We start from the raw sequence: 72,089 nt of genomic DNA, 5'->3' as shown, positions 1-72,089 counted from the left end.
TGGTCCATATGGTGCGACTCATTTGATGGATGGGTCAGATCTCGTGCCAATCTGCCTCTGGAATGTGGAACGGCGTGTACATGAACTTTCTGATACAAGTGGGTAGGCCTAGCCAACTTTAAAAAGTAAGCAAGTGAACTCACGTTGGCTAATTCCACATGCGTGCGAGTACACATGCATCCGTAGGCGCACGTGTCACAATATAACAGTTACGTTAGATTCAACCTCTCCATCTGGCCAGCCACTTAGATCTTCTGGCCTAAAAAATACTCCATGTCACACCTCTGGTGGGCCACAACGTATCAAAATAAATGAATGGCTAAAAAATATTTAAATATTTATTTACTTTGTGCGTTGTGTTTGTAGTCCTTCTGAAGGTGAAATTATTTAATATATAGGTAAAAGATCTAAGCATCATTTCCAATCTGATGAAAAGTTCAGATCTTACACATGCGTTTTGTGTTTGCATGGGTGCTGCGTGTGTATGCATACAGCTCGACAAGCTTGTGGAATTAGCAAGCCACGGAAAAGATGATAGACTCTCACTCACACGACACTCATGAGACATCATCGTTATTGAGCCCACCCACGTGATCCCAGCATGATTTGGACCGTTCATTTGGTAAGGCCCACCAGAGATGCCACTTTCTAAAAGCTCATATTCGCCACATGCTAGAAACAGATCGATTGGTGGTGGCCAGCAGATCGATAGTTTAAAAAAGCTTGAAAACGATAAAGGTTGAAGTCCTATGATTGGACGGTTAGAACCATACTTCACGGAGAGAGCGGATAGCATGGCCCAGATCATGGTGATACCTCGTGGGTGGGCCTCCACTACTGGATGAGTCACATGTGTCTCATGAATGAGTTTCTTGTGGTGTCATGTCCCTCTGACATACCTCTCGATGGATGGATGGTTGGGTTTCCGTCCCTCAGCCTTGGTGCCAACATGTCATGTTTGTACCACGGACGGCTGAGATGTTGTATGCACTGACATGCTGGCACTTGTACTGGATGGGAAGCGGATGGAAGCGGATGGAAGCGGATTGGCTGGTGTACCACACACCAGCTATATTGCTTGCTGTAGGTACGTGTCGTGCGAAGACCAGCACTGACGCTCCTCGAGCTCCGAATTGTACGAACGGTTCAAAGGAGATCAAAGTTACATGGCCCCCCCGCAGTGATGTATGTATTATATCTACACCGTTCATCTATTTTTAGAGATTATTTAAGAGAATTATCCAAAAAATGATTCATATCCAAAGATCATCTGGACCACACCATAAATAACAGGGGAGATAATGATTTTCACCGTTAAAAAATTTTTAAGCCCACCATAATGTTTATTTTACATCCAAATTGTTAATAAGGTCAACAAGACCTGAGTGAATAGGAAAAACAAATTTGATATTGATCAAAAACTTCTGTGTCCCAAAAAAGGTTTTCAATGGTAGAGGTTCAATCCCCCACTGGATTTTGCAGTGTGGTCCAGTGATAGTTAGATCTATCTTATTTTTCGTCTGACACCTTAAGATGAGCTCGCCAAATGGATGGACGGTTTGGATATAACAGGTACCTCGTGATAAGACCCACAGAACTTCCTGAGGTACACTAGAAGCCTATTGGCCGGTGTACCACTCACCACCGATCTGACTGGTTCATTGACGTCACCAAGTTCATTGGATCCCATCATGAGATACATATTATATACAAACCATACGTACATTTGGGGGTACATGTTATATACAAACTATCCATCCATTTGGAGAGCTCATTGTAACGTTTGATCAGCAAAGTAGGAGAATAGGAGAGATCCAAAATGAAGTGGACCACACTGCAAGCAGTAGCGGGGGATTGAACGTCTACCATTGAAACCCTTTTATGGGCACAGAAGTTTTGGATCAATATGATGTTTGTTTTTGCTTTTCATCAGCGTACCCCTAATCTTATTAACAGATTGGATGGAAAACAAGCTTTAAGGTGTGCCCTGTGAATGTTTTAATGGTAAGAATCATTGCACCACTGGTGTTTGTGTTGTGGTCCACTTTTTAAGTGGATATGACTTATTTTTGGACTCATGCACTTAAATGATCTTGCTGAATGGATGAATGGTGTGATGTAAATAAATAGACTGTTGTGGAGCCATGTAACCAAGGGCGGCTCTAAGGGGTAGGTAGGTGACGCAATTGCTTAAGGCCACCTAAAAATGAAGGCCCTATATTATAGCAAAATTTTTAAAAAAATAATGATGAAGGTTGTATATTATAGCAAAATTAAAATTAAGAAGAAACAAAATTCTAAATTTTTTGAAATAAAATTTATTGAAAGGCCTACAAAATACGAACATCTAAAAATTAGTTTACAAATTTGAGATTGAAAATAAAAAACAAATCCTAAAAACTAGCAGTATCAATAATAACAGTCTAACTCTATCGTCTATTTTCAAAATAATAGCATCATTTTCAATAAATTCTTCTCCTAAAACTTAGGACCACAACTACCTATTTTATTGCTAATTAAGTTCTCAAAAACTTAAATTCTAATGTTATTTTTCTAAATTAAATTCTAACTTCATTTGTCTAACGGTATAGTGGCACAACAATGTCTAATTGTTTAGCAATTTTATCTATTGAAACTGATTTATTGGGTAAACATAAATACAAAAGTTTAATTAGTAATTTTGCGTCTAAAAAGGCAAGAAGCAAATTTATAGTTTAATTTTGAATTTATTAATTTTTTTTAAGCTAATAAGCTTCATTTTTATGACTTGCCTAAGGCCCCCAAAAATGTTGAGCCACCCTTGTATGTAACTCCTTTGAACCGTTTGTACAACTTGATCTCGCAAGCGTTAGCGCTTATATTGGCACGACACGTATCCACACCAACAAGGTCAGTGGTGTGTGGTACACCAGTCAATCCACTTCTGTATGGTCCACCCCACAGACCTGACTAATGTGTTGACATCACCAAGTTTGGTGGGTCTCGTAAGGAGGTGTATATATTTTATCCAAAGTGTCCTTCCATTTGGAGAGCTAGTTGTAAGATTGGAGCTGAAGATAGGATGGATATAAAGGTCAATTTATTCATACTGCAAAAAGCAGTAGGAATTGAACATGTATCATTGAAACCATTTTGGGGTCACAGAAGTTTTAAATTAATCTGATATTTGTTTTTCTTCTTCATCCAGGTCTTCTGTGTGACTTCATGAATAAATTAGATGGAAAATAAACGTTATGGTAGGCCTTGCTAATCATTGTCCTATGCCATTTGTGGTGTGTTCCACTTGAGCTCTGGATATGACTCATTTTTAAGCTCATACATGAAAATGATCTCTACAAATGGATGAACGTGTGGGTATAATAAATACATCATTGTAAGGCCCATGTAACTTTGATATCTCTTGAACCCTTCACGGAACTCATAACTCGAGGAGCATTAGCGCTCGTGTTCGCACAACATATACCAATGCTAGGTTGATGGTGTGCGGTACACCAGCCAATCAACTTCCGTGTGGTCCACTGCTTGCATTTAAGGATTTCTCATGTGCAATCGTATGACCACACTATTCGTACTGAAGAAATATTTTAGAAATAAAAAGAAATGGGACATTTGTTTCCACTCATTTACACAAGTAAATCATATTTATGCGACTATATGGTATATATAACGCCCGAAATTTGGGGGTCATGCAAACACTTGACCTCTAAGTTCCCGGGTGTCACTTATAACATAATTTTAGTTATTTGCATATAGTCTAATTTTAAATGAGCAGAAATGGAATCGACTGGAATATAAACCACAATTACAACTAATTTATTGAAATGAAGGCGACTAAGAAATACGAGTCTACAAAAAATATCAAACGGGTTGCACAAGGCGTCGCCCGCAAAATACATATATAAAATGTCCAAAAGATTAGTGCGCTAAATCCCCCGCTCAACAGCCCATAGTTAGCATGCTCAGTCTACGGTGACCCGCCCCTAAGCTGGAAGTAGGAAAGCTCCTCTTCCTCGTCTATACTCACCTTGCTCGGCTCGTCAAACTCTACATCACCTGTATCTACTGAAAAGTTTGGTTGGTGTTTTAAAACACCGTCCCAGAGTAGGAATGAGTGAGCAACTCAGTGGGTGTCATTAGTCATAAGTTACATTAAATATCAATTCTATGATGAATTTAATGAAAAGCATACATCCACATATCTCTAACTAATCTTGTTAATGCATATGCATGAATTATGATATGATGCATAACCTCACAACAACACTCCCTTGAGCGATTTTGTCTAACGATCACTCATGACCAACACTCCCTCATTGCGACCTCAACTGTCGAGTCACCAACGTAACTAATGCAATGCAATCATGAACATGTTAGTTGAGTTTTTAGTTAAGTCTGTTCATCCAGCAAGTTGAAAAAACTGGGCCCAACGATATCAATGCCATCATCCGTTTGCGAGGCCATGACCCCTCAACGCGTGAGGCCAGGGCCCCGCGATCCTTGACCCATCAAGTTCCTCACCTCCGATTGCAAGTATGTGAGGAGTGCTGGAAAGCGGGATCGCTCGCGGATCACTACGGGGAGGCTCATCACCCCATCGTAGGTCGATAGCTCGGGCATAGTGTCTCATTCCACCATGTCTGGCTCACGAGACAATGGATTAATTTCTAGCTATTGTCAGTGGGCATCAATAGGTGAGGGGTGTTCCAGGTTCCAAATAGGCGTGAGCAAACATGATTAACAAACACGGTTGGTCAATCAGTGGAGTAGGTCACCCAAGTTCAGGCGAGCACGAAACGCACGACATCAAGTGCAAGCAACCCATGTAATCCTACTACTGTCGTCCTTTCGCATCCGCCCAAATCAGTCAGCCTAGTCACAGAACGGCCCAACCAACGGGACCACCTTTACTACTCTCAATTTCCTAACCAACCCAGAGGATGAGATATATTTAATAACATTCTAAGCAACTAAGAGTTCATCTTCAAGTACAAATGGAATTAAGCATACAATACATTAAAGCATGAAATTTCAGGATATTAAACGAATGCAATTACATCTTAATGGCATAAATTTGACATGTGTGCGTTGGTGCCAGACTACTTAAGACACAAAAGATCACACATCATCCATAGTGCAGGAAATTTCATCCATGCATACAACAGGGAAGAAAAATAAAAGAAAAGAATGAGATGCAAGAATGAACATGCAACACAAATTTCATGCCCAATCAAGTTGAAGAACAATCAAACATCAATTTGTCATTTCATGCATGTTGGGTAAGCTTATCATATAGGTCCCTAACTAGGTTTTTCTTTAATTTAAGCATGCACATCAATTTAGCATCCGCAATCATTAAATTTATCTTAAAATTGGTACTTGGCCACGTAAGGATAATGGTCCGCACCTATGGATTGTTGAAAGCTTGCAGAATCAACCTAGGGATGCCGAACTCGCGGGTCAATTCGTTGAGGTCCTGAGTCAAATGCATTTGCATGTTAGGATTACATGCAAGCCTAGCTCAACACAATGAACTTCTAGAGAAGATGAGTGGCTACCTTCCCAATCAATTGAAAGTCGTGCTTGTACTTGTGGATATGGGATTTCTTAAGGAAAAGGGAAGAGAGGTTGCAAGGTTCTACCTCCCTTGAGCCCCACCTTCAGCTATAGCCCCTTTTCTCTCCCTTCTTCTTTCTCTCCTTTCTCTCCCTTATCTCTTCACTCTCTCCTCTCCTTTGTTGCTGGAATTTCTGTGGGAGTGAGTGAGAGTGGGAGTTAAGGGGTCTTATGCCCTGGATTTTTGGGCCAAATGGCCTTAAGTTCTATTATTTCCCTTTAAAAGCCTTGTGGGACCCAATTCTGGCTATTGGGGCAGCCCTGATGGGCCCCTGGCCACCAAATTTATAAGATAGATGCCCCATAGCCCGATGAAGGGTCGTGCAAAGTTTGAAGGCAAATAGATGCAAGGTTTTATCGTACGGGTCCGATCTTCAAACGGTCTTGTAAGGTCCATTTCTGGCCGTTGGGGCTACCCTGATGCCCCCTTGGCCATGGAATTTATAGAATATGTGCCTCATGGCCCAATGAAGGGTCGTGCAAAGTTTAAAGGCAAACGGATGCAAGGTTTAATCGTATGGGTCCGATCTTCAAACGGTCTTGTGGGGTCCTTTTTGACCATTGGGGACGCCCTGATGCCCCTTGGCCATCAAATTTATAAAATAGGTGCCTCATGGCCTAATGAAGGGTCGTGCAAATTTTGAAGGCAAAAGGATGATGAATTTTATCGTAAGGGGTCGATTTGCGATCAACAGTCACTGTTCCACGATCGAGGTTCAGATTTTGTGGATGGGTGTAGAGAAATATTTTCGGCCTTCGATGTAAATTTAAAAGAGATCCAACAGCTGAAATGCCTCATTTCTCTGTTTCAAAAAAGATGGACATTGATTTAAAATTTTAATCCTTGGGCCAAGGCTGGGGTGAGTTGCGCTTGGCAAGTGCCGACTGGGTAATACGGATATTTCATTTCTGGATGCCCTCTGGGTCCGTAATTCATGTCAAACCACAAGCCCAGCGAGGTCCACGGTCTCCCCAAGTTTTAGATTTTTCTGACCTTCCTTAGCGGTTGCATGGCCCGCATAGACATTTGTCAAGCACAATTTGGCGAACCAGCTTTATGGCCCACACTCAGTCCAACCATAATCAAACTTGACCGCATTAATGGGATAACCCGGATTAATTTGTTAGTGGTATCCCTCATACGAGTAGTTTAATCGAGCGGTCCTGTGGCAGTTCCCACGTGGACGCCTCAGAACACTGTTTTGGTTGGGCCAGGTGTTATAGTATATTTTCTTCAATAATTTTTCTATCCAAACGAAAAATGTAAAATCATGGTTAAATGCAAATACAATTTAAGCAGAAGTAAAGAAATTTGTAATGATTATACTTTTCATGACAGAGTGATAAACAATATTAGTATATTTTTATGATGATTTAATATTAAATAATGTAACAATATTATTATTATTATTATTATTATTATTATTATTTTATTACCACTTAAGTAAACAAATTGATGGCCCGATACAAATGTTGTCGAGGGGATAATTTATGATTAGTATACATTTTTCATAACTTCATTTATCAGGAGACACTTATCTGTTTAGTTACAATATTAAGTTTTTCTACCTTAATATTGAGCCTATTTATCATACATAAGAATAAATCGTTGTATTCATCTTTATCATTTATTTGTTTCACTAGTTACTAGTGTAGTCTAAGAAAATGGACAATTATTACAAATTTGACCTACTTGATAACAATTGTATTCGATTGTCAATCCTATGTTTAGTTTATCCAAAGTAAATTGATATTGCTAGTTGAATTAATGATTTTCTTTGTAATATCAGGAAAAAGTGTGATAATTATAAATTCTTTTAGAACCTGTTTGTTTCGCCTATTTTTTCAATAATGTAAAGTAAATATCTCATAATTGTTATTTTACTATGCCAAATCAAACACAAGAATGGTTGGTCAAATGCAGATGCATTTAGCAAACAAGTACGCTTGTTTGATTTTTCCAATTTCATGCTAAATGGTTATAAATTAGTAATGATTATTTACTCTTATAATTGTGTGGTGATATTACTTACATCTTATTGTAATTATGATTTTGCCCTTCTTTTCATCTAGAAGTCACTGTAATAAATAATAATTTTATAAGGCAAAAGTGTAATAATTATGTTTTGCTTTACCATTTTTTACAAATCTATTTAACTCTTAATTTATGAATTATAATTAGTGTTTAAATAAATACTTAGAATTGATAATGATGCCTCGTTTACTTTGCATGTCATAAGAAATTGAAAACCAAACAGGCTTGTAAAGTAATTTGTAAGCATTATGCTTTTTCATGTAATTATAATAAAATTCTTTATTCAAACTGCAACATTATTTATTTTGATAATAGTTTCACATTGAAGTAATATAAAATTACCATCATTATAATTTTACTATAAATAAATCAAATAATGTAGAATCATCATTATTGTAGTTAAATGCAATTGTTATTAGGAAGTAAATAAAGTAATTTATAATTATTATTTATTATCTTTATATCAGTGTGGTAATGGGTAAAACAAATAGACTCTTATCTCCTAAATACATCGACATTTTATCAATTATTCCGATGTTTGGTTTGATAGTGGTAAAATTATATTAATGTTGTGCTTATTTTATTTTTTACATTAATGAGGTAATTGGTGAAACAAACATGCCCTAAAGAAGATTAGAATAGTTATAAGAAATTTAGGATTTAGAGCTCTACTACACTTAAATATAGTCAATATAGAGTAATTAACATATCTATTTTGTACATAATGCACCTAGCTTTTGGACATTTTGCCCCACTGTTGAGGCATAAAAAAATGAAGAAGGGATTGAAGCAAAAGAAGATTGAGAAATAAAAAGGAAATTGAGAAAGAAGGAGAATGAAGTGACTTAAGGGTGGTTTGCGCGGGTCCATGCAACCGAAATATCCGGTGCGCGGGTCCGCACAACGAATTCCAAAACTTGTTCCTTGTAAAAAGGTCTCAAGCATTGGAAGGAGGGTCCCATGGTGCCAAAATCAAGGTGCCACACGTGCGAGGGCCTATAAATACCCCCTCCTCTCCTTCATTTGGAGAATTGAAGATTTTAGAAAGGAAGTGGAGCAAGGAGGAAGACTAAAGGTAAGAGAGAGAAGGCTCCGGTGGTTTGCGCGGGTCCGCACAACCAGACTGCCCTGCAGTCTGTGAAGTTAAGGAGCGGACATGCTGCTGAAATGGCTAAGTCTCTAGATTTCTTTTGTTCAAGCTTCAAGGGGACAAGGGGAGAAATCAGTAGAAGAGATCTGTAACAACCCTAAATTTTGGTACATTATTAAAAAACTAAATTAAATATTTAAAGATTTTATTTTTAAATAAAAAATAAAAACAAGTCAATAGTTGAGTTAGTAGTGAAATTTTTAATTAAGAGAGAGGTTTAGGGATTGATTCTTGAAGTAGTAATAATAAATTTTTTATTAAATATTTTTAAAAAAATTCAACTTCAGGATAAGTGAGGATGTGCTCATCCTATCTTATGAGAATTTTCTTTAAAAAGGGATACGGAAGGTTTCTGCATTTTTTTTAAAAATGAGATAGGAAGCCCTAAAGTAAAAGGAAGAGGAAATTCTAAGAAAACTCAATCAGGTAAGTTCTAATCGTTAGATCTTTTTAACTTTTTATTTTATTATTAATTTCTTCTTGATCTATACAATGGATGGCGTGGATCATCCACACCATCATTATATAGGTGTGTAGAGTCAATTTTAATAAAATAATGTTTTTATGATTTTGGTCTAATTAGTAATATTTTAGGAATAAATTAAATGGATGGAATCTGATTGTGTTAAGATAGATCTGTACGGATCATATGATCCTTAAGGCCAAAATATACAAGGGCCATAATTTTTAGATTAATTTAACAATCAGATAGGCCACATTAGTCAGATCTAAAAGTATTTAATAAAGAAATCTTAGATTTTTGCGCAAGTGTTGGTATCACTTGGCGTAAAAGGTCGAGATGAGCCATCGGTATATGTGTGGTTAGATCCACACCATCCATCTAAAGTGTAGAGGCAAAACATGATAATAACTCAAGAATCTGGATGATCCAATCATCCGGTGGGCCACCCCGATTAATTATTTGACATTTAATTTAAGGATCTTAAAAAGAAAATCTAAATCTTGATAATTAAATTTACATAAACATATAATTTTAATTATTTGATTATTTTAGATTTGGCCACTTAGAATTTTAATCAAAGGTGGACCCTACCATGTAATACAAATAAATGAATAATAATATCGTTAATATAATTGATAGGACCCCGAAATTCAAATCAACATAATTATATTGCAGAGTCAATACTACCAAACTCAGGTGAGTGACCCAACTTGTCTCATAATTCATTAAAATTAAAATAAACCATTGTGATTGTTTGATTGATTTACTAGTTTGAATATTTTGATATGATAATTATACGATAAATTTATATGTGAATATTTTAATCGAGATAACTATGGAAAATATGAAAAATATTCATTTACATATCATCCCTCATTCATTGCATTGCATATGCATGGTCGATCATAGGGGCCCTCCCTGGAAGAAATGTCGATCCTGGTAGAGCGTTACCAGATGCGGGTTATACCCAAGCCTATCGAAAGGTGGAAGCCTCCCCAACGGGTGGATGCGGGTTAACGACCTCCAACCCAAGTAGATGGACGATCATCCCATCTAATGCATTCATACATCATTTTACATTCATATCATTGTACATGTATTTATGTATTATTTTAATTGCTATGATTATAAACCATACTGGGTTATATCACTAAGCCTGAATAACTTACATTTTTTTTTATCGAAAAACCATACAGAGGAGCTATTAGCAGATGATGTGACGTAAGAACCGGAAGGATCTACTGTACCTGAACACGACCCACCTGAAATATGGGCATACTTATCTGAAGATAAAGTGGCAGCATTAGACAATTTTTTATTATATGTTTTATTTTGTTAGCATAGTTTGATAATGCATACTAGTATTTATTTTGAGACTTTAAGCAATTATTTAAATTTATTTCTTTGAAATAATGTTAGCATGGAATAAATATTATTATAGTATAATGGTATAATAAGTGAATGATTTTAAGGTTTATTTTATTTTAAGGGTCGTTAAGATTTATATATGTTTAGTTAATTGGTGCTAAGTATTATGTATGTGTGATTGAGATTATGGTGGACCTTATATCGAATATAATTATCATCTCTGATTAAACCGATTAAGGAATTAAATTATTACACTTTATGTACGAGTTATGAACTGAAACTCGGATCTGAGGGTGCACACTCTATACTTGAATTTTGGGGCGTAATAGAATGGTATCAAAGCGAGGTCTTTTCTAAAACTTAGAGTGACCTGTAAGTTATAAACCAAACTAAATTTCATAAATTGTAGACCTTTAAAATTAGGAATATTTCATTAGGATATCCCTCTTAATTGATGTATAGATTGTAAACTTAGAGACCCAAATCTCAGTTCCTATTAATTTTTATAGAATGTAAAAATAAAAATTTAGATTCCTTACACTCTTATTTGAATATAATTTAAATTAAGATGGATTAATATAACGAAAATGAATTTTAAAGATATTTTAATTTACCAAATTCTGCTGGATAGCAATGGGCAGCAAGAATTACCTAACTTGTAAAATTCATAACTTTAAAAGTACTGTCCGATTGAGGTGATTTAAAGCCTAATCGAAAATAGATAAGTCTAAATTAAGATAAAAATAATAATAAAATTTTAATCTCATAGTCACGATACTGATCCAGTGCGTTAATAAAGGCTGGTCATAAATCATCAAATTATAGACAGGACTGACTGCAGGAATTTTAAAAAATTTGTAGTTGAAATTTTTAACTAAGATTTTACAGAGACATAGTAAACTTATGATAAGATCTCCAGAAAAAAATTTTAACCTAATCTGAAATTTTAAAGTATAATAAAATGTGATAGAAACAACGATTATCAAACCGAAAATCAATCTGCGCATACTGACTTTATATAGATTTAAATTAACAGAATTTTTCATTTTGATAATTACCTTTAGTTAAATAAATATTTTTATTTGAAGTACTTTATTTTAAAAATATATATATTAAGTATTAAAAAAAAATCATAATCTCTACTAAAATTTAAAAATTCATTCTTATAGGATCATGAGTCCATATTAGGTGAAAAAAATACTTTAAAAAAATTTAAATATCAAACTCACTAGAACCTTTTTTCAAGTATAGGGCAATGTCCTCCCCAAATTTCAAAGTATAAAAAAAATATTTTAATTTTCTAACAAATTTCAACATTATAGAGTGAAAATATGGACTAGTTTAGTATCCCTGATTAAACCAGATAAAATTATCGTTTAAAATAATTCCTAAATATTTTTTTGAGTCATATACATACCCCTAGACAACTCCATAAAATTTTATGATGATTCGAATTATAAAGAAATTATAAACATTTAAACACTAGGCTACAAATGATAAAAACGATTGTTGGACAGCAGGATTTTTCACCCTTAGCAGCAATAAAAATCCTAATAAAAGTAATAATTTAAATTAAAATTTTTTTTTATCATATAGTTAATGACATATTTTTCAAATTTCAAGTCATTTTGACTTCTGATTCGAATGTTAAAATTCTGGAAATAACATTGTGTCTATGAGTCCAAATTTAAAATATTTCGTTGGTTATTTTGAGTGATGCAATACATAAGATCATTGATTGTTATGGTATCTGAAACTTAGAAACCCAACCTAAGACCCCATAATATTTAAAAGAAAAAAATTTACTCCTTATATTTTGTTAAATAATGAAAATCACCTGATTTGAGAAACTCATAACTAATTAAGTATGAGTCCAATTAAGGTGATTCAAAGGCTACATCGTAGATTAATAAATCGAGTTCAAAAGAAATAATTAAGAAAATAAAATTTAAATTTTTTTAAAAAACCAAATTTTATTTTTAACTGGAAAAAAAAAGTTTATTTCTAGACAACCTTCATTGTCTGAATTTTTGAATCTTTTATAAACCATAGTTTTTAACAAAATTTTACATATTTATAAATTCACTATTACAAAAACTAAAAGACCAATCCAGTGTATAAAACCATCCATAACATAAGTGTGACCAATGCCATTAAAAGCAAAAAAAATAAATTAAATTGAAATGTTAGTTTCTAAATCTCGAGGACGAGATTTTATTTTAAGGGAGATAGAATGTAACAACCCTAAATTTTGGTACATTATAAAAAAACTAAATTAAATATTTAAAAATTTTATTTTTAAATAAAAAATAAAAACAAGTCAATAGTTGAGTTGGTAGCGAAATTTTTAATTGAGAGAGGTGTTTAGGGATCGATTCTTGAAGTAGTAATAATAATTTTTTTATTAAATATTATAAAAAAAAATTTCAAATTCAAGATAAGGGAGGATGTGTTCATCCTATCTTATGAGAATTTTCTTTAAAAAGGAATACGGAAGGTTTCTGCATTAAAAAAAGAAGATAGGAAGCCCTAAAGTAAAAGGAATAGGAAATTCTAAGAAGGCTCGATCAGGTAAGTTCTAATCGTTAGATCTTTTTAACTTTTTATTTTGTTGTTAATTTCTTCTTGATCTATACAATGGATGGCGTGGATCATCCACACCATCATTGTATAGGTGTGTAAAGTCAATTTTAATAAAGTGATGTTTTTATGATTTCAGTCTAATTAGTAATATTTTAAGAATAAATTAAATGGATGGAATCTGATTGTGCTACGATAGATCTGTAGGATCATATGATCTTTAAGTCCAAAATATACAAGGACCATAATTTTTAGATCAATCTAACAATCAGATAGGCCACATTAGTCAGATCTAAAAGTGTTTAATAAAATAATCTTAGATTTTTGTGCAAGTACTGGTATCACTTGGCGTAAAAGGTCGAGATGGGCCATCGGTGTATGTGTGGTTAGATCCACACCATCCATCTAATGTGTAAAGACAAAACATGATAATACCTTAAGAATCTGAATGATCCAATCATCCGGTGGGCCACCCCGATTAATTATTTGACATTCAATTTAAGGATCTTAAAAAGAAAATCTAAATCTTGATAATTATATTTACATAAACATATAATTTAAATTATTTGATTATTTTAGATTTGGCCACTTAGAATTTTTATCAAAGGTGGACCCCACATATAATACAAATAAATGAATAATAATATCGTTGATATAATTGATAGGACTCCGAAATTCAAATCAACCTAATTACATTACAGAGTCAATACTACCAAACTCAGGTGAGTGACCCAACTTGTCTCATAATTCATTAAAATTAAAATAAATCATTGTGATTGTTTGATTGATTTACTAGTTTGAATATTTTGATATGATAATTGTACAATAAATTTATATGTGAATATTTTAATCGAGACAACTATGGAAAATATGAAAAATATGCATTTACATATCATCCCTCATTCATTGCATTGCATAATGCATGGTCGATCCTAAGGGCTCTCCTTGAAAGAAATGTCGATCCTGGTAGAGCGTTACCAGATGCGAACTATGCCCAAGCCTACCCAATGAGTGGATGTGGGTTGACGACCTCCCACCCAAGTAGATGGACGATCATCCCATCTGATGCATTCATACATCATTTTACATCCATATCATTGTACATGTATTTATGTATTATTTTAATTGCTATGATTATGAATCATGATGGGTTATATCACTAAGCCTAGCTAACTTACATTTTTATTGATGAAAAAACCGTACAGAGAAGCTATTAGCAGATGATGTGACGTAAGAATCAGAAGGATCTACTGTACCTGAACACGACCCACCTGAAATATGGGCATACTTATCTGAAGATGAAGTGGTGGCATTAGATAATTTTTTATTATATATTTTATTTTGTTAGCATAGTTTGATAATGCATACTAGTATTTATTTTGAGACTTTAAGCAATTATTTAAATTTATTTCTTTGAAATAATGTTAGCATGGAATAAATATCATTATAGTATAATGGTATAATAAGTGAATGATTTTAAGGTTTATTTTATTTTAAGGGTCGTCAAGATTTATATATGTTTAGTTGATTGGTGCTAAGTATTATGTATGTGTAATTGAGATTATGGTGGACCTTATATCAAATATAATTATCATCTCTGATTAAACCGATTAAGGAATGAAATTAATACACTTTGTGTACGAGTTACGAACTGAAACTCAAGTCTGAGGGTGCACACTCTGTACCCGAATTTTGAGGCGTGACAAGATCAATCCAACAATTCCTCCTAAGTACTAGGAGATGACCGAAGCAGGCATCGGAATGCTGCCGAAATTTCTATCTCCTTAAAGATTAGTTTATCGATTCAACAATTCCTCTTAAGTATTAGGAGATGACCGAAGCAGGCGCCAAAATGCTGTCGAAATTTCTATCTCCTTGGAGATTAGTTGATCGATTCAACAATTCCTTCTAAGTATTAGGAAATGACTGAAATAAGCGTCAGAATGCTGCTGAAATTTTTATCGGACTATCTTATCTAACTTTTATTGATTATACTTTATTTTCAGAATCAAGGGAATCTGAGGATGTAAATAAACTCAGAATAAATGTGATCAATGTTCTCTTATCAAATTCTTTGTTATCATTAAATAAATCCCCCAAATCAAACGCATTTGTTTCTTGTTCGAAACAATCACAAATAGTTTATTAGGCAAAGGATATTGGAAGATATTTTAAATAAAAACATGAATATATTAAGATCTAAAAAATGTGGTAATTGTCCATCATATAATTTAATCTAAATTGTTCTAACTTTTAAAAGTATTACATCTTATCTGAAAAGGCAACCAAATGCTTTGGGTTTCATGCAAGTAGGTTGCTTCTCTTTTCTTTTATTTTTTCTTTTTTAGTTGATTCTACCAATGTTAATCGAGAGCTATCCAACAAAGGCTATATGGGCCTATCATGATGACCAAATGAAATTCACTCATTACATATATTGGGTCATTTCATGCTAAGATATTAATCTGATGATGAAGCGGATTTAAAGCTTAAGCATCCATCTTTCTTTTTCCATGTAACCCTTACATTTGCTACAACTATTCTGCTTTGTTATTTCTCCTATGTTTTCTCTATATCTCATCTTTCTTGTATGTGGCATGTGTTAATTTTGCTAGTGTGCCATGATTTCATGTGAATTTGTAATGCTTTGCAGTTTCAAGACTAGTATATTATATAACAATTATTGTAAAAAAATGCATGAATTATTCAAGCTCTATGGGTCAAATGTAATGTCTGTCAAACATTCACTCTAGTTATGCCTCATTTTCGCTGCACATTACAAAATTTAATTTGTCTTGGGTGGGCCACACCATAGGAAGAATGTAAAATCAAGGTTAAAAATTACTGGTTGCGGAACATGTAAGTTTTTTTTTATGACACTGGATCGTGGGAATGCCTCTTTTCCGAATGGGGATCACTTGACTAATGGGTTGGATGGCATATAAACAACATAACCATATGGCCCACTAACTTTTGGATTAGCCTAGCTATTACACTCAGGTCAAAACATAAGGTGGCTCAATTGATGGATAGAGCGAATGTCATGAAATGCCAAGGTGGACCCATGAAGATTTGGGTATACATGCTCTCCTTATAACAGTTTTTGACATACGTCGCCCTCTTATTCTGTTATACATCAAAAAATCAATTATACATGTTCCCCAACAAGACAAAATGATCTAGACCGCCCAATGGGTGAACAATCCATGACATCTTATCAAAACTATCCAACAGTGGATCCAAAATGTCTAAATACCGTGGATAACTGTTACATATTTGCATAGGGGTAAAATGAAAATATCTCGTCTATGTATCATTTTACGTGATCTAGATCACATCTAACCGACAATAATCCCCTTTAACAATAAATTTTGACTCAAGTGAAACACACGATGCAAGGAGTTATTTAGCAATGCTTTAAAGAGAGGAGTTCCTCTAGCATATATCAAAAGTGGAGGGTCGAATATGCTAAAAACTTTAATATTTGGATTTATTTTTTCCAGGTTTTACAATAACAAAACAAAGGGACCACAGCATGGGATTCCCGCAGCACTATCCTCTGTTGACCCCAATATATATATATATATATAGGGAAAAGGTACAATGCGCTCGAGCTCACGATAAGCTCCCATGAGGTCGAGCAGTGTGGGCCCCACCGTGATGCGTGTCCACCATCAACACTGTGCATTTGATGGGTCCCCTTTAAATTATGGGATATGCCAAAAATCAGCCGTATATAGAACTTAGGTGGGCCATACCATCTAAAATCATTTGAAGACATGCCATAAATATATAAAAGCACTTGGTGGGGCCCACCTGAAATTTTTGTGCGTATGAAACTTGGTCTGAACCCTCATCCAAGTGGGACACACATAATGGATGGGCTGGATTTGCAAACCACATCTCAGTGGGCTCAAAAAATGATTATGAATGTTTTAATGGTGCACGGCCCTTCTCAACTTCTGTATGTGGTGTGGCCCACACAAGTCACGGATTGACTTGATTTTTGAAACCTAGGCCCACGATGGAATGCTGCATCTGACTGATAGGGTAGATGTTCGAAACACATCACGGTGGGTCCCACACAGCTCGACCTCATGGGACGTTCCCATTAGCTAGAGCTCATAGTACCTTTTCCTCTATATATATATATATATATATATATATATATATATATATATTCCATCTTGTGCATCTATTTTGCCAGCTTGGCCTCACCATGAGGCAAACAAGCCTCAAGTAGACCACACAAGCAGTGTCGATGGTGACACCCACTTTAAAACCGTTCGCAAAGGCTTTTTTTTATTTTTTTGGGTTACTTGGCGATGGCTTATGCCATAAATAATTCCATGGAGCCCACCATGATGCATGTATCTCATAGGCAGGGCCCATCCATTTTACCACCTCATTTTTAGGGCATGAGCTTAAAATTGAAGTGTATCCAAAGTTCAAAAGATCACACCACAGCAAATAATATGAATTGAATACCTGTCCAAAACTTCTCGGAGGCTAGCTATAGAAGTTTTGGATCAAGTTAATATTGGTATTTTTCCTTAATTCATGTAGCCTTGCGAAGGTTTCAATGGTGGACTTCATTATCCTTTCCATTTCATATTGTGTGTGCCACTTAGAGCTTTGGATATGCTTCAATGTTAGGCTCATGCCTTAAAATGCGCTGGAAAAAGGCAAGGATAAATCACATGCATTCACACTCTGCCCCACGACGTTTATAACGTACAGGCTAGCCTAGTAGTGGGCAGTTCGCATCTTGTCATCGTGGGTGAAGAGAGAACACAAATAGCTTCGTCTTGTGCTGTGGTCCACTTAAAGCGTTCAAAAAAAAGTAGGGAGCAAATCCTGCTTTTTCTGGTGTGGTGGGTGGTGGTTCACTTGAGCTTGGGATCTGCCTTATGTTTGGGTTCAACCATAAAATGAGCTGGCAAAACGGATGGACTAAGCAACACATACATCTAGTGGGCCCCACAGATGTTAGTGCTGCCTTTGGGAGCTGATTAGGGGTGACCACCTGTCCAATGAGGTAGGTGGGACCGCTGACTGTGGGGCCGAGTATGTTGTATTTGACTACATCCACACCGTTCATCTGTATTGAAAGCTCATTTTAGGGTATGATCCAAAAAATGAAGCAGATCTAAATCCAAGATTGACCAAAGTATAGGAAGCAGTGGTGATTAACCATTCAAAACATCTGGTGGACCAGAAAAGCTTTGGATCAATATGATATTTGTGTGGCCTCTTCATCTAGGTGTTTTTAATCTTATCAACAGGTTGGACGGAAAATAAACATTCCGTGGAATCCGTGAAGTTTTTAACGGTGATGATTCAATCACTGACTGTTTCCTGTGGTGTGTTCGTTTTTGATATCATGCCCTAAAATGAGCCTTAAAATGGTTGGACGGTGTGGATTTAAGGCACATTCAGCACTGGGAACCCCACAGTCAGGGGTACCACCCACCTTGGTGGATCCGAGGTCTCACCTAATCCGCTCCCGCCGCGTCTACTCTTTACAGGTTCCGATAGGAAATATCGGAAGCGGATTGGCCGGTGTAGCCCACACCAGCCATATAGTTGGTGTCAGTACGATGTTGTGCGAAGACGAGCGCCGACGCTCCCCGAGCTCCGTTCGTACAAAGGAGATCAAAGTTACATGGCACCAAGATGATGTATTTAGTATATCCACACCGTTCATCCATTTTTTGAGATCATTTTAAAGTAACATCCAAAAAATGAATTATATCCAAAGATCAACCGGACCACACCAAAAATAGCAGTCGGAGATAATGATTTTCACCAATAAAAATTTCACAGGGCCAATCGTGACGTTTATTTTCCATCCAATCTATTCATAAGGTCACAAAGACCTGGGTGAAGAGGAAAAACAAATTTAATATTGATCCAAAACTTCTGTGAACCCCAAAAGGGTTTCAATGGAATACATTGAATCCCCCAGTCTTTTTTCAGTGTGGTCCACTTGATCGTTATATATGCCTTATTTTTTTGTCTCAAGACTTATGAAGAGCTTGTAAAATGGATGGACGATTTGGATATAACACATATATCATGATTTGACCCACGGAACTTGTTGACGTCAATACATCAGCGATATAACTTATGTGTGGTGCACCAGCCAATCCCCTTCCGGAAATATCCACACAGTATCACCATAAAAAGAAGCGAAAGTATCTCGTACTACCTCGAGTAACATAGGCTCACTGCACTGCACCTTTTTGTTCGGCCAACGTCTCGTGTGCAGGAAATCTGAGCCGTGTAATGGTATTTACATTTGTAAACACTATCTTGAGATGCGATCGAAATGATGCATTCATCCGTTGGGCCAAAGATGAATGCTAGGACAGATTGTCGGCCTTTTCAGTTGATTTATATGTGGCGTTCCACGTATTGATTCTCTTGTCCCTGAATATATTCCAGATGATCTTCACGTGGTGCCGGTTGAGATTCTGCAAGGGTTGGATATGCCCTGCACGGAAGCGAATTGGCCGGTGTACCACACACCACTGATCTGGCTGATGTGTTGACGTCACCAAGTTATGTGGGTCCACCATAAGGTGTGTCTTACATCGCAATTGTTTTTTCGTTTGGCGAGCTCTTAAAGCAAAAAAATAAGATATATCCAAAGATCAAGCCGACCACACTTGCAGTGACTATCATTGAAACAATTTTGGGGTCACATAAGTTTTGGATCAATATTATATTTGTTTTTCTTCTTAATCAAGGTCTTTTTTATCTAATAAACGGATTTGATGGAAAATAAACATTATGGTGAGCCCTATGAATGTTTTGACGGTGAGAATAATTATCCCCACTGCTATCTGTGGTGTGGTCCACTTAAGCTTTGGATAAGAATTATTTTTAGGATCATAATCTAAAATGACCTTACAGAATGGATGAACGGTATAAATACATCATTTTGGGGCCACGTAACTTTGATCTCTTTTAAACCGTTCGTACGACTAAGAGCTCGTGGAGCTGCAGCGCTCGTCTTCCCACAACACACCAGCCAGGTTGGTGGTGTGTGGTACACCAGCAAATCTCCCCCTGCACAGGACAAATGAGCGGGGAAAAAGAGGCGAAGTACCGTAAGCTTATGGTACTTGTGGACAGCGGTGGTTCGTTTCTCTTCAAAGATGCCCCGTGATAGGTGCAGTTCAGTATAAATGAAATGATAGGTTACTAGCACCAGTACCCCAAGCTTATCGTACGGCGCCATTTTTCCTGGCAGATTGTCACGTGTATACGACATCATAGCCGTAAAAGTGGGCGGGCTTCATCACGAAGATCATCCCCTGAACATGGGAATCGGATGGACGCGGATTGCATCCTACCCCGTTTCCGACTGGGAACAGGCAGGAGCTTTGAGTGGCCACCGTTATGTATCGATCTTATCCACACAGTCCATCCAATTTTTAGTATCATTTTAGGCATGAGCCCAAAAATGAGGCAGATCTATGACTCATGTGGACTATAAAATGGGGATTAAACTCTTATGGTTGAAAACTTCTCAGGACCCACAGAAGTTTTAAATGGAGCTGATAAGTTTTAAATGGAGCTGATATTTCTATTCTATCTTCATTCAGGTCTATGTAACTTTAGGAATAGTTTTGATGGCAAATAAACATCACAGTGGGCCTAGAAAAGTTTCCTACGTGAGAATCACTATCTCCGCTAGTTCCTATGGTGTGATCCAATTGAGCATTTTATCTGCCTCATTTTTTAGCATGTACTCTATAACGATACAGAAAAATAGATGATTGGTGTGGATAAGACCCAGACATCAAGGGTGGTCACTCAAAGCTCCTACTGGTTCCCAACTAGAGGGGGTAGGACCAGGGGTGTACATGAACCGAGCCAGCTCGATTAGCTTGCTCAACTTGGACTTGAAAAAGCTCCATTCTACTCGGTTTAAAGCTGAGTTCGAGCCAAATCGAGCTAATTTTTTGGGCTCAAAAATGAGTTCGAGCCGAGTTCAAGTAGGCCCCAGCTCAACTCGAATTGAATCCAACTCAAATAAAACTCAGATTAAACCAGTTTAGTGACTCGGTTGCCATTGATGTTGCTCACCAACTGTATGATAAAATGACTTAATGAAATGTGGCTGGAGGTAAGGAAGGTTTGGCTGATAGCAAGGAAGGTTTGGCCGATGACAAGCAAAGTATGTACATTAAATAAATATTTTTTTTCTCTTATTTTTTTTTTTGGTTTTTATGTTACTTAAAAGATGTTTGATAAAACACTTTTAAAACCGCTACCACAAACAGTGGGTTTTTGAAGTTGCAGTTCAAGTGTTTGTGGAAATGCCTCAATGGCGAACTTGACCCGAGTTGGCCCGAGCTGTTAATCGAACTGAGCCGAGCTAGCCAATCAAGCTCGATGACCGAGCTAAGCCGAGTTCGAACTGAGGTTAGCCGGTGTTCGAGCCGAGTTGAGTTAGGGCTAGCTCGACTCGATGTACACCCTAGGTAGGACGCAATCCCCTCATTATAGGCCGATTATAAAATTGAGACAGTCCCAAATCTTAGATGGACCGTACCACATCAACACTGCTCACCATTAAATGGCCCGCTATAATGTTTATTTGTCATCCAATCTTTTTATTACAAAGATAAGATGTGTATAAAGGGAAAACATAAATATCTGTTCAAAACTTTCCTAACCTTAAGAAGATTTTAATAACAGAATTACTATTGTTTACTATGATGTAATACACTTGAAATTTAAGTATACTTGACCACGTTCTAAAATGAGCTGGCAAAATAGGTAAACGGCACCTATAAAATACATATATTATTGTGGGCCCCATAACACCGACCAGTAGGAGTAGGGAAGGGGTCGCCACCGAATCCGAGTCCCTGAAAATCAGGTCGATTCACTTGTCGGGTGGGCCATGCCATCGAAATCTTTGGACAGCTGACCTGATGACCGGATCCTCCTGATTTCACCGTCAGGTGATCTCCCTGACCCAGACAATCCTTTCATGGCTCAGATGTTCTACACGTCACAAAATGAAAAGGAGACGGTACATAAGCCTACTCTACATAGGGTTTTCCCCAATCATTTCTCGCACTCAATGGGCCCCACCTATCACTCTCGTTGCTTATTTTCTCTTTGGGTCGGCCCAATCATACATTGCCCATTCACGAATCTCAAAATGGATTTTCGTAAATTATAATTAATTATTCAAAAATGTAAGAAGAATATCGTCATTGATCGGTTGAGATTTGCCAACACATGCCCACGTGTCGGTCCCATCCAAGACATCGCACGCGGCCCGCCAAGCCGTCGGTTATTGGTCATGCGAGCACGTAGGCGTGACCGTTGCCGACACTATGCGATAATTTCTTATTTTAAGCTATGGTAGTAGCCTCCCAATTTTCGTCTGAAGCGCATGATTGTGTTATCCAAGTCGTTGATATGATGTCCTCCATCATGGGTGGGCCATGCACTTAAAATCTTCTAAATTGGAAGATCCTAGCCTGATAATCTGTGGCAATTTTTTACCAATTGAATGTGGTTTGTTGGCGTTCTTCTTCTGAACCATGTATTTACTTGCCTACTATTGAAATTTTTGAGTTATCGAATCGAGCAGATTCCTCGATCATGGTATATCCATTACAGTGGCCACAATCTCAATGGTGTGGATCGCCAAACCATGGAGCGCACGTGTACAAATTACATGCACTATGGAGAAGTTCCCTAATCCCTACCAGCCATCGATTTTCTTACTTTGGTGCAGGTAACGTATGACACAAGTCCATTGCCTTGATTTGCCAATGCAGTTGAAAACGTGGGCTCCCGTGGATTCAAATTTCAACGGTTACCTTTTTCTTTTAGTCATGGGTTCGTAAGGTGATAGGCATGCAACGTTGGCGACACGTCGAAACGAGCTGGAATTTTGTGGTCCACATGCCGCTTGTCAGGAAAATATTGGACGGATGTGATTTTCTTGCAATGGCATGCACAATGCATACAAATGTCAAGTGAAAATGATATAATGAAAGCTTAGCTCACAGCATCTATAATTAATACCATCCATTCGTTATTTTAGGATGCCAATTGCGTCTTGTCTCTGCTTAATCATAATCCGTCCACGCAGGGATATGTGTGGCCTACCGTACTGTATGGGTTTTATCCACACCGTTCATTCATTTTTTTCAGATCATTTTAGGATATAAACCTAAAATTGAGGTAGATCCAAGGGTTAAGTGCACCACACAGTGGGAATTGAACTCCGACCATTAAAAACTTATTGGGAGCCGTGGAAGTTTTTGATCCAGATGATATTTGTGTGTTGTCTCTTCATCCAGGTACATATGAACTTATGAACAGATAAGATGGCAATTAAATATCACGGTGGTCCTTAAGAAGGTTTCAGCCGTGAGTGTCATTATCACTGCTGCCTCTTTTGTTGTGGACCAGCTGGACTTTGCATCTGTTTCATTTTTTTACCTTATTTCCTAAAATTATTTGGAAAGATGGATGGATGGCGTGGATAAAACTCAGACATCAAGGTGGGCCCCACATAGCCCCTGCCAGTACGGATTATTGTCACGCAATCCGCTTCCTTCCAATACCGGTACTAATGAAGAGCGGATTGCTTACTCAGTAATGAGTAAATTCTATGGGGTCCATTCTTGATGTTTGTGCCTTATCCATGCCGTCCATTCAGTTTACTAGCTTATTTTAGTTCATGAGCCCAAATTTTAAGATACATTAAATAGCAGGATGAAAATTTCCACCGTTAAAACATTCCTAAGGCTCCCAATGATTTTTATTTATCATCCAACTTGTTCATGACGTCATAGAGACATAGATGAAAGGAAAATTCAAATATCAGCTTGATGCAAAACTTCCGTGGCACATAAAAAAATTCAACGGCAGGCGTTCAATTCCCACTGATTCCTGTGGTGTGGTCCACTTGAGCTTCGGTTATGGTTCAATTTTCATCACCTAGAAAAACAGATGGATGGCAGGAAAAGATACAATCGTGATGGTGGCCCCATTGGGTTCACTGAGCACCCTAAAGCGTAGAGTTACTCAGTAGGCAGTCGGCTTTCATAAATGATATGGAAACGGATTGGCTACTCCCACTGCCACCAGCCAATGGCTGATGGTCGGTGCTCTGTGAGCCACACCATGATGTATTTATTTCATCCATACTGTCCATCCATTTTTATAGATCATTTTATGCTATCAGACCAAAAATGAGGTATATCCCAATCTCAAATGGATCACGTTATAGGAAACAGTGTTGAATGAATGTTGATCATTAAAAACTTTTTGGGGGCCATAAAAGTTTTGGATCAAGCTGATATTTGTTTTTTCCCTTCATCTGGGTCTGTATGACCTAATCAACAGATTGGATGTCAAATAAACAGTACAGTGGGTCTTAGGAGGATTTTAATGGTGGATATCCAATCACTATTGTTTTCCAGTGGTGTGGTCCACCTGAGATTTATATCCGTCTCATTTTTGGGATCATGCCTGATGAACAGAATGGATGAAACACATACATCATGGTGGGGCCCACAGAGCACTGACAGGCATCCGTTTCCAAATGATATAGCTGTATCGGCTTGTATCGGGTATCGGCCAAAAACAGCCTGGTACAAGATATGAGGCGATACGACCCACGGTATTGGGTGATCCACTCTTACCATTAGATGTATACTTTCATGTTGCCAAGGTAACAAAATTCCCTGTCTGAGTCTCATTCATGTGGGCCACACCAAAGGAAATAATTGAGAGAGAAGTCCACCCTTGATTTAAATGCCAGACCAAAATTTAAGCTTGTGGCCCAAATTTCAGATCCTTCTATGATTCATGTGAGCTATACTAAAGGGAACAGTTTGGAGAGTGAAAGTTGTCTGGTACACGGCTTCTAGTCGTGTGGCTAACATTAGTCATTGATGGAAATGATTTTTGGGCCTTGGTTCAAACATGGGTGACAGACCTGATTGTCAGGGTGGATTTGATGTAAACGTCATGGTTGGCCCACGCAAGCCGATCACCTACTGAAAACCTTTTTTTGAAAAGGTAGTAGAATGTTAATTTTATATTACCCTGTTTTTTCAATTTTTTATCCTTTAGCAAAATTCCCATTAACAAACCATGAATACGGGTTGCAACGTGCCACATCATGTGAAAACCGCATCCGCACGTGCCGGTATGTGTTTCACACGAGTCGGGTTTGTGGACTTTGGATGAATCACGTCTTAGAATCCTATGTTCTTCTGGCAACTTTTTTAAATGGTGGTTGCTCGTCTTCTCCTAGCATGTGGCACTGATTTACAACTATCCAGACCATCCAGATTGTAGGTCCCATCGTGGATGTTCAGTAGTAAGTGTTCCTATTTAAAAGGAAAAATCAGACGGTTATTATTATATTATCAGTGTAGTTTTTGGTCTTCAACGGTTGTAAACTAACATACTATACAGAGTCCTGTTTTTCAGGAAGCAGATTGCGCCCTACCATGCATGGACAAGAGTCCATCCATGCAGGGGCTTTGTGGGGTCCACCGTGATGTACGGATTATATCTACTCTGTCCAACCGTTTTTTAATATCATTTTAGGTTATGATCCCAAAGATGAAGCAGATCAAAGGCTCAAATGGACCACACCACAGGAAACAGTGGTGTTAATGACATCCACCGTTAAAACATTCCTAGGGGCCACCGTGATTTTTATTAGCCATCCAACCTGCGGATCCTAAGAAGTTTTTAATGGTTTCCATTTAATTCCCACTATGTGGTCTACTTGAACAATGGATCTGCCTAATTTTTGGGTTCCTATCTTAAAATAATTTGGATAAATGGATAGACGGAGTGGATAAAACCCATACACAAAGATGGACCCCAAATAGCTCTGCTTGGACGGATTACCGTCCAGCGGGTCAGGACAGGAAGCAATCCGCTTCCTGTTGTTTTATCACCTGTACTGAGCCAGAGTGGACTAAAATTAAATAGCTCTGGTCCGGACCCTTGAACTCATTTCGTCCCACTTGTTGTTTGGACCGACCCAGTCTCCAATAAAGGAGACTTTCCAGGTGGTCCCCACCGATCAACGTCCCCAAGCCTTACACATGTGAGAGATTGAGCACGTGTGGCGTAAAGCCACCGTACATCTGACTCGTTCGTCCACTTGGGACGCTGAAATGTAATTTGGAAACTATGCCATAAATAATATAATAAATGACCGTACGTCTCCCTCGTGCCAACCCAGATCTTGTTCCTTGATCACATCACAGGTGCATGTGGCCCACCTCTGTGGGTCGAGGTTGACTGGCTAACTACCATACCCAACCACCGTTCCATGCCATTTATGTTTTCATGCTTTATGTGGGCAAGACATGTGGATAGCCACGCTGCTTCCTTTTTTCTCCATGAGAAAGAGGCCCACGTGCCGTGGTCCGGCCCTAACCATGCAACTGCTTGCTGACTCCAAACACATCTACACGCATCACACGTGCGAATTTGTCAAGTTCTGCCACATCTGATCCGTCCATAATGTGGCCACCCCATTGCAGAGACAGATACATGCAAAAACTAGGCTGCTTCATACATCAGCTGAGCTGAACCATCCAAAACGAATGGACAGTTTAAAAAAACTCGCCAAATGTCCCCATTCAACGTACACCCATCGTCCGCTGTCTAGTAATTCAACGGTTCTGATTTTTGCATATTATAAAGTTCACCGTGGTAGCTACTTCATGCACCGATTAGATGTCCCACGCGATTCAGATCGCACGTGTGATGCGTGTGCATGAGGGTAGAAAATCAAACCATGCAAAGACCCTATTCTCATTGTTTGATCTGTATATCAGAAGTCCACGTCACATACCTTCTCTCCAAATGCCCGTATAAATGCATCCCAATTTCATGATTTGGTAACCTTAAGATAAGGCAATGAACAAAGACCACAGGTGTACATTTGGCCAGACATTGAAAAGGCACGCACACACGATTCAGAGGCTTTGATGTGCCTTGCATGGCCTTTTGTGCATATATATGTGACTTTTTCTGAGAGGTGGGCCCAGTAGCTCGGATCGTATAAGTGGGACCCATGTCTCGGTTTGCCCGTGAAATTCTGACCCTTTGATTTTCACATAAAGTCGTAGTATAATTTATACTACTACTAGGGGTGTACATTGAGTCAAACCGAGTCAAGCTAGCCTCAGCTCAGCCATTGACTAGCCTCAGCTCAAACTCAGCTTGGCTCGGTCTCAAGCTTGACTATTCAGCTCAGCTCAATTCTGTCAGCAACTCAGGCCAGCTCAGGCGGAGTTTGCCATTGAGGCATCTTCACAAACATTAGAACTACAATTTTAAAATCTCACTATTTTACGAACAAAAGCATGAGTTTTACAAGTATTTTATCAAACACTTTCTAAGTAATATAAAAACTAAGAAAAACAAAAAAAAAAACTGAATATTTGTTTAATGTACATACCCTCCTTGGTCCCCGCCACATTTCGTTAAGTTATTTTATTAAATAATTGGTGAACAACATCAATTTCAAAGTAACCGAATCACTGAAATGATTCGATCCCAGTTCTATTCAAGTTGGATTCGGTCCAAGTTGAGTTAAGCTATGGCCTGCTTGAACTTGGCTCGAACTCATTTTTGATCTCAAAAAACCAGCTCGGCTTGGCTCGAAGTCAGCTTCAAACTGGGCTTTTGTGAGTTGAGTCAAGCGAGCTAACCAAGCTACCTCGGATCGTGTACCCTCTAAGTATGGTAAAGGAACGCGTCAGCACTCAAAGGGGAATCAAGGCCGGAGATTAGGTAGGATCTTCAAAACTTTGAAGTGTTTAAGGGTATCATGGCTCATAGAAGTGGAGCCAATAAGATCAACGGCCTGGATCATTGACCAAGGGTCTGATTTATTATCTATCATCTCTGGATCATTTAGCTACGTTTGCTCACCGGTTCATGAATCCAGACTGTCAATCTGATCGAACCCACATCGAAGATCCTTCAGATGGTAGATTCTAACCGTTCAATCTATGGCCTCAAAATAGACGGTTTCTTAGTACTCCAAATTGAACAAAAGAAAAAAGCTGCGGGCTGGATGGCTAGGATCGTACAATCTGAGACAGTTTCAGCGCGAAGTCTATTACCAATGTTGGGGCCCATCAGATGAACAGTCAGGTTGAGGCAAATGTACAAAACCAAGATCTGAGGGAACCGTACACGTATCCTGAAGAGAAGGTCCACATAAATCCTCAAGAAAAGAGAGTGGGCCAAGAGGTTTGCATTGATGTGATAGGGATGCATCTGCTCTGAGGAGGTAGTGCATCTGTGCATGTGAAGTCATATCGAGTGTGTGTTGAAAAAAGGAGAGTAGGCCGACAGCATACGTGGCGTTTGTACGTAAGCTTTTTGCGGAGAGTGAACAAGGAATCGTGCCCCGACTCGGCTTTTCTCTTCCTAACGAGAGAGAGAAATGGCTACTCGGGCTTGGTGTGCTGCTTCATACGCTGGCACTAATTAATTTCACTCGTGGCATTTAGCGATTTAAATTAAACGGCCCCCTATCTGGGACCCAGTTTAGAATCTTTGGATAGGACCAGAATCGTTTACTAATATATGGGGCCCACTCTTATGTATATGTAAATTTACCCCGTTCATTGGGTGAAGACCCTCATTTTAACCGTACACACAAAAGATTGGCCGAATTTTTTTTATTTTTTTTAAAAGTGTGGTGGTCCACACCAATGGGAACGGTGTAAAATCTAAGATACCTAAATTCCCGTCAGTGGCGTGCCTAATTTTTGGATCAGGCTGCTTAACGGGTTTGATGAAAGATATTCTCCATGGTGACCCCACACACAAACCTATGGATGGTGTTCCATCGCCATTGTTCTCTGACGTGTAGCCCACCTGAGTTGTGGATCTGGCTGATTTTTCACCCCTAGTCCTAGCATCGAGGATAAAATCTGATTGACGGAGTGGATTTTCCATCGCCATTGCCAGCTCATTTTAAGGTGTTGTAAAGGATTCCGGTCCCTGTAGATGTATGACAAAACCAAAATTAATGCCTACTGGGCTTACCACATTTAGTGGATGGTTGTGGTGAAAAGTAGTCAACGGTCAGTATCAAAGGAAAAAGGATGTCCATTCATCAGTTTGTGGCGAAAAAACATTCAATAGTCGGGATTCAAAGAGAAAGAATGTCCATTTATCGGTGTATAGATTCATTCCTTCCATCTGATTCTGAGATGTGGTTGGTCCCGCAATTTTGAATGTTTAGTTTGATTTAGCGGATGTGCCCGTGTATGAAATATCAAACCCCACCAGAGTATCAAATAACTACCCTAGATTAAAGAAGCAACAGAAAGGTGGGGTCCACGACTTAGGACCTGTCGTTCTCTGACTTAAGGGAGGACCGCATCCTGGTCGTACCATAACTAAGGGCAACCAGAACCAAGTGGGCAAGTTGGTCTAGAGACCAACGGTTTTAGTGCAAGTGGGTTGGGTTGATTGTGGTCCAGTGGGAGTTTTGGACTCTAGCCATTTAAGAAAGAACGGCTATCTTAACCTCCTGTAGATATACGTGGGGCATGCGCGCCGCTGGCTGAGCGCCACGTGGGGGAGATCCAATCCTACAAAATAACTCTCTTTCAAAGCTCGGGTGGGCCACAGCCACGTGAATTCAAAGTTTTCAGCATGATTTGACATTGGATCGGCCTGATTTTTGGGGTCAAAACCAAACAAGGGGCGGTGCACCTGATGCACGGCGTCGATCTCATGTATATAAAGTCGTACGCACAACAGTATACCTTCGATGAGTTATGCAAGTGATTTAATTTAATAAACGGTCTGGATTTCAGTCACAGACCCGACCCATTAATATTGGTGTTGGGTCAGGGACGGAACTAAGAAGTTGAAATCTAATCTGATTATCTTTTGGTAGGGTTTGGTTTGGGGTGCGTTTGGTTGCACCAAATATCATGAGATTTTGCACGAGAATTATTAATCATGAAATATCATGGTATTTGGTGAAACCAAACGCACCATTGGGTATGAGTTTAATTTATAATTCCTTTTCTATGGACTAGCTACTAAGCACCTTTGGGTGTTTTTCCTTTATTAGGTTTTAGGTTTTTACTTAAGCCTTAAGGCAAGCTACTAAAAAATAAAATCCGCCCCTATTTTTAGAATATGGGTTTATCAAAACAATAAAATTAAAGCTGCGTTTGGTTGTACCATTTATCATGGAATTTCATAATATTTTGATCCAAATTAGACTGATTAATCATGAAATTTCGTGCAACCTAAAGGAGGTTTAGCTCATCCTACAACCCAAAACTCAGGTGGGCCACACCATGTAAAAAAAATGGTGACGCCCACTTGATTTTTTGTAAAAATAATTATGGATTTATAGGATGTCATATACACATCAAGGTGGGCCACACACATCGCTCTGTAGGGTAAGACTAATCTACAAAGCTTTCTAGTGGTTCAGCCTCAAGAGATAATTAAAGTCTTGAAATATGGTGAAATTAAAGTGCCAGGTTGGTCAAAAAGTCGGGACTGGGCCCAGGTTAGTTCCACTCTGATTAATTTTGAGAGGTTCCAAACATGACCCCATTTGATAAATAGTGCAGCATTTCAGGCCCTAGACGCAACCCAACGTGTCTAAATTCAAGTCTGTACTCGTCTATTCTAAGGGCCGGCTCCAATGACTAGCTTAGGCTAGCCCAATCCACTGCATGCGTAGAAAAACAGTCAATTTAGTAGCCTCATACCTTTTTTCAGTACCAGTGGATAAGGTTTCATGCAAGGAGATGTCGCTCTTGCTTATGTCTGTAATAATCCCAAAACCGATTGATCGGTAGGTGTGAACAGAACAAGTGCTTGATGTTTGACATCTCTCTAACACCGCAGCGCAGCTTGAATTGCATCTCCCCATTCATACATCGATGCTCGTGATTGCAAAAGGCTCGGCATGAGCAGTGCTGTCACGGTTCATGAAAACGATCTCTCAGAGGAATTTGATTTAACAAGCGGATTCCTTCGTTAGGCGCTTGGCATGTCTCTTCATGAAACATCCCACATGGATAGACGAAACAGTTACCAGTTAGGTCATGCTAACCTTCAAGAATGACCCTTTCATGTCTATGGTCCTTGTTTCTAATGGGAGTCATGACATGTGGTTACAGATAAATACATCATGCCATGTTTTTGAACAAAAACATGGCAATAGAGACCAATCAGTTCAACTGAGTGGACTACGAGAACGATGGTCCGGTTTGGCCAGCTATCCACATTGCTCCGCTCCAGATTCAGGTAGTAAAAATTAAAAAATCTTGCTTTTGGATGGATTTCCAACTAGACATGAAATGGAGGATTCCAGTATATAGGAAACCATACCGAATTTGGAAATCCGCAAGAAGTGAGACGGAAGCCTGCTTATCTTCTAAAATAGCTGTGTCATCATTTCTATTAGATGGAGAAGTCCACACGAAGAAAATTTGTCCATAAGAGGGTACTCAAATGTCATTCGAGCAAATTCGTAGTGGACACTTTGGTCGAGTCAGATTTTGAGAATGCGACAGAGCAATAACAGCAAGTGCTATTATTGTGGATTTGCTAGAAATTGAAGTTAAGGCACATCTTATTGAGATCTCTGGAGTTATCCATACTTTGCAGTTAGTCGGGGAATGTTCATCACAATCCAATGCACTCTTCCTTCTCTCGCTATCTGATTAGCCAATAACCTGATTTCAGAAACGGTGTGATTTGAGATTATTTTCATTGTGGTATCCGAAAATAGAACTGATGGTTCATCAAGATGATCCCTTACTCTTCAGACATGCCAATGCTTCAAGCCAGTAGAAACTTTAGCAAAGTAATGCTACATGGAATCCGTGATCTCATAGAAGAATCCATAATCAAGTAGGATAAGTTGGCCAAAAAGAAAAGATCTCCATAAAAAAAATCAAGTAGGATTTGGACTCAAACATCCAAAGGAATTCATCTCGTAGACAAACCGTCAGCATATGCTACAAGCAGGGGAAATACAATACAGACAATCAGGCATAAAAGACTGCTGGAGACCAATTTCAAAGAATGGGAAATTTTACAGAAACCAAAATCACCTCAGCTATATATAAAAAATGCAGCGATTATCTACCACCACCTAGGCAGCAGCCTCCTCAGGCAGTGTCGGATTGCTCACTGGTGGAACATGCGGGTCACTCATTGGTTGAGCAAGCGGGTCACTCATTGGTTGAGCAAGTGGATCGCTCACTGGCGGGGCAAGCGTATCACTGGCTGGTGGAGCTTGCATATCACTCACTGGTGGAGCTTGTGCATCACTCGCTGGTGGAGCTTGTGAATCACTCACTGGTGGGGCAACTGGATCTCCAACTGACGTCGAAAGTGGAGCACTGGCTGATGGTGAAAGAGGAGTGCTCAGCGGAGGTGCAGCTGGAGCTGGTGCTTCTAAAAGCAATGGCTTGCCTGGCTGCTGAAGGGAGTTCTGCGTGGAGGGAGTAGGCTTCTTCTGAACTGTAATTGGAGGTGCTGAGAGAGACGGCATTCCCGGAGGAAGGATTTCAATGGGCGGTTTCTTTCCAGCTTCTGACAAACTTGTTAACTTGGGCTCCTCTAAAGAAGCCAAAAATGCAGCTGCAGCATCCGTCTTTACTGATGGAGTGTGTTCAAGCTCCTTCTGTAGCATCTTGTTCCAAGCCTGAACTAAGCTCTTCAGTGTTGGGCGGCCATGAGCCTGGAAAATTTTCAAGGAGCTTGGTTGCATGAGAAATTCCAGCTAAAAATAGGAAATTTTCACAAAATAACAGCAAGCCTACAAAATTTTACACCTATTGAGAAGATCAGAAATGCCCCAGAATATGTTCAAATCACTTTGATTGGCTGGGCTTTTCTTTCTCTCACATCCTGCAAACATAGCGATTTGTCCCTTCTGCCAAGCTTACATGGCAGACAAAAAGGACAACGCACCTTTGCTGGTGGGTAAAGTCATGTAAGAAACTTAGGCATTTCCAGTCTATTCAGGTCTGAAACTGCAACTCCCATGACGTTTCTTTTGTTTTCTTTTTTCTTTTTTTCCTGAAAGATCTCCCATAATGTTTCATGAGAAATACGAGTAAGATAATCACATGGGCATGAAGTACAGCTTCCCCAAGCATCCCCGTGTCCTGCCATGCCTTCTCCATTAGAGCATTGTCTCCCAAAACTGCCGCTGAGAATGCTGCTTCACGGCCTTGGCCAGCTGTGATCAGATTATTCACAAGCCCCTAGAAAATGTACAAGTATGTTACCAAAGCATTCAAATAAATATGATCACAGATTCTGCAGATGATACAGAATTAGACAATGTTATGATGAATGATTTGTTCAGTCAGCTCATGCAACTATTTTTAAGGACGACCACAACATAAGCAACTCAAGCAAAGATACATACGCCCAGTCGTGTCAGCTCTCCATGATTTGCAAGTCGCAAAGCGACTCCTCTCAACTCCTGACCCCGTAAAGCTCCCTTGACAGAGCCTGCAGCAGCCAGCCTCTTAAGAGCTTCACGGGCAATATCAGCTTGTGCAGTAGCATCCGCAGCATCAATAAGATCCATAAACTCCTTCGCGAATTTCACTATTCCTTGGACAGCGTCAGCAAGGTTTTCCTGTTTGGCTGCTAAACTGAGAATCTCAGTCACATCTGTGCCTGCATTTTCATGCCCAACATCCCTGCTGTTGCTCATTGTCAAAAGACACTGAAGTGCTCTTTTCAAATCATTGCTCTTCATTGCCAGGTCAAACTCCAACCTGAGAAACAACAAAAAAACAGCTCAATGAATTGCAACTTGGAACTAAACCTAATCATAACCAACTGCATAATTCATAAAAGGGGAATTATATGAACCTTGAGGCAAGGAAAAGCACAGTATCATCATGAATTTGGAAAATTGGAGCCCATAGATTGGTGATCCAGACCGTTGGTCCAGTAACAGATGGGATCCACCATGGATAAGAAATTCCACTAAAGCTCTCCACAATTGGAAGCTTTGAGTACATCCCATATTTGGTTACTTTTCCATCAAATGTCCGCAGATGCTGTTTCTGCTTATCAGCCCATTTTGAAGGTCACAGCCAGAAGGGTGGGATTTGTTCAATGAGGAGGATTTTTGGGAAATCCCCATCCAAAGTGGGTCCCATCAGAACAATAGTTTTGATACAACGAACTGTGGCCCCACTTTTTCAAACCAATATATGGAGCAATCCTGCCAGGAGTTATATGATTAAAGAAAACTATAGATGGCACGATGCTGAAAACAGTAAAGTCAGCACTTTATGGGTCAGACCTCTTAGATATCCCAGGCAGGTGAAGTGCCTCAGTCGCATATCCCATCCCGAGCATGAACTGCGCTAAATCATCATGGTGCTCCCTACCGAGTCTACTCGCCCTGCATAATTCAAGTTCATGCTTAAAGTTAAAAAAATATTTGTGTAAAAGAACTTCTATAAATAAGGAACCTTAATAGATATACCATTTCACTGCACTAACTGCGTCACCGTAGGCTGCAAGACACCGGCAACGGATACCAGGATGGCTTAACGACAAAGCATGGGCACACATGTACCTGTTGCAGGGGAAATCCAAGGATCAGAGTGCATTTCCAATGGTTCAGGAGCCCACAACAACCGTCTGTTACTAAAATATCGGATAACACAACATACAACAATCTGTTTTGATTTTTTTTTTTGAAAGATGAGAAATTTATTAAGAGAAAAAAAAAAACTGGAAAGAACAGAAACAGAGAGATCCACCGAGATAGCAGATCAGCTCATGCAAGAAACGATATGTTTTGATTTTAATGACATTAGGGCGCTAGCTTCTAGATTAAACATTTCATTTTACTCATGCAAGAAACAAGTCGAAGGTCACGGCTTTATCTTTAGTTGATATAGGGTGCAGGCTGCTCCTCTTGTATCAGGAATTCTTTCCCAATTTCCTAATTAGTGAATATCGAGTTGGTTGTTGAGAAGGGGGAAAAACGATATATGGCTATCCAGACATGTCTATTTTGGGGACGCGTTTCAAGAGATGAGCGATGAACTTTATTCAATATATTGGTCGCCCATTTGGTGTGGTGAAGCGTTTGTTAATCTGTGATGGGATCTCCATCGCTGGCATCACTTCCAGATCATCATTGATCGATTGAAGGTAACTTAATCAACACGATGAGATGGGTAACTCTGAGGTTGGATCAACACGATGGGATGGGGTCTGATCTCACTACTTCCAGATCACACACACACGCACACCACACCAAATGGGCGACCAGGGTATTCAATAACAGTAACAACCAGCTGTTGGGCCGTTACATTACAGGCTGTGACGGTTGATTATTTTTTTTATTTTTTTTTTTGAGCTTCATTGGTTAAAGGATACCCCATCCAACTTCAGCCTCATCGAGTTTTCTTTAGAATACAACCCGCATAAAAGTCAAAATTTTGAGCTTCATCTGCCACAAGATATCCTAAAACTTGAATCTTGTAGATACCACTTCCTTGCACCTGTCATTTGCAAACCCATGGAAAAAGGAAGTATTTTCGTAATCTTCAGTTGGATGCAAATTTTGACATGATTAAGGCACCGTTTGAATATCTCATGAGATAAAGGAATGCTAATTTTTTTGAGAAATCAGGTCTGAGAAATCCAACAAGAAGTTGGCTCCTTTATATCTCTTCTTACAGGCAGAAATTTAAATGCACATATGCTGCCTCAAAAATAGAGAAGGCCAAATCATCATCCAAGTTGCAACACGTGTCTTCGTCACTGTATTATTGTCACCTAACCCCTAGTTTTCTTCTAAAACCAGCTACTTCGTCTTCTCCAATTGCTACTTACGACAGCCCAATATCCCTCCAACCGACAGCCAGCTGGCACACACTGAAGAAGGGTCCCTCTGTTTCATTTGTCGACACCAGCATCATCCTTGCCATACCTGCATGCATGGCCTTTACCAACAGCGAGAGATCTGGCCATCCTTTGATACTATCCAGGCCAATCAATTCCCCATCTCGAGTTGTAGAAGCTTCGCCTTCCTGAACTTTACAGTAAACGGTCTTTCTTTCAACAATTGGCGGGCAATGATTTACTCAGATAGGTTGATCCATCAATGATAATTTTCACCCTTCCCACTTCCATATTCTCCCTACAAATAGTCATTGGCTCGATATCAAACACCACCAAAAGACAAGCCTACTGCTAAGAAAGTATGACACTCCTATGTGTGCAGAGGGATGCCTCAAACCCTACCCATTGAACCTTCTTCAAAAGTCCATCTGCACAGATAAGAAAGGGGTCCTTCCATCCTCCCTTAGTAGCCTTTCAAGATCCTTTCTGCCTCAAATTCCATCAGAAATAAACAAAGGACTGAGCACCAATTGAACCTTCAGGAATTGTTTTTTTCTTCTTCTTTTTTTTCTCGAAAGATGATGCAATTTATTAATTTCAAAGGCTGAAAAAGAGAACAAAGCCTAAAACAAAAACAAAACCAAAAACAAAAGAAAACAGGAGAACACAACCCAAACAAACCCAAACCCCAAAATACAAACTCAGGAAGCCCACTCCCCAACATACAAAGCCACCCGATTACAGACCCCGACAGCAGAACCTCTCACATTACAGAAGCAGCGGTAATCTCTTTCAGTCCAAATAGACCATAAGATAGCTAGCAAAGCAATCCTCCATCTAGAAGTGCCAAGAGATCCCCCTCCAGGAATTGTTGCCACCCTATTCTTCTTAAACCAAGTTTTAATCTATATAACAGGGAATCTGTTGAAATCCATTCTTCTCACCAAGCAAGCTTTGAGGGATTCCTCTCTATAGGAGGCAAAGGAGTTCTTGACAACCATTTGAACCCTCCCAGTTGACGATTACATCCATGACATGAGGGAGCATAATGACCCAACACCTGAGATACACCAGGACCTGGTACACAACCAAAATCCTTCAGACAATTCTTGCATGTATCGGCGTAAGATTTAGCACACATTCCCTCCTCTTTAGACTTTGTTTTTCTATATTCATTTCCTACTTTCCACCCACTAAAAGCATTGTTTTGACTGTCACTACATTGAGCCCAATCATCCTTTGCAATGTTTACAAAAAGTTTCCACAATGCAAAATGTCTATAGCCTTGTGAGCCTCATCAAGGTACCAACAACCCCCGATTCTTTGTTCAGTGGAATGATTGTTAAATTGATCTTCCTAAACTCTTCAAGCAAAGGGCATCATCCTCTGCCCTGTATTTCAGGTTGAACCCAACCACAAAAACAGAGAAAGGACCTCCTGCACCACTCCCACTCCCTCTCACTGTCAGCCATTCTCACACAGCAAAGGGAACATCAAAGCAAATTCTCATGCATATGTATATCACGCAGCATGATATGATGCAGATATAGTAAAATGAAAGATATGTTGACAAACAGGGGGTGTACAATAATTTTACTAATTAAAAAGGCAAGGAAAATTTTAATAACTTCCAAAAAATACAGAATAAAGGAAATCCTTTTACAATCTCCTGTATATTTGACCATATAAACCATTTGATTGCATAGAAAATATTACCTAATGTTAATCTAGAATATGCAATACCTGTCAATGAGCCAAAGGACTCCATCTCTGACACCCACCACAACAAGGGGTCCGACCGGTCGTTTCTGTTCTGCAGGGAAACGAGTGACTGCAACAGACACCCCTCCTCCACCAACAGCTATCTCACTAACTTTTCTTTCTTCCATCTCTTTTGTCAGAACTGCATCATCACCATCTACTTTAGACTGTTTTGGCAGTGTCAAAAATGGTGGCACAGAAGGAGCGTGCTGAAAGGAAGCTAATCGTACCACCTGGAAGAAAATTTAGTCTTTAGCCTCACAAGGAGCATACTAAAAGGATAGAGAGTATGAATTTAAGAACTGAACAAACTGAAGGGAATAAACATACACCAAGTTTCTTAGAACCCCCAAACTTTCAAAGATAATCTTCAAGACCATCAACTTTTTATGGATAGAATACAGCAATGTCAGTTTAACAGGTACTGTTTTATCTTTTAATGACAAAAGGTCAGGGCTGAAGACTGAAAAATCCTCTGGAATTAACACGTGTATCTTTTTTTGTAACTAGTTCAATGTAAAAAGATTGCCAATAGAAAATTAGAAAATGGACCAAACAAACTTTAGGGGATGAAAAATACCATAGAAATGCCCCATGACAGTGAGGCAAATCTTCAGCAGTTGAGCCAGCATGATTTAGTTACATTTCTGCTGATAGAAAACTGGTTCAACCACATCCCTATTGATGTAAAGATATAATATATTGTAAAATCTACAGTAAAACAAAATCCAGAAGAAATAAAAAAACACAAAAGCTGAAGTACAGGAAATGCCATAACTACTGGAGAAGACTATGCGAAAGAAGGAAACAAGTAGTTGTGGTTAGGCAATTTCTCAGTAAGATAAACAGTGGATTGAAAGAAAAGTTTTCTTAAAATAGAGAAGTAAACCCAACCTGGCAATGTATAGCGAGGAGAAGCAATAGTGCTAATTTGTGTGGCTGTTTGTCTCAAAAATTGTTCAAATTGTGAGGTTAACTTAGTATTTGAAATCGATCATCAACAGTTACCAATGATTTGATTTCCTACTCAAACAAAAACTTCATATATGATAAGCCCATGTTGTTTCCACCATTCCATACCATTTACTTTTTTCGCTTGCTGGAGCTACTTTTTTCGAACTTATCAATTAATGGTAAACATGGCTTCAAAACTCAAGTCGACTTGGATTAGCTCAATGATCTCTCATCAATCATCATCCTTTTTGTATCCCTTTTTCTTTGCCCATTTATAAAATTCCCAGTTACCCTTCGAAAAAAATAATAATAATAAAGAAAAGAAAAGAAAAAACTCAAGCCAACTTGGATCCTAACTGTTAATGTTGGGTCGATCTGCCAGACCAAGTTCATGAGCTTTTGTTTTAAAGTGTAGGGATGTCTTTCCTTGGTGCCCAATTTAATTGAGTTATTCAAGATTTTCATCTGGTTCTTCACATCTTTCAATCTTTTGAATGGGGTTTCTGTGCTTTAATCAAGTCAACACATACTGACAACACGGCTCTATCTTTGACAAAGTCAAATCAACTTATCGAGTTCTCTAGCTAACTAATTCATCACTACAACTTTCACTAGCTGAAGGGGGGAAAAAATCAGTTGCGACCTTTTAACAAAATTAGTAGCTACTAACAAAAAATTAAGATAAGAGAACAAGGATTAGGGTCCTCAAACTATTAATACCTGGAGCATTGGGGGCCTCAATGAAATCCTTTCATTGGTAACAACTTGTGGGCCATCAACTGTGATCAGTGCTAACTCCCCATGCGCAGCAACAGCTCTAGATTGTGCTTCTTTTGCTTTCATTTCTTCCTTTCTCTTTTTTGTTTCTAGATCAATAGGTGCAACTCCAGCATCCACAAAGACACACCTAAAAAATGTAGTGCAGTTTAGCATACAAATAAGTATTGGGGCCCAATAAACTTACAAGATGCTCCATCTGCACAAGCAAGCAAAAGGTACAACTAAAAACATGGGATAATCAACTACCAATCATCCAAAGTTGTGACCATAAGCATTTTAGTGTACACACTAAAATGCATTGAACATTATCAGACATGAGTAACTAGACGAATATATATATATATATATATTTGTAATGTTTTCAGTCAATTAGCATGCAGGTCCATGGAGCAAAATGGCCCCACCCACTTAAAATTAGTGAGTCAATCATGGAAACTTTGAATGTTGAACAAAAGCCTAAACCCAAAAAGGGCAATTAAGACTCACGAAGGAACATTTTGGATTATGTTGCACTCAAAATAGCTTAAGCTATACACCAACAAATATCAAAGTTGTATCCAGCCATAGAATTAGCAAAATCCAAGCAAGTGCAATACCACAATAACTAGGTCAATTGGTTCTATACCGAATATGTCATCAGTGAAAGACTAAACACTTGTAATTAGTGGATAATTGTAACTAGTGGATAAAGCAAGCAAATCCAATGTACAACAATTCTTAAAGATATGTCAGTCAGAAACAAGGCACAAACCTTAGTAGGGACCTTCCAACCAAGGTTGCATTATGGATATGGCGTGAGCGCCAGGAAATAATAAATATACTTCGCTCTTAGTCTCTCTCTTACTTTTCTTTTCTTTTTCATTTTGCTTCATAAGCATTACATTTTAAATGAATTTACACGTTAAAGACTGCCTCCTTTTGAACCCACCAACATACCGTCCTTTGGAATGACTACGGAGGCATTGGGCAACCAAGGTATTCCGTAACAGTAACGGTGGCCATAACAGCCACCACCGTTACCTTTACAATACGGGGTGCAACAGCCATTACGATCTCTTTTTTTATTGAAAAAAAAAAATCTGAAAAAACCTGGATCGGCCACATAATGGTCCATTTCAGGGCTGTTACAGCCTTTACGGGAGGTATAACAGGCTGTTAGGGGAGCTGTAACGGCCTTTATGGGTCATTTTTTCTGTAACGGCCTTTACGGTCCTGTAACAGCCTTTATGGCACACCATGGGCAAAACACCTCACTCATTGGATGACTATTTTCAAAACTAGAAGTACAGGTGGCCTTGGAATTAGATCGTTAATAGAGATGAATTGTGCTTTCCTGCAAAGCTGGGGTAGAGAATAGTTTGGCATGAGTATTCCCTATGGGTTGAGGTTATGACCCAAAAGTGCCAAAGGGACAAATCCTTCTTTGAAATAAATTCCGAGCCAACGTACTCTTGCATCTTGAAAATTATTCTCAAGGTGAGAGAGCTCATCGACAATAGAATCCATCATGCGATTGGAAATGGAGAAAAATACAAAAACTATGGATCAGTGAATGGATTAAAAATGCAACACCCCCTTGCTTGACCACAAGCCCTCAAGAGAAGTTCTTCACAGTCTCGTTTGTGATCATTTATAAGCACACCTAATCAGGGGGAAGTGAGGAAAATCCTCAAAATAAATCTCCCCAGGCCCCCAATGGAGGATAATCATTTGGAAAGGTGAAAAGGTAGGTAGTTTCTGGTGAAATCAGCTAACAGGATAGCCAATGAAAACAATGAAGCCAGTGTTTAAGAGCTTGGCCATGGGTGCATTATGGGCATCATCACAAGAGTTTGCTTCAGCTTTCTTTCATCTGCTAATTTCTGACTCGACAAATGTTGGCACGCAGCGGAGGCCCTGACATTGTTCCTGGGTATCAATCTGGCTCTCCAGCTAAATGTTAGGAAGTTGTGATCATAAGGGAATTCTATGGTCCTTAGGCTTCTTAGATAGGAGATTCCTCTTTGTTGCATAGTAATTTTAATCTCAAGTTGCCTTGCTTTGCTGAATTGGATGGAGAAATGGAGAGCCAGCCATATCTACCGAGAAGGACACGCCATCAGCAGATGAGAACTGATCACATACAGGTGCTGCCCCACTCCTTGTGGTGCAGTGCATGCTTAGCCATTGGATGCAGTAAATAATTCTTTTTATCTCACCCATTTGATGCATCCAACGACTAAAAAAGCCCTGTACTGCAAGGAGTGGTGCAGGTGTCTGTAGGTGATCGGTTCTCTTAGCTGATAAGTCTAAGGTGGGTACAGAGACCCGGCAGGAGTGGACAGATTACCCTCCCTCTTTTTTGCAAAATATTTTGTATTCAGACATGCTGTAACCTAGACTTCCATTTGCTTGTTAACCCTCCCATGATGCGGACGAGAGTCATTGCCTTGAGAAAGTTCTAACGAGCAACATAAAAATAAATAAATAAACGCAGACTAAACTTCCATACACCCATGTAAAAAATTAAGATAATGAGAATAGAAATGCCACGAAACTCATGCATCATCCATAGACAAAATGCATTAGAAAATCAACATGATTCCAAGCACAATAATGCCTATTTGCAAGAAAGTTATAACAGAAAGTGGTCACTATCTCTTACTCAATGGTAGTTGGAGTTGCAACAAACAGCTGTCTCCGATGCCAAACAGCGCCAGTTGCCGAAGGAATTGCCACATCCCCAAGATATCTATATTGAGGGCGTAACGAAGATATGACGATGTATTGGTGGTAGGCAAAAGCACAATATTCAACCGTCTGATCCCATGCAGTCCATTCTGGCTGGGAAAGGAGACCACTTACAGGTTGAAAAGTTTCCCAACTGCAAGATTCAACTTTAATTAATATGAAAGTGGACTTTTAAAGTTCAAAAGGTCATTTTTCATCATGGCAAGGAGAATGATGTGCAATCATACAGGAACTGATTTAGCATACACTCAGATAATAAGGAGATCAATTAACAAATGAAACAAGGTGAATGACACACTACTTGGGTACTCCAGCATAATTGGGTCAACAGAAAACTTCTAGTAAAACGAACCAAACAAAGAAGATTAGGGCAACAACACCAACAACCCCTCATTAATTTGGGACTGCAGTTGCTATGGAAGAAAGCCTTCTGCAGCCATTTACGCTACACCTAGGGGAGTCAACTGAGAAGAAAATTACATAGAGAAATCTATCTGATCCTATCATGAATCATCCTTTTGCACCTGTATAGCTGAAAGTTTTGTGGAGCAGCTTCTGCAACTGAAGGCTTAATGGAAGAAAATGGATCATCGGCTGCTCCAAAGCCTGATAATGGCATGGAATGAAATGAAGAAATAGCTGTTGCAGCCACAGGGCTAATCCTTCGAGATGTTCTATATGCGACACCAAGTAGGGCACCGCCATGCAAGCCAATAACCTACAAATTTTGCAAGGAAATAAATCAAGATTGGACTAAAAACCAAGTAAGAGAAGTAATAACAAAATCCAAATCCAAAAGATCAATGAATAAACTTAAAGCTTAGATATGAGTACTTCTTTATTGTCAAAACAACTGTTTCATTGAAGGTTCTTCCAGCTAATTTAAGGCAAACATCTAAATTAGCTCACATTCCCCTAAAAGACCAAGCTCACATTCCCCTAAAAATGCCAAACGATAAAAGCTGGAAAGCAGAGTGGACTAGCCCACATCAAAGATGTCACGAAGAGAACAACTCTCAAATGAATCCAAAGTAAGAAGATGTAATGAAATTCATATTCCTTTTTTGCAATAGGAGTCATCCCCCAAACACCTGAAAGGACTCACTCAAAAGGAGAAATAGAGGAGCATGATAATATTCATATGTAACTCAGGAAACAAATAATAGAGCTGATGATCTTGCCAAATCAAGCGAGACAAAGGATAGTTAATGCATTTTTTTATAGAATTTAGCAGTCTCCCTGGGTTTGAGGATGTTTAGTTCTTCAGTTGTTTTCCTTTTTCTTTGTTGGGTGGGTTGGACTGCTGTTTTAGCCCTGCCATGTTTTTGTAGCTTGTTATTTCTTCTTGCTAATAAAAGTTGCAGCATCCATATAAAAAATAAAAATATTGTTGCAAAAAGAAGAAGAAGAAAATGCACAGCCATATCCCAAGCTATAAAGTCTTCAATCAACAAATACTTTACCAGAATCCTTCTTGAGCAGAACAGAATTTGAGAGCGAAGGGCCCAAGGCATTCAAAAATGGTTATGTAACAGCCGCTAACAGTGGGAACTGTTACGTGTTACGGAGCCATAATGGCCATTACATAATTTAAAAAAATGGCCCGTAACGGTCCGTTACAGGGCTGATTCAGGTTTTTTTTTTTCAAAAAAAAAAAAGGAAGGCCATAATAGCCCATATCATAACAGTAACAGCAGCAGCCATTACGACCACCGCTACCATTATTGAATACCTTAGCGAAGGTACTATGATTCATCCCCACCTTAAAGCTAAATCCATGTTCATATATTATGCCGAATGCATAACTTCAACATTGAAGCCAATTCCTTTGAAATACAAATAAAAATAACGAAACTCCCATACAGCAAGCCCAGAGACAGCAAATAGCCAGGAAATGGTGAATTGGTTGATCAAGCCAGGAAAATTTTGACCAGCTCTGAGAGGAGTAAGAGAAGAACCAAGCTTGTTTGGGAGTCAAATTGTGACCTTACCAAGCATTTTTCTGCACATCAGACCCAACTCCATCCGGTTTCTACATTAAGGTACAAACTGTATTACCAAGTGTTGAAACAAAGTGAGCTTACTAAGGTAGATGCAGGTGATCAACTGACAACCAGATCATTTTCTAATGATTTGTGAACATACGATGAATGGAAACTAAAGGTAACTTCCCCACTTCATGGATTGGAGTTATAACTGCATGATGAGCTTCATGTGAGAAAAAAAAAACATTTGAATTGAGTCAAAAGTCAAGACCATTCGTACCGGCTCGTTGCGGCCATCTATAGACCTTGTTAGAACATTTGATGTTCCATCATCCAGCAAGATACGCACTTGAACAGTGGCTGAAGAGGCTGCACTAGCAGCAGCTGCAGCGGCCTGAGCGGCTGCGGCTGCAGCTTCTTTCGCTTTTCGAGATGAACCCCCCTTAGGGATGATTGGTATTCTTGGGGGTAATGCAGCCTCTAGCAAAGCAAATCGGTCACGACACGTATCCCAAGCTAAAAACCTTCCAGTACCCGAATCAACCACTGACCAATCCTTTACCTGGTAGATAGAAAAAGAAGAAACATCCGGCCATACAATCGCAACATACCTGCAAACAAACCAGCATGGTAGCAGGAAGACATAAGTAATAACCAACCTCCTTTCCAAAGGCTAAGGTATCCACTTAACGGCAAAATAAAAAATAAAAATAAAACATGAACCAAAAGAATATTTTGATACAATGTAACGATTCATCACACTATGTAACAATTGATATTTAGAAATCACAGCATTAAAAAGGCTAACCCTCTACCAGTCAACAACGAAAAATAAAAAAAAATAATAAGGAAACCTCTATCCCCTGAATAGGTGTATGTGTTTCTCATTTTATTGGAAATGAAGTTGCAATTTATCAGGAAAGAAAAAGGTAGCAAACACAAAAGGCACATAAAAAATATGGCTGAAATTCTTTAAATGTGAGTGAAACATATACACTTGAGTTGCTAGTCCCATGTACATGTGTTGTCCAGCTCATCCACATGCCAGCAAACATGCCATGCTGGCATATAGGATGAATATCCAAGCAATCCATCAGGGGTCCTCGTGTAGATGCCCTGACCAAGTAGGCCAGTCCACCCCCCAAGTGAAACACCATGAACGGAACTGATTGACAGCTGGAGAACTTGTTTTTAGCCATTTATTTGCTTTCTACCCCCTGACCCACCAGATGGATGGACCAGCCTGATTTTTGAGCCAGGGAATCTACAGTCAGACCTCCCTGATGGATGACTTGGGTGTTACACGTGCACCATTGCAAAACACATGTCAGTGTGGAGAAGAAGGGAATACATGAGTGTGGGATTAGCGATTCCCTCTAAATGAATAAATAAATCAATAAAAACTTGGGACAGTAAAGACTTTTTTCTCATATGAATATTTTCTCATGCTTGTGAAGTTTAATTTCAACAGAAGCTCAGGAGGGACTGAGAGCATCCGGGTTCAGCTGGTATAGGAAGTATCATAAGAGACGATGATAGTAATATGTAACTAGTCTTTGCTGGTCTTGGGATTGCTGACTCTAATGAGGCACAGATTCAGACCCTTTGGCAGGGACTGAAGGAGCTTAGAAGCCTTCAACTTCTGACATCCATTATTGAACGAGACTTGCAAATGTATTTAAATATTAAGATGCAGATCATCATATGACGCTATCCTTGGCGTTTATCCTTGAGATGTAGAATATTAGAGAGATAAAGGGGACTATCTCAGTATCCTTTTCTCATATTTGCAGGGAGGGGGTAAATTTTGAAGCTGATGATCTTGCTGGAAAAGGCTCTACTCTCCACTCCCTTGTTATGGGGACTCTCTGCCCCTTTTGTAATTTGTCTGGGCCAATAAATATCTTTTACTCTTCGACATGTGTATATGTATGTATGCATGCGTGCACATTCCTTTTAAAGGATTTCTCATGTGAAAATAATAAAAAATACTGTTAGATAATGGATTAAGCAACAAATATAAACCAAACCCATACATGATATTGATAGCCCACACAATTGATCAGCACCTTGCTCTCCCTTTTTCCCTTTAAGATGGGCAAACTCAACCTTACAACAAAGGACACCACAAATGAAACAACTACCTTTACAAATGACTCAAGTTGCCAAATGCCAATGAACTCAACAAATTATGACGTTCAATCTCAGGATAAGTCTAGGAATGCCTAGAGCAATACATTCTAATATGTCAAAACAGTGGAATTGAGTCCAAACACAAAAGCTTGTCAAGAGTGATGGCTTGAGCACAATGGGTACTTGATGGCATATACTAAAATCCCATTCCCTCAAAAAGGGGCTCTTCCCGCTCCTCCCAAAAATTTGATAATCCTGATTTTCACGCTTCTTTGAGAAACATATTTCATATTTTGACCATAGACCATTCAAAATTTCCCTGGATATGATGGAAACTGGAACAAACAACCTTTAAATTAAAAAAAAAAAAATCCATGGATTTCCATATCCATGGTTATCCTTAGATGTGAAGTTTTCCTTTCAATATCTACATTTCGGACTCCACCAATCCAAACAGTTCCTTAACATAAAGAATTCATGAACTTAGGTTCCGAGGATGATGATGATGATGATGATGAAGATGAAGATGAAGAAAAGCCCATCGAGGAAGTCAATAAGAAGCACCGAAGCAAGGAGAATGGCGTGATACACCATTGGCAAGGGGACCAGCCAACTCCCTAACCTGTTCAGAATCTCAGATACATGATGAGAAAGAGATAATAAACTCATCGTCTTCTTCTTAATTTTGTTAATATCAAAAGAAAGTCCATGGTTCCATTGGCACCAAGAAGGGCAATAAATGGCATTACTAAAATCTCATTCAGCAATAGAGGCCAATAAAAGGATTCCTTAAAGATCTAGCAACAGCAATAAAAATGACCAGTAGCCAGCTTCATTTGAGTCACCAATGCCAGAAGGCCCTGAGAAAACCATAAAGCTATCACCATTTTCATTTCTTCAGACACCACACAATCAGATTCTCCCAGGTTACCTACGAAACTCCCCTTAATGTCGAGTTTCCAAGAGCCCCTTTAAGCTTGGACCACTTATGAATGAGCTTGAACTTATAAAACTCACGACCTGATAGAATCCGGATCTCCTTCCATGTCCACCGCTAGAACACCAACTGATTCCATATTAAATAGGGCCCAACAAAAGAGAAGGCCATTCACCTTGCCAGCAAGTTTCCAACGCCAAAGGAAGATTCCTAAAAGATTCCTGTATTTCTTTCTTTCCAAAGCCCGAATGTTTTGTAGAAGTGGAAAGTTGGAGCTCCTTCCAAAGATTGTGGCCTATCAATTTAAAAGGCCCGAAGGCCAAACATCACCACCTCAACTACCGAACTTTTAAGTCACCCAAGTACAGGTGGGCACATGACAATCCAATCCGGCTAACTCGACTCGTCTGACTCGGTCTGATCCGACTCAACCCAAACCGAATGGGGGAGTCAGTCCGAAACAAGTAAGCTTTGCCCAATCCGAACTCAAACCAAGTCGAATTCGAGTAACCCAGTAACTCGACCCGACTCAACCCGAAACTCGATCTGGTTAGACTCGACTCAATCTGAAACCCGACTCCCTAACCCTATCCGACCCGATCCCAACATCTCTCTCTCCCTCCCTCCCTCATCCTCTTCCTCTTCCAAGCCCGGCAACCACCCACCACCATCACCCTCCTCCTCCTCCTTTCTCTCTCCTCTCCACTCCCTCCCTCCCTCCCTCCCTTCCTCCCTCCTCTTCCTCTTCCAAGACTGGCACCACCATCACCCTCCACCTCCTCCTCCTCCTCCTCTCCTCTCCTCTCCTCTCCACTCCCCCCCTCCCTCCCTCGTCTCTCAATCTGACTCAGTGCCAACTCGACCCAACTCGATACTTCTCACCGGATCAAACTCGGTTTGGATCAGTCCAAGCCAGACCGAACTCGGATCAAGTCAGGCATGTTGGACTCGGTATCAAGTCATATCAAGTTTGGATCAGGCCTATTTCAAAACCAGATCGAGTCAAGTCAGCCCTAACTCGGTCCGACTCAACTCAATGCCCAGCTCTACACCCAAGAGACGTCAAAAGAATTTCAAGGCGAAACAGCCATGCCAACCAAGCTAAAGAGCAATAGATGAAGAGATGACCAAACGTTTACTCCACATTGCAACACAAGAAATACTAGGATGGTGATATTCCTATTATAGAGTTCATCCAATGTGGGTAATCTCTTACAAGGTAACTGAAAAATTATAACACACCAACTATCCATTACACGTCATTACCAGAGAAGTAATCAATGACTTAAGGAGTGTCCATAGAAATTTTAAGTATGAAGCACGCTTTGCCCCCTCTGAATTGCATTTTGTTTCATTTAATCAAATTTATTGATTGTCAGAAAGGTATAAACCACTGATGGGAAAAGAAAATGTCTAGTAGAGTATCTTAAATTATAAGTAAAACTAACGGCATGTAGGGGGGTTCTGAAATTGAGACAGTTGCAATGATAAATCATACATTCAGCATTGTAGAATAAAGATTCCGAGCAACAGCAACTTACTTCCCAGAACTGCTCACAGAAAGAATGGAATATGAATCATGAGAAACAGGTGTACTAATGTGCTTCTTCATCTGCTTGACATGTAATGGTTCCAATGGATCCCCCCTGGACTTTCCAGTTTCAGGTATGGAGCCAGTAGTTCCAAGAGATGGATTGGCAACATTAGATAACTGAAAGTTCAGTAATTTGAGTTCCCTTTCAACTACATATATGGCAGAATGCTCCCTGCTTCCAGGTGGTGTTGGCAGAGGAGCCACAGCTGGAAGAGATCTTGCATCAAACTCGCTGAGAATGACACCAATATTGGTGCCGGTAGCAACAAGGTGTGGCTGCAAAGGATGTGCAATCATGCAGTAGACCTAAAACAAAAACCCAGAATTCAGATCTCATGTGCTCTAGAAACGGTAAAGAATGGCAGTGCTTCCACAATCAACAATGGGGAAAGAACAATTTGACAATACAGAAAGAAAATTAAAGGAGACATGAAGAGAGAGCTGCCCGATGCAGAATTATGCATGCAGCAGTGAGCAATAGTTTCTTGTAAGGAGAAATAAATTGAGATTTTCCAGAAAAGGTCAACAAATAGAAACATACTCTTAGTTTCTTGCTAGGTGCAAGAACATGTGGAGGAACAAGTGAAGATAATTCACACAGTGGTCTTGTCAGAGCTGAGTAAGTTGGGTGTTCAATAGCCCTGCAAAAAAGGGAAAAAAAACACAGAGATGATGGCCCTCCAAATTGAGCAAAGGTAGCAGCATATCATTTCACTGGATGAAAATGTTATTGATTATAATTGCCAAATGATCTTTTCTACAAATATTTTATATCAAAGGGAAAGGGTTCACATACCAAATATGAGAATCCTTGACACAAGTTAGAATATCAAGATTTGGTGCTCGAGGATGGCACCAAGATGCCACACTGTGGCAAGCAAGCTTAGGAACAGGTTTAATACGCCTCAATTCCTGGAGAAGAAAAACATAGAACATATATCGAAGCACTGTCACAACAATCCCCCCGGAGACAGCAACCATTTTTCACATCAAAATCAAATAGGGATATGTGGAAAATAAGTGTGCAACCTTAAATGAGATGGTGTCCCAGATGGCTAGCGTCTTATCCACTCCAATTGTAATCAACTGTGGAGCACCTCCCAGTACCCTAGAAAGTTCGACAGCCACAACCCCGCCATCATGTGCCTAGAAGATGCACCAGAAGGTTAACATGAGGTTTTAAAAGTGATTGCATTTCACGAGTCTGAACCTGTAATGAAGTGAAATGTTGTCACCTATGCCTGCCTAAGGACAAGCATGAAACAGGACATCAAGTTCAAGTCTTTCCAGTTTACTGTGATAAGAACACACACACACACACACACACACACACATATATATATAGAGAGAGAGAGACACACACACACACATAATCAGAATAAGATCTTACAGCAGGCAGCAAAATTCCAACCAACCCAATCCACAAACTGAGGAAGAAGATAACAGCTCTCAAAAGGAAAATTAGCAGTCAATTGATCTAATATTTATAAAAAAATAAATAAATAAATAAATAAATAAAACAGAACAGAACAGAACAAGAAAGCGCTACCTTCAAACTCAGCTTGGGCACGAGTTCACGTGACTCTTGAGCATGGTCAGCACTCCAGACTACAAGTGAGCCATCACTAGCACCAGAAACTAAAAGTGCCTGAAGGAACAAATAAACAGAAGGAATACCACAACAAACTTTAATAACGGTTTGTAAAAAATCAATTTGAACTTTTTGAAACAAACAATAACTTTATTGATTAAAAAAAATAGAAACCTTTCTTATTAACAATACAACAGAAACATGTTTAATTAGAACAAGGATAATCAAATCAACACCTGTAACTATCAGGAAACAAAGCACGAGGTTCAGTGAACAGTGTCAAAATTTTGGCTTAAATTAACACCTGACAAATTTAGTTTATATGTTTCCATGGAAAAGATGACAGATAGCTGATCAGGGAGATGAACTTTTAAAAAGAATATTAAAAAAAATATAAAAAAACTAAATATGAGAAAAGGGGAAAACCTAACAACAGAAAGATGGGTTTTTAGACACCATCAATATATGAAATCCAAATTTCATAGCTCCATCAACCACATCTCAAGTCCAGGACCCACCGCAGAACATTCATATAGAATTCAAAAACTGAGAGATAATATTAACACCGCATGCGAAGGAAAAAGACCAAAATAAACTTCAAATTTCTTTACAGAAATACATATAGCAAATGAAGAGCTAGGGATTTATTTCAAAAAATGGTAAGACTATTTTTCGAATCACATGTTTTGTGTGCGCCATCTTGAATCACCACTTGTAGTGTCTGCATATGCCACTGCAAGAACTGTAGCATTCAAGACACCTCGCCAGCCTGACCAAGGTATTACATAACAGTAATGGTGGCCATAATGGCCACCACCATTACCATTACGTAACGGCCATTACAGCCATTACATAACCGTTTTAGCATACCATGAGCCTAACCCACTTGGCAACATGTAGTGAGTCTTGAATGGTAAGAACTATCACAAGACATTTGAAATTGCCAGTAACCAACCAGCAGTTTAAGCATGGAAATGCTTTCAATAAATGTATTGCATATATAGTTGCAAGTATAAACAGCTACAAACCAGGAGTGGGAGGGGGACGAGTGGGAGTGGGAGTGGGAGTGGGAGTGCAAGTCCGAAGCACAATTCTAAGTGGGAGCTGCACCTGGGTGGGAGGTTCATTCAACTAGATTCACATGTTTCTAGAGGGCCAGACGTGAATCAGACATCTCAAATGGTAAGAATTATTACAACACATTGAAATTGCCAGCAACCAACCAGCAGTTCAAGAATCAATAAATGTATTGCACATATAGTTGCAACTTGCAAGTATAAACATCTAGGAACCAGGAGTGGGAGCATGAGTCCAAAGCACAATTCTAGGTGGGAGCTGCACCTGGGTGGAAGGTTTGTGCAACTAGATTCATGTATTTCTAGAGGGCCAGACGTGACTCAAATTTACCACCCATAATCTCCCCAACATTGCAAAAAGGTAAACACCAAAATTGCATGAGATCAACTATTGATCATTTGGCTAAGATGAGGTCTAGGTCGGGCAGAAAGACAACATGATCAATGGCTAATAAATAGGATGCAAATGAACAGCCAGGCCCGGCCCACGTTTGGCTGAAATTGGCTCTGCCCAAGGGCTAGGCCTAAGTTTTAAGCTCCAATAGTTAATCAGGATGGGCCCAGATCAGGCCTGCTTAAAGGCTCAACAGGGAAGCCCGGCCTGGCCCAAGTTAAGATATTTAACACTATTAGGCCCATGTACTTGGTTATTGGGCCGGGGCAGGTTTGTGCCTAGTTAGCTAGTGGGACTGTCAGAGTGAGCCTGGGACTGATCTGGGTTTTAGCTCATGGACTATGCAGGACAAGCCTCAACCAGGTTGGCCTAACCATTTATGAGCTTGTACAAGAAAGTTAAAAAGTATCCAAAAATCCCTTTAATAATAATGATCAAATAATATAGTACGGAGCAAGCTATATGACAGTTGCAATCAATGATGGCACAAAAGACAAGGCTCTGATCGCTAAGAATGCGAAAGGTAATCCCTTCAGTCATTTCCAACTTTCAAAGTGCGTTCATAGCAGGTAGACAAATTTTGGACTCGGTTTTGATCGCTAATGAGTGCTTGGATTCTTGCTACAGGGCCAAAAGTTCAGGGGTTATATGTAAACTGGACTTCGAAAAAAAAAAGCCTATGATAATGTCGATTGGATCTTTTTAGATTACACGTTGTATCGCATGGGCTTCAATCAGAAATGGAGACATTAGATGTCATCTTGCATTTCATCAGCCAGGTTTTCCATCTTAATTAATGACTCGCCCTTTGGTTTTTTCAGGGCTTCTAACGGTCTTCGTCAGGGTGATCCTCTTTCCCCATTCCTATTTATAATAGTCTCGGAAGCTCTTAGCAAGATTATGCCCCAAGGTCAGGAAGTTGGGATATTCAAAGGATTCCTGGTGGGGAATTTCTTGAGCCCCATCAATCATCTTCAATTCGCAGATCGTACACTTCTTTTCCGTGAGGCTAAAGACTATATGATCGAATTCCTTAGCATGTCCATTTGTTGGTTCGAGGTAATATCTGGTCTTAAGGTTAATAAAGCTAAATGTGAACTTTTTGGAATCCACATTTCTCAGGACCTAGCTTCTCAACTGGCAACATCTTTTGGTTGCAACTTGGGCCCTCTTCCAACACCCTACCTTGGTCTTCCGTTATGTGTGGGGAAACCCCCATTATTTTTATGCGACAAGATCATAGAGAGGATCCAAGGTAGATTAAACACTTGGAGAGGTAAATCCATGTCTTTGGGAGGGAGACCAACTCTTCTCAAAGCGTGTCTCTCTAACCTTACTCTCTATTTTATGTCCTTGTTTCATTGCCCTTCATCAGTTATGCATAAAATAGATAAATTGAAGAGAGATTTTATTTGGCAAGGTGGATCAGAAGATAGGAAGTTCCATCTTCTGAACTGGAAGGAAGTGTGTTCGCCAACTTCTCTTGGACAGCGGGGGTTAAGAGTATTGAGTTGGTTAATAGGGCTCTTATGGGAAAATGGGTGTGGAGGTTTTTCCAGGAAAATAATAGCTTGTGGAAATCAATTTTAGTGGCTAGATATGGGACCTCCTCCATTGGCTGGTGGCTTAAGCAGTCTTCTATATACCGTATGACCCACACTTGCAAAGTCATCAATAAGCTATCACCCTTGATCTTCTCTAGATCGATTCTCATGGTGAGCAATGCCCAAGAGTTTGCTTCTGGACTGATCCTTGGATTCTCGATCAACCTCTTCAAATGGTAGTCACGGACCTCGCCATTCTATCCTTGGATATCGACATTCTGGTGGCTGATTGCATTTCCTGGGGTGGAGATGAGAGAACCTGGACACCTCCTCTGAGGAGGGATTTGAAGGAAGCTGAGATAGATTCCCTAACATCTCTCATCTCCCTATTGCAAGATGTCGAGATCGATAAGGAGTTAGAAGATAGTATGCGCTGCAGGAAAGCAGCCTCAGTAGTATTCTCAGTTCGATAGCTTTATTCTGACCTCGTAAAGGAGAGAAACAATAACCTAACAGCTCCAACGTCAATGGTTTGGAAATACGGTGCTCCTACCAAAGTAGCAGCATTTGGTTGGCTAGTAGTGAGGAGCAGATTTCTAACTATAGACAACCTGCAAAAGCGTGGCATAATCCTCCCGAGTATCTGCCTATTGTGTTTCAACCAAGCAAAGACTGTCGATCACCTCCTTCTTCACTGTTCCTTCTCGTCAGAAATCTGGAATTGGATTCTCTCTCTTGCATCGGTTAGTTGGACAATGCCACGGTCTATCGGGGATCTGCTAACAGCTTGGCACGGTGAGGATGGAGGAAGTCTTGGGAGAAAGAAATGGCAAATAGCCCTGCTTGCAGTGCTGTGGGGACTCTGGGCTGAAAGGAACGATCACTGCTTCTGCAACAAAAGAAGATCTGAGGGTGGAGTTTTCTGTAGGGTAACCCAATTCATGCAAGATTGGGCCCCGTGATGCTAGTGAGATTTGTCCAATGTGGGCACTGGCTTTTGTTGTTGTAATTTAGTTTCTTTAGGTTTTTCCCCGTTCTTTTTCGTTTTTCTTACTTTTAGGTCCAGGGTGTCTCTTTCGCTTCTTTGTTGTTTGTTGTCAGTTTTCAGTTCTGGTTTTAATAATATTATCGCCTTTCAAAATAAAAGGACAAGGCTCCATAGCTAAGGTAGAATCAGTGTTCGAAATATCGGTATCGCATTATGTATCGCATTCTTGGGATACGGATAAGTATCGGTTATCCATATCGGTTGTATCACGTAATGTATTGTTGTTGTTGGAAACAACAACGATAATACACACTTATAAATCAAAACATTACAAAAAACAAGTGCACATAATATGTTTTCTTTGTATGAGGTCCTAATCTATGTGTTGTCTAACTGAATTAATGTAAGCATATTCAAAGTCTATTCATATAATTTATAAATGTACGAAGACGTGTGGAAACACAAGTAATACTTTCAAAAGCAAAAGAAGAATCACTAGATCAGGTTACATACATGTTTGATTTTATGTTTAGACACAAAGATTGCAACCAATTTGCAAGAAATTGCAAAGTTTTGATTTTTTTTCTAAATTTTCCGCAACACGGCCCATCTCCTCTAAATCTTGAAATCAAATCTCCCAATCCATGATTTTTCATGCAAAACATGAAAAAAATCATGGATTTGTAACAATTTGACACCGATTTAACATGATTTACAGGGGGGAAAAAAAAAAGGATCGAAAATCAAAAATGCTCACTGGATCGAACATGTGGGATATATCGCACTACTTGTGTTTCATATCACACAAGTGGGATACAAGATATATCGTGGGATATATCAGACGATATCGTCGATATTTAAAACACTGGGTGGAATACATGGACACATAGCGTCAATTAGTTGGTCACGACCCATACAACTCAGCCCACCCGTCCACCTACCTCCGGGCTCACAAGAAAAGAGCAAATGCATCATTCATAGCAAAGAGACAAGAACCTTCTATTTTGTATCTAACTATGACCAACTTATCATCTCTAATGAAAAATTTCATCCAAAGGCAAAACAGACCAAAAAGTTCTGTTTACTACAATGTTTTGAGAAGAAGAATGAATCATCTAATGGCCCTTGTAACGCTCTCATTTTGATTTGGGTTGCCTTTTGGTTGGCTACTGGTATTCATTTCTATGTTGGTGGAAGCTTTGACCAGGTGCCCGCTCTTGATCTTTTTAACACCTTTTGGTAAAACTTTGATGCAAGCAATTTTATGAGGTTATTTAGTTGGGATGAATTAAATGATCCTTGACCAAAGGATATGCATAGTACCCCCGGGCTTTCGATTTGTGCACATGGGGCCATGGTTCATTGATGAAATTGTTGATCAGACAACCATCATGTATGGACCATGCCCCACAAACGTCCCAGACTGGAAGATTAAGTCACGCAATCTCTGGCCTTCTCTCAATAGGATGTGCAACTTCGGCATCTTTCTTTTGTCAACCGTCTATGTGCAGCCCAGAATCAAAGGGCTAGGTTTGTTCCATTGAGAAGTGTTGACCACTATGGGGCACATTATAAAATGGACTGGATCAACCAAAAATGGCACCTATTGTATAAACTGAGTCAAGGATACTATACACATCCTCAGATCAAGGATTATATGATTCCCATTCAGGTGGAGCATGACAAAAGAATTAAACGAGGAAAGAAGATATGGTTAATAGATTGAGGTATAATGTGATAAAGGTGACAGGCAAGGTTATGGACAGACATTTGGTCGGGGTAGTTCCCTGGCCTCATCCTTCATCATATCCTTATAATCTGATAGAAGGAAGGTGGTACAAGTGGAGTACCATGAGATGATCCAGGGAGGAGTATCATGGAACATCTCTTTTATCACAAGAGATATGGAGGATATAAGATTATGGAAGTGGTCGCCCAATGGTACATTGTCCTCTGAATCACTTTTTAGAGAGTTGACAAACATGGTTGGCAATACCCCTCCATGGGGACTCATTTGGAACACGCCAGCACCCCCTAGAGTAGTGGCTTTTTCTAGGACTCTGGCAGCCCAGAAAATTCCTACTCCACCATTTACAACATTGCCAACACCGCCTCCCCAATATCTTCTTTATGTGCAAAGCTCTAGAGGAATTGGCGAACCATCTTTTTGTGAATTGATATTTGGTAAAGTTTTTTAAGCTGTTGATGATTATCTTGGTGAGATTTGGAACAGGGGGCTATTTAATGCAAAAGGTAATATTAGAAATCGGTGATCCAATGGAATCCCATCACTGCATCACCTAAGATATCATAGAAGCCAATTCAAAGCTAACTTTGATGGCTGCTCCTTTGAGGATCCGGGTTTTTCTGGGATAGGAGGATGCATTCAAGACCAGCATAGTACCATTCTCATTGAATCTTCAGGCTCCATTTGGATCCAAAATTCAAAATATGCAGAAGCCGCAGATCTCCTGCAAGTGGTGAAACAAGTGGTGAGATTCTACTTCATGCCAACAACTGTGGAAGGTGATTCCAGGAACGCGATGGGGTAGGCTTCTTGGGGGAAATGCCCCTGGAGAGATTGGCTGACATTCTAGAACAGGTATGGGATCTGTGCAGAGGAAAGCGGATATCTTTCTCTCATTTAGGGAGAGACGCAAATAAAGTATCTGACAATCATGCTAAAGAAGAGCATCATGATGAGAACTAATAGTGGTTGATCATAGAAACAATGGAATGGTCCGTTGTAGCTCAATGAACAGCATTTTATGAGCAATATTAAGTCTGGTTGGGCCCATTCCCACGGTGTATAGGTAGGCCCAGCCTCGTGTTCTACCTTTTGCTATTTTTCTTTAATAATATCTTTGATTACTCTATGAAAAGAAAAAGGTAATATTCTTTTGCAAATTCCCCCTTTCACTAAGTTGTGGGGTTCTTTAACAGAGAACAAAAGTATTCTGACAACAAGGTTCCATCTTTGCAAGAGATTGTGTACTAGATCAAGGGCTCTATTACCATTTATCGGTCGGTCACTTCCTATAAGGAATTTCGGGGAATCTCTGATTTGGCTAATCTTACAATTGAAGAAGTAACCTTCATTCTACAGGTATATAGAATAGGAGGTACCATAGACAACCATGGGATCGCCTTCCAATTGGTGTATGGAAACAGAATCATGAAGGCTATTGATCCACAAACCTTGGGATATCTAGAATGGTAGGCTTCATTAAATGTACAAACAAGAATACAAAGTTGTCTTTTCCTATACCAGCAAGAATGGAAGTGAATCCAAGGCTGACTGCAAGGAACTTCATATCTTTTCCAACCAAGGCATTAAAAAACAGTTATGTAATGGTTGTAATGATAGGAACCATTATGCATAACAGGGCCACAATGGCCATTACAGAAAAAAATGGCACATAACAGCTGCTACAGGGCTGTTACAGCTTTTTTTTGAAATAGCTGTAGTGGCTGTTAGAGCATGTATTGTAATGGTAATTATGGTGGTCATTATGGCCACTGTTACCGTTATTGAATACCTTGGTTGATTTGGCCCTTGCCATGGTATTGCCCCATGAAGGTGTTTAGTTCTTCAGAAGGCTAGGCCTCATTTTTCATTTTTGAAGGAATTTTAAAAGGATTGATCTCCAAATCCTGCTGGTTAACCAACAAAAAAGTACTTGTACTTGTGTGTGTAGTTTTGATCTATGGGAAAAATGAGTGACTATAAAGTCTCTCACCCCAAGTGCCAGGATTAGAGACATTTCCTCGGCCCATATCCAAGTCCACGCTCAATGTGGTTGGGAAAACATTGAGAAGTGGCTTGATTCATTAAATGTTTCTTGATAGGATGCTCACACGGAATGCTGTCAAATTGGGCTTGGACATTCAACAAATAACCTTCTTAGCATTCATAAAATGAAGTACACACGTAGTGGTGTGCAGTGCTTTTGTTCCATAGGGACCTTTCTGGATGTCAAATAATTAATGATCAAATATCTATACATAAGCAATTAATAAGTAGTCTTGTAAATCTAGATAAAGATGCTGCTTTATTTCAATAGAAGGGCAAAATCACAAATCCAAGTATATCTTACATGTAAAAATGAAAAGTCCAGTCCTCTAATTACATAAAATGCCAAAATAATTACCTCACCAGAAGAAGCCATGAATGTCATCAAGCAAGATATAGATCCTTTGTGACCTCCAGTATACCTTCGGACAAGCTGTGGAGAAAAAAAGTTTCAACTATTGTAATTGATGCTTAAAAATAACATCCAGAGCGCCAATTGAAAAATCAATACGAAACCTCCCATACCTTCCATGTAATCATTGAGAGAACTCTAATAACACCATCAGACCCACCAAAAGCAACGAGAGGGCCATCACCAGCAGAAGACTTGGCCAGAAACTCCATACTGCATTTTGCAAGAGAAAAAGGATCAGTACATATAGTCAAGAGCCTACTAGAAGATGCTTGCTAAAAGAGAAAACATCATATTTGAATAATCAAAGATTGCTTTCCTGTAAAGAGGTGATACTATAAGACCCATCTGGATTGACTTTCCATAGGCCTTGGCCACTAGTTGTTTCGAACAAGTCATTTCTTACATCCATTTCACAATTGATTTTACTTCATATTTAGTTGAGGCATGACTGCTGATTGATATCATTCATTTTCCTTCAATCAAATTTCTTTTGCTTTCTTAAACTCTCCAATAACTTGGATAGGAGAGGCGATAAGCATGACCCACCAAATTCGATACTTGCTGTGAGTAATGTTCACGTGGCTCATGGCTTCTCCAATAAATGTACCATAGAATTTACCTTTGATTAATGTCGTAACATTACTGTGGAAGAATTTATTGTTATAGCAGTTTGGGTTATTCTTCAATCAATTTTATCTTTATTCATACTATAGAAGTACAATTACACATCAGCCATTTTGTCTTTGCATTATCCCTAACTTTCATTTTTTTTCAAATGTATTGTTATTTAAATACTGTTACATTTCTTAATTTTATTTTCAACGAGACAGGAGAACATAACCCGCACCAATTCACCCAAATACTAGTCCCAAGTTTAACAATCATGTAGGACTGTCATCCAAGCAGCACCTGCCTCAGAACTGACAGATGAAGGTCCCAGTTCTCGTCATGCAAGATCGAACTAGCTCAGTTTATAAATAATAAACTTTAAGAGGATCAGCAACAACAATTCGGCATTATGCTTCCCCAGTATCATCCTGAAGATTGCAGCCCAATGTTTAATGAGTTCAAGTAGCTTCATGCAGTTGTTTGTGCATACTTCTACTTGATTAGCGGTGCCGTGTTTGTTGAACTTTTTCTACAAATTGCTAGGTAAAATGCACTATGGACAATATTAATTTAAATTTTAAAAATAAATAAATAAAAACACTGGAAGTGAGGGATATAAAGAGACTCAAATTGCCAATGTGGAAGAGGTATGACACAAGGCTGTTTTTCATCTTGTGAACAAGGGATTTCCATGAACCGAATAAGGAAGATTTTCTTCTTGTTGCACCACAACACAGGCAACGAGAGGAACTCCATTTATAGCCTTCCCAGAGGCACCGATGTTGGCTGATAATCACACCAGTTGATGACCAACCTCCAAAATTGACGACTCAATGTAAAACGATAATATTATTCAATATCAAACTTCAACAGGATACTACAGGATGGGAAATCAACCCAAGACAGACCTTATTGACCACTACAAATGTGTCCAACCACACATGCCAACAGAATAGATTGGTGCAATGTATGAATTTCCAGCTTCAATGAGAAAAATATTAGATGGAGCAAGGACTTGCCAGAGAAGAGATTTGTTGTCAAGGTCTTGCTTTGGCACATCACGCCCACGCATTGTAACCAAGTCTAAAAATATGGCTTTATTCTCACAGCAAATGACGAGAAAATGCCTTCCTCTAGTTGATGGAGCAGGAGAAGCAAAGGCAGAGGAGTGCTGATGGACTGCAGAAGGAGCTTCAGCAGCAGCAGAGCGATTGCGCCAAAGTTGCCAAAAGCGCACATCATCATCAAAAAAGTTGACCTGCTTAACACTTAAGGAACCATGAACCACCCACAGTGAGGTTCAGCTTCAACAAAAGGTGCCAATTGATGACAACTTGCAGAAAGAAATTAAATGATTCAGCCAGATCCATTACCTCCCTCCACGCATGGCCTCTGTAGGTTTTCCTTTGGGCTCTGCCAACAATTTAAAAAACATAAATAACTAGACCATAGTTTATTTTCTTTTCTTTTCTTTTCTTTTTTCTTTTCTTGTTTGAGAATGGATAGAAAAACAGCAACAAAAGGAAAGCGTATAAACATCAAACATTAGTGGATTTGCAAGCAAACCCAAGGCCATTTGACCTAGAATGGGGTTGGATTGGCAATTAACTGTTATAACTGATAGTGTCTTCTACATTTTCTAGTTTTGACATCAAAAACATTCCAAAATGCACAGAGTATGGACGTGATCCATAAGCTTTTTCTCATCACCAACCGTGGAGGCCATATTTCATCTTTTATGAGATTTGTGAGACAACTTCTAGGCCAAACTTTTTGTTTGCTTGCACAGGCAGGGAAGCCAATGAAATCGCTGCATCTTAGCTAAAGGTGTGGTAAGACAATCTTTTGTATGGCAAAAGCATTACGTCTTTCTTGATGTACACCTTATCTTAATTTCGACCTATTTGGAACACGGCATTAAATGGTATGGAATTGCATTGGATGGAATTAACACCATTATTGCACAATGGTTGCATGTTTGGTATTTTGACCATCCAATCACACATTTGGGATCAAATTCTTCCTTTGGTAAAAACACTGTATTAAGTGAAACCTGCGTTTGGTAGACCACGGATTTGTAATCAAGGGACCAAAATTCACAATTGATGCCGGTCACCTATATGCATATGCGACTCGAATATCACTTGTAAAGGGGGAATATGGATGGACAACGTGGATAAAACACATGGCATCAATGTGGAGCCCACATATGTAGTGGATTTTGAAATCCCACAGTATCTACTATTAGGACTGGATGATATGATACCTGGATTAATCCAATACTTGCTGTCATTTCCAAACGCCAGATGGAATTTGCATGGGACCAAATGCAATTCCATCCCACCTAATTCTTCCACGTTCCATACAAGCCCAAAGTTGTGGTCTGATCAAAGAAGGCCTTGTGTGGTATAATATTGTTGTTTTCTGTTTTTTTTTTTTTTTTTTTTTTTTTACATGTTTATTTGGTCAACATTATATATTTATTACCCGCCCGGGGTTTGGGTGAATGGCTAGTGTTGTGGGTTTGCTCCCCACGAACGTGAGTTCGATTCCCCTCCCCGTGCTTTACTGGATGCACGTGGTTTGCGGGTGGTTGCATGCATCCACAGGGAATAGTCTCGCCTTAATAAGGAGTGGGGACACCCTGTCATCATTATTTAAAAATAATATATAAATTTTATTAAAAAAAAAAAAAAAACATCGTACGTTTATTTGATCTTCCATGAGTATATTGTTCCTTATGTCCATACAATCTCTTCTTTCTTTATACTGTAGATTGTCAATCATGTCGCGGGTTTGATCTAATGGCTCAATGGTAGACAACACGTCTCAACATTGAGGTCTCGGTTCAAACCCAGCTGACTAGTAACAAGAAAAGGTCGTCTAACAAATCACATGAAGATTTAAAGAATATTTACATTTGAGGAAGCATTACGTAAACATTGATTGGTACTTGGCAGCACAACTAGAAGATATGCAGGTATGAGGTACTGAGCAAACAGGATTCAGGGGCGACTCAATATCAAGAACATCTAGTGCACCTAAAAAGTAATGTTAAACCTTGATCACTAGTCCCAATAGGCATACAAGACAAGATGTGAAAACGTCTTACTGTATGGAATGGAGACAAAGAACTCTATTAGTCATTGGAGCAAGTATGGGCGTTAAAGGAGAATGACAAAAAAGGATTGCATGAGTGGTCCAGCTGGTTAGTCTTCAAAGATGCCAATACCAGTACAGCAGTACCAAGAGAGAGAGAGAGAGAGAGAGATAGAGAGAGGTGAAAAAAGGATGAGATGATGGCCCGCAACATTCTGAGGTGTGTCGGGTGCCTCTTTTTAACTATTCCCCAAGTTTGGAGTTTGAGAAATGTTCTAAAACAGTCAGAAGGAACAATCAGAAGGACCAATCAAAATTTTCCTACACTGACAAAAGATGAGTTGAGAGAAGCCAGCATAAAACTTCTAGATAAATGTTTGATAGAAATAAGCAGCAAAAATTAGGATTCTGACTTCAACGATACCTACAATGAGATGGGTGGCCATGAGACAGACACGGGAGGGTGTAGGGATAATTGCCTGGGTCTCATATAGTCATTTCATGTTCGCATTGCTGGTAAATTTGTAGGCCTTTGTCTGTGATCTTTTTCTCGAATCATGGAATTGGAACTCAGAATCAAACTTGTGGATCGTAACATGTCTTTCCACAGATTCAAATTTATAATTGGTGTTCAGATGGGCAATTTTAAATGTGTAAAAATTTGTGGCTTGTGAAAATAATTAATTATGACTTGAGAGTGTTTTCATCACCTTTTAAAAAAATGACTTGAGAGTTTTCGTCGCCTTTTAAAAAAATGACTTGAGAGTGTTTTCTCTCATGTTAGAATGTATAGAAGTGCAGAATACGAACATTTTACACAATACTATTTCAGTTCTTAGAATGGATTCTATTCAGAACGAAGAGGTGAAGAAACCATAGAGACAAAAAATGGATTGCCACAAACCAGGAAAAGGGAGATGCATATTCGGACGGTGATAGTATGCAAAAGTTGTAGAATTTCAGAAATCCCAGCACTAATCTTTGGAAAAATTAAGAAACAAAAATGCCCCACAACTTCAGTGCGCACGGTGAACTCCAGGAAAGTCATGCCCACATATCTCCCAACATTTAAATGGTTGGGAGGAATCCAGCAACCATTTGAAGATCTGAAATTTCAATTACCCATTCTGAAATAAGCTTTAAGATTCCCGTCAACCATTCATATATGCTGAGAGATACGTGCACAGAATCTCAGCACACACAGTCAGCTGACAATCTTTTACCACGAAATAGCCAAAATCTAGACATCACATCTCACTTACCCTACTGAATTTTCATTGAAAGAAATATATGACATGAAACTAAATAAATACCCATTTCGCCCTCGGCGAGTTTCTCCAGCTTCGCTCCGACCAAGCGCCTTTCATCTACACCGCCAGCTTTTAGCTCGTAAATCACCTGAAAATAAAATTGAAAAAAAAAATCATATTCAGAAAAATAAAAATTGAAGAGAAAAATAAGAAAGAAGGAGACCTGGCGATGTTCCCAATTCCAGACAGCAACGTGATCCGACGCATCTGCTGTAACGAGCCATGGATGTGTCGGATGGAGCTGGATCCGCACTATCTTGTCATTCGTCGGACGGAAAGCCCTCAATCGCAGCATCTTTCAAGAGATCCGATCTTCCTGTCGATCGACAGTGGAAAAACGATAAAAAAAAAAAAGAAGATGTGATGGTTTTATAGAGGGAGGATATGAGATTAGAGATCCGATCTCTTTTAGGGGTTTGAGAGCGTTCCCGAGTGAGATGAACGAGGAAGCGCCATTGATGGAGGACGGAGTTGCACTGAAAAATGAAAATGCCAGAACTCCGTTTTCTGAGTTCCGAGTCTTGAGGACGCGGCCACGGACGAGGTTTCTAAATTCTAGTGGGGGTGGGAAGAAAGATCGTAGCATGCGAAACCACCTGGAGCTGTGGTCCACCTGATCGTGTGCCTGCAGTGGCCCGAGTAACGCTCCGGTCCATGGACTGACCAGCTTGGCCTGTGGTTTGGGCTCGGCCCTTGTATGGACGGTCCACTTAATTCTGATTACGCTGGATCATGTCATTTTAGCCTGACCCGAGCTGAGTAATTAGTTGTTTGGACTTTATCACACTCTAATTGAGCATTAGACAACTTTATTTTTTTTTCATATCATAGATCGGTTATCTGCACTTGATATGAAGCATGGTTGCACTGAAATTACAGCATGTTGGAAATATACACATTGGATACAGTCACAGTACTTGATCCAGACCCTACACACACAAGTGTTGGTGTTGCCAGGTGATTTATGTAAAGTAACGAAAATTCTCTCTAAATGACATCCTGTTTTGATTTTTTGTTTTGGATCCGACCGTCAGTTTGGACCGGAAGTCAGTGAAATGTGTTATATGATTGTTAGTGCAGTGTTATTATCATGTGTGAGCATCAAATGGATTTTTCTATAGGATTATGGTATAATTTAAACCATAGAATATAAATATTGCATCGGGTCTTGTGTCAACGGCACAAGCCCATGACACTCATAAAACCTTGACTTATTTACATGAATATGGTTTAAAAACCTTTACGTGTCTGGTTCACGTGGAACTAAAGACCTGCATCCGCGTTGCTTAATATTATCTGACAGTTTGAGTCGTTAACTTTCATCAATATATGATATGCCATATGTTACATGCTAACATGTTGAATATGGTTGGATCATGCAAGGAGTACACTAAATTCCCATGTGCTAGGTTATGTAAAGCTTGATTATCAGAAATAAACTAGTCATCCAACCGACACCTCATAAATATACTATTCGGTTATGTCAAGCTTGATTATCATAAATATGCTATTCATCCAACTGATATTTTTACGAAGGCAATTCTATAAATTTACGCGGTGCTTTATGTAAACTATAGTTCATTTGTGATAATACATATTCCATCATGAGAGAGAACTATCAATATACCAAGAGTTGTCTTTTCTGCCATTGAGAACAGTGAATTCGCATAAATTTGTAGACATTGAAAGAGAATCATGTAAATCTCCCTATTATAGTTTACACATTTTACTTGTTTTCTTTTTATTTTGATGTTGTTGTTGTTTACACTCATTTTCGGCGTCTTACCATGGACCATTAAAATGCCACCATGTGTCAATGGTGCGAATTTAATATGAATATAAATCATGCTCGCACCTGAAGATATATTCAGTTGGTCTTCTTTCAGAGATACACATTTGTTATTAATGTGCGACACATAGTCATATGTGTGCCTTTAAGGGAGCGAATCAACAAATGCCATGTGACCACAATTAGCAAGCCAAGTAATAAGGCAGCATACCCAACATGTCTATAAAAACCCATAAAGGAAAAGAATCCTAACATGGATGTAATTGTAATACACTCAGCAAGGCCCTTTCTCACAATCCTTTTAAAATGAGGGATCTTCTTATAGATATTTGAAAGGTTTGTGATGATTATAAAAAAAAAAAAATCCAAATATCTAAAGATTTGACTGATATTCAAGCAAATTTGGTTGTGACTCGAATCCAAATTAGGAGAAGATGGACATTAAGCAGATAAAGTCCTTGTTTGTACATCAATCGAAATAAAAACAAGATGAGAGAGCTTTATGGAGGATCTAACCTCACCACCTCTGCGCGATTGTGAGAGAGAGAGAGAGAGAGAGAGAGAAGGGGTTGGTTTGCCTGCATGACCATGATTGATTTCAAGTCAGAGATCAATGATAGAGGGTCTCTTGATTGACTATTTTTAAATGCAGCTACGAGACCATATGGGCAAAAGTGAATATCCAGAAGCCAACGGTCCAGAATGCTCGTGGAAATGTTTTAAATTCAGAATGCATGTCCGTCAAGAGCAAAGAAACCATAATTAGTAAGGAAACCCAGTGAGGGTTTCGCCGCCTTAACGACCTATCAAAAGAGCACGCGATGAAAAGCTCAATGCCTTATGCTAAACACAAATGATCTTCTTTTAAATTTATCTTATTTTATTGTCTATCTTTACTTTTATCCTAGCATGGCTTTAAGATATATCAATGGTGTCTAGCGCCACAACTACAATATCTTAGGTTTAATTGAAACATTCGCGGCCTTAAGTCGTTGAATCCCAATCAAATGAGTTCTTATTTGGATTTTCCTGGTCGCATCTTGTTGACCATCCACCTGGATCGTATGTTCCCTTAGATGGATCATGTATTCACCTTTATTTATGCCTATAGTTTTTTAAACCATATTGATTACAATTTACCAATTTCAAATATCAATAAAAATTGGCATTGTTTAGCCTTGTTCTTATTTAATTGTTCATTCTTATTCATTCAAGAACATTAAATCATAATTACTGATGAAAGAAAAGCCCTACAGTCACAAGGTAAAAAGAATCCATTAGAGAGGACTAGCCCCTACTCATTTGTAAGTTGCTTAATCGCCGATCACAACTAGCGATTGACTCGATAGTTGGATTTTCGAATATGGCCCTACGCATTCGTTTCGGCGTGAGGGTCACTAGTGTTCAATCAAACACTAAATCGAATACGACTCTAGTAGCCCACATAAAATTTGAATACAGGCCCTCAATCACACATGTAACCTCGAGTTCAATTGAATTGTACAAACAATTGTGTGTGTGGTTGAGAAGAGATCTATTATCAAAACACCATGCAAGGAGTATATACCTATGTATAGGGTTGTCAAGGGGATGGGTTAGGGTTGGGCCAAGCTTTGTCTTAACCCTGCCGGCAACTCTGAACCTAGGCCCAAATCCAATCCAGGCCCGTGATGGATTGAAATAGTCCAGCCCAAGTCCAACTTGGGACATTTACACGAAGCCCAATAAGAGTTTGCCCGAGCTCAAGCCCTGAATATCTCCATGGATTGATGTCCCTCATGTATGAGAGAGAGGGAGAGAATGAAAGAAAATGGGGAAAATTAGGTTTTGAAAAGACCAGTTAGACCAAGCCAGGCCGGATTTACGGGCTTTTGGAGTGTTAGCCCGAGTATAGCCCGATTTACAACTGGGCTCCTGATTTAAGCCTGAGCCTGACCGCCAACCTGATACACCACCCTAAACCCAGCCCAATATAGGCCAAGCCCGAAGGCCCATTGGGACTACCCAGCCCATTGACCACCCTACCCACGTACACCTCATTCATGTCCTCAAACTTGATGGCCAATTATATATATGCCTTAGTTACGTACACCTCATTCATGCCCTCAAACTTGATAGCCAATTATATATGCCTTAGTTACGTACATTGCATTCTTGTTCTCAAACTTGATGGCCAATTATATATATGCCTTAGTTACGTACACCTCATTCACGTTTTCAAACCGAGGTTTGCTGGAATACGTCCTCACATTTTGTAATGGGATGCATTGGACATTTGCCATTGGATTAAGATTGTCTGAACCAACCCAAACCATTTATACACTAGGTCTCACTCGGATTGGAGGTAAAAAAGATAGATAAGAAGAAAAAAAGAAAAAAAAATTGAAATGTTCAATATCCAAAGGAAAAGAGTCAAATGATCAAAGGGTTTGAATATTCCTATTTAAGAACTTCTCATTCACGGAATTCACCCATCCAAGGTGAGGCCCATCTTATAGACAGTTTGGATGATTTAAATGAGACAACAGATTTGAAGGCTTCCTAACGTATGCTATGGCACAATTAAAATTAGTTTCACGGCGGGAAAATGATGCTTGCACTCACTAAGGGTCCTGTAGGATTTAAAAAAAGAATAAGAAGAAGAAGAAGCATAAAATCCACCCATCAATAAGGTGCAATGTTTATTTTTCACTATGGATCCTAAAAATGATTCAAATTCAAGATTTAGGTGGGTTACACTATAGGAAACGGGGTAAAATTATTCATAAGAGCCTTAAATTCATGTGGCGTGGCCCACATGAATCCTGGAATCTCCTTATTTTCAGCAGGTCCATTTATCCTTATGCGGTATGTCAGACGAGTGGATGGTGTAACTATCACGCCCCGAAAATCGAACCCGAGTTGGCCAGGCCCGAACTCGAATTTCAGGACGATGAGTTGTATTTAAATAAAATATATATCGCAACCCACATTATCTCATGCATTTTCAATGCAATCAGAGCAAATAAAAGGATACTAATCATTGTAATTAAATATTGTCCACAAATCAATCCTTGAATCTTTAATTATACTGTCATTCAAAAATAAATAATAACAATATACATTAAATTTTAATTAATTTCTAAATAAACAAAGATAAAAGTCTTCAATCTTGCCCAACCGGTTCTACATATACAAACCTTGTAAAACAGTTTATACGGGTGTGAGCGCGATGGCTCGTAGGGTCAAATCATTCCCCAAATTGAAATTTTTACTTTAACACCAATACAACTCAATAAACTAAATAGGATTAATTACGAGTATTGAATCGGCATTTTACGTGACAACAATAACAAATTATTTTTCGTAATAACAAAATAAATCCTTTTCGGTTCAATCTAGGCTAGAGCACCAGTGTGTTGATCCTTTTAGGGAATGACCCTCGGTAGAGCACCTGTGTTGATCCTTTTAGGGAATGACCCTCGGTAAAGCACCTGTGTTGATCCTTTTAGGGAATGACCCTCGGCAAAGCACCCGGCGAATAAACTTTTAAGGTAAATACTCAGGGCAGAGCACCCGTGTGTATTGATCGTTTTAGGGAATCGCCCAGGGTAGAGCACCCGTGCCAATCCTTTCGGGTATGACCCTGGGAAAGGCACCCGTACCATGCCGATCCTTTCGGGAATGACCCTGGGCAGAGCACCCATAAATAAATAACATGGTGATCCTTTTAGGGCAAAACATCCGTAAATTGAAATACATTCTTCATCATGTAATAATAAGGAAATAATTGTAATTTAAGCACGCCGTGATAAATGAAATGAAGTCAATTAATAACTCAAATAAATTATCTCTATAACGTGCATCCAAAAAATCAAATAAAATAATATACAACTAATGACAATGATCAAGTAAATTTAATACATAATAAATAATCAAATCAATCGATATGTTAACTTAAAATTTTCAACAGGGAAGATCACCTACATGATTTAGAGTGATAGATTTGATGTGGTGATGGATTCTACATGTAGATGGTCTGAATTCGATTTCTCATGAACTTAATTGATGTATTTAAACTAGTATCACTCAATAAATGTTTTCATCGTAAAACGATTGTGTCCCTACACAAATCATACATGTTGATTTATTAAGACCTACACTAAGGTTTCTAATTATCTATTATTTCAAATACAAGAAATATAACACGCTAAATCACTGAGTTGACTCGGTGAGTTAACTCGAATCAAGGCTACTCTAACGTATAAAATCAAATGATGGAGATAGAAAACTTAGCTGATAAATGGCTCGAAGTTGGAACATGGAATCAGTTCGGATGATTGGGTCAACGAGTCATCTAGTTGACTTGCCGAGTTAACTCGATGAAACTACTTGTTTTTCTTTCTTCCTTCTTTCCTTTATTCTCATTTCCTTTAGCTTTTTCTTCTGATTCATTCTTCTGATCTTGTCCAAAATACGCTGGAACAACAACTTAGATAAGATAAAATAACAAGTTAGGCGACTCCGAAAGCTTGACTATCTCTTCCTCTCAATGATTCGCTTTCTTTCAATTTTCTTTTTATTTATATATTTGATCACTTTCTCGTGATGTGGGCTATCTGAAGTCTCAATGGACATACACATATGTCTTTGGAAAACACATCTCTGGAGTTGGGTGGTAATAGGAGTCTTTGACGTCTTGCGTACAAAACTAAGTTGCACTTGTGAATAGTATATCTCCAACAATTGATTGATCTAATGGATCTAATGATCATATTCAGATTAGATGGGCCTCATGTGATGATTTGGATGTTGAAACAAGTTTAGCAAATAACGGCTTGTGGTGGGTTCTTGGTGTGGAAGATGATTGGCTGTTAATGGCAAGTTCAGGATTGATGACTTTTCTTTCATTTCGATTTTGCGTAGATGATAAGGATTAACTGCTTGTTAATGAAGAGTGTTGGAGGATCACGAATCATTGGATGTAGGTTAAATCTGAGGCTATGAACGATGAAGATCAAAAGCCATTATGGAGAAAGAAGGTTGTGCCTGCAAAAATAAAACGAGTTTTTGTTTCGAACGGAACTTGTGTTGGATGCTCAAGTTTCCAGTTTTGATGGCTAGGCTAGGCAGGGTCCACTAGTGATGGCTAGAGAGATCTAAGTTGTTCATCAGTTTTGCAAGATAAGGATAGATTGTGAGCTTAAAAACGAAGAAGATCTGAATCTTTAATGGGCCGCATCAAAGGTTTTTAAGCAAAAGATTTCAAGGGCTAGGGTTATCGAGGATCCGGGTTCATTGGACAGTTTATATCGAGGAGTGGGTCCCACCATGATGATGGCATGAATGGTCAGATGAGTTTACTAGTACAACTGTACCGCGGAAAAGAAGAAAGGAGAGAGAGTCGTGGAGGAGATTTAGTTGTGGGGTGACGTGCGTCAGCACGTCACTTGTTATTTTGTTTGACTTTTTTTTTAATGGGCCCCACGGGAATGATGTGACAAATCTACACCGTTCATCAGTCTTATCGGGTCAAGTTAAGGCAATGGCCCAAAAATAAAGGCAATTCAATGCTCAAGTGGGCCACATCATAGGGAAAAATGGAACCCACTGTTTTAAAAAAGATAGTGTTACATTCTACCCACCTTTACAAAATTCCGTCCCCAAAATTTACTAGACCAATGTTTGTCGTCAAATATCGTGGAGTTTATGCAATTGGCGGTGCTTGCGTTGACATTTCCTCTAGTTTTGTCATTCTCTCAAATGGTGGTTGACATACCCGAGTGTTGAAATCTACTACTCCTTTGGTGGTGTGGTAATGTATCCTTGGGCTGACATGAGCATCGTGAAGACTTATGATGTTGCCACTGTTGTCATTGTTGATGTAGTTGTTAAGATTGTCGACGTAGTCCTTGATATGGCTACAATGGGATGTGTGCAACGAAGGCTGTTGCTGAGATACTTAGTATGGCCATAGAGAACCCATTCTTACAATTGAGTCTTCAAGCGTTATTGTTGCGATTTCGAATGTTGCGGCTAACTTCAAATGTTGTGGCTCCTAGTGCGGTGTCGGTGATGTCCACTCCCTCTTCACTTGATCTATTATATGACGGTTGGTGTGATCTTGCTCTAGATTAAATCTCAGTGCCTAGTTGTAGATTTTATTTTATTTTATTTATTTTTTATGCGTTGAGTCCTTGCATTGTAGTATAGTGACATCACACTCATGCATTACGTTGTTCTATGGTGGTGTTGAGTCATCATAACCTTAAGATGGATCATCGTATTGTTGAGGTGTATCCTCGTAAAGTTGAATTATATCGTCTGAGAGTGGTGTCCTGGCCAGGTGTATACATGGGTTTGAGGTCGTGGCGCATGGTTACTTGGACATGTCTATTGATGTTGTGTGGTCTAACTTGTCGATGTGGCTACTGAGGTGGTCTTAAAATATCTTGTGGATGACCCTTGCTATTGTAACCATGGTGGAGGTTGTTGATGTAAT

At 39.1% G+C, this 72,089-nt stretch overlaps 1 protein-coding gene across 1 annotated transcript; it reads right to left on the bottom strand.

Moving 5' to 3' along the window:
* Positions 1–32,195: 32,195 nt before the first annotated feature.
* On the bottom strand, positions 32,196–64,395 carry LOC131240868 (uncharacterized). Its single transcript, XM_058239378.1, has 21 exons — positions 63,983–64,395; positions 63,823–63,907; positions 60,784–60,823; positions 60,430–60,678; positions 58,912–59,011; positions 58,745–58,819; positions 50,550–50,648; positions 50,030–50,146; positions 49,797–49,912; positions 49,542–49,641; positions 48,948–49,306; positions 44,617–44,947; positions 42,876–43,069; positions 42,266–42,484; positions 39,562–39,748; positions 37,870–38,120; positions 34,754–34,846; positions 34,568–34,669; positions 33,674–34,031; positions 33,369–33,506; positions 32,196–32,977 (listed from the first exon to the last, which is right to left on the bottom strand). Exons 1-21 carry the CDS (start codon positions 64,112–64,114, stop codon positions 32,387–32,389), a joined length of 3,936 nt encoding a protein of 1,311 aa, XP_058095361.1. The 5' UTR covers positions 64,115–64,395; the 3' UTR covers positions 32,196–32,386.
* Between the last annotated feature and the right edge of the window lie 7,694 nt (positions 64,396–72,089).

The sequence above is a fragment of the Magnolia sinica genome, chromosome 3 (assembly GCF_029962835.1).
Source record: "Magnolia sinica isolate HGM2019 chromosome 3, MsV1, whole genome shotgun sequence".
Lineage (NCBI taxonomy): Eukaryota > Viridiplantae > Streptophyta > Magnoliopsida > Magnoliales > Magnoliaceae > Magnolia > Magnolia sinica.
Note: the sequence above shows the minus strand (reverse complement) of the source record. Positions and strands in the feature narration are given on the sequence as shown.

Coding starts and splice junctions, on each gene's coding strand:
- LOC131240868 (XM_058239378.1), bottom strand. CDS start 64,114: ATGCTGCGATTGAGGGCTTTCCGTCCGACGAATGACAAGATAGTGCGG. Junction 50,649..58,744: donor TCATGGCTTCTTCTGGTGAG/GTAATTATTTTG, acceptor TTGTTCCTTCAG/GCACTTTTAGTTTCTGGTGC. Junction 49,913..50,029: donor GGGACACCATCTCATTTAAG/GTTGCACACTTA, acceptor TTTCTTCTCCAG/GAATTGAGGCGTATTAAACC.